The sequence below is a fragment of the Cibotium barometz genome, chromosome 14, assembly GCF_041138505.1.
Source record: "Cibotium barometz isolate CiBa-2024 chromosome 14, ASM4113850v1, whole genome shotgun sequence".
In the NCBI taxonomy this organism is placed as follows: Eukaryota; Viridiplantae; Streptophyta; class Polypodiopsida; order Cyatheales; family Cibotiaceae; genus Cibotium; species Cibotium barometz.
This window is the reverse complement of record NC_141059.1, coordinates 14,862,388-14,934,476: the sequence shown is the minus strand read 5'-3', so window position 1 is coordinate 14,934,476 and position 72,089 is coordinate 14,862,388. Positions and strand designations below refer to the sequence as shown.

Genomic DNA, 72,089 nt, shown 5'->3' with positions numbered 1-72,089 from the left:
ACATCCCATTTGGTGAACCACTTTCTGATGTCTTGAACAAGACTAGAGGAAAGAAATTTACTCTTCCTTGTCTTTTGTGGTGCGCATCCAATTTCCCATGCTATGCGGGGGATTCGAGTAGCGGGCATCATTTTGATTTTCAATATGTATGCATGCATTCTTTTTAAGGTTTTGATCTCTAGAGGCATGTTTCCTGTTTCTAGCAATAGCACCGAGTAAGGTGTGGTTTTCTTAATGCCCAAGTGTCTACATAGGAACTTCTTTTGTATTTTCTCAATCTCGTTCCATGTATGAGCTGAAATGCTTGTGCCCCACACTTCTACTCCATATAGAATGGCCTGCACTACACATGTCTCAAAGATTATGTTCTTTATCTCCCATCTTCTGATGTTTTTTTGCATGCACATGTTCTCAAATTGATAGTACTTAGCGTGGCCGGCATCAATCCTACTTCTTACGCATTGTCCCCAGGCATAATTGGATGGAATATCAATTCCCAAGTACTTGAAGCTGTCCACTTTCTCAATTGGCTGCCCTTGATATGTGAGTGATGGCTGAATTTCTTGTGGATGAGTTCTTATGAGCATAAACTTCGTCTTGTTTACATTGATGGAGAGACCTGTAGTGTCACAAAAGGTGTGTATAGCATTTGTCAATTTCTATAAAGATGCCATGTCATGTGCAAAAAGTACAACATCATCTGCGTAGATTAGCAGCAAGAGGGTGAGCATTCCAATGGCTGGTCCATCTGTTTCTTCCACTAGTGCTTGAGGGATGAAGTCTTCTAGTTGGTCAATGCATAGTCTAAAGAGAATGGGGGATAGGGGGCACCCTTGTTTGACTCCCATATTGCTTGAGAATTCTTTAGATAAGTCGGTCTGTGTCTTTAACTGGCATCTAACTTGTTGATAGAGTTGTGCTACTGCCACTCTAAGATGCATCGGGACCCCTATATATTCCATTCTCTACCATAGCCCACTTCTTGGGATCGTGTCAAATGCTTTTGTAAAATCCACAAAGCAACAATGCAAAGTAGCTGGCTTTCTTCCATGAGAACCCTAAGTGATATGAGATGATCAATGGTACTATGTTTAGGTATAAAACCTGCTTGTCCTTTAGCCTGTTTGCCATTTGCCTCAGCCCATATGCTTATAGCTTGTTCTAGGATGCTCCCTAGAAGCTTAGACATGCAAGATCCCACCATGATGGTTTGGTAATTAGTGGGCTGATTTGCATCCCCCTTCTTGAAAAGTGCTTTGATCCAATTCTTTTGCCAATCAATGGGCAGCCCTTGTGTTATGGATTTATTGAGGAGTCCGTGTATCCATTGCCGTGCAATACTGCCTGACCATTTGAGCATTTTTGAGTTGAACTGAAGCATGTCTGGTGCTTTGCCATTGGCTAGTTTTTTATGCTCTTTGTTACCATCGGAAAGTCAAAACATTCTTCTGATTGTTTTGTCTCTTGCATATTAGGCATCCCTTCTGATTGTTTTGTCTCTTGCATATTAGGCATCCCTTCTGCATCTTTGTGTACATATAACTTTTCTACATATGCATACATATCTTCCGGGCTTATGTCTCCGGTAATGTCTTGTCTTTTGCCTTTCATCCTCATCCATTCCTTTTTGGGGTTTTTCTTGAAGTTTATTAGGGCTTGTGTCTCGGTGTGTAGTTCATGTTCTCTTCTTTTTCTCCTCTTGAGAGTTGTGTATGTTTTTGCCAAAGCTGTCCATTCTATGGCTGTTTTGGGGGTTGACCTCAAATGTCTTTTAGCAATCTTGCATTCTTCATCAAACCATGAGTTGTGTGGCAACCCTTTCACCTTTGTTTCTTGTCTATGCGTTTTCCCCATTGATTCCTCTACTGCTTCACTCATTGCTTGCTTGAATTTGTTCCATGCTTGATCTACATTTATTGGCATGCATTCTCTTGCTAGTTTATCCATCAAGGGAAGCGGCATAGGTTTTCTTTTTTTCAATTTGCATTTTGTATGCCCATGCTCAAATTTGAGCCTGTTTTCCTCTCCTGTGAATGGGTACCCGTAACCATACATGAATGGGTGTATGATCCGAGTTTGGTGATCTATCCCCAATTTCAAAGTTATGCACCATGTGGGATGCCTCATATTGGATCAATACATAATCAATAGCACTCATTCCCTTGTGGTGGTGTAGCATGTGCATTCCCTTGAGTTGGCAAATTTGTTCACTCCATTTAAAGCTATTAATTGCATAGCTGTCATCATGCTTAGTAATGCTGTTCCTTGTGGGTTTGTCACTTGGTCTTTTGAGCATCGCTTCCACATGTGGTCAAGTACATCCATTTTATGCTCTAGACCCGGAGGTGTCATGAGATTTATGACTTGCATTTGCGCATGTGCTATGCGAGCATTCATGTCCCCAGTAAGCATCACTACCCCTTCTTGCGTGTAAGTGTTAATATTTGCATACAAATCTTCAAAGGGGTTGTTCTTCTCTATGTTGAAAGCATTATAGAACGGTGATTCCCTATGGGGAATGTAGCACCCTGCTACATTCTATGAACACTGGTTTACCTCCTATGTCAATCTTTACCCATATATATCGCTTATGAGCATCTTTTTTGCATATTGTAATCACTTTTTGAAGCTCTTCTTTGTACATCACTGCCACCCCTCCTTGTCCTCTCATCTTTGTACTCGGCATCCACAGAGAGTGTGTGACATACCGATCAACATGTGGTATCCTGCATGTATCGTGTTCCCATGTTTCCAATAGGAAAAGTACATCCGCTTGTGGTGAGACTTCTGTGAGCCCCTCCCCTTTGTGCCAGGGGTAGCCGTGGCAATTCCAGCTTATTACATGTAGTTCTGTGGTCCCATGGGCCTCCTCTTGTTATTTTTCCTGTTCTCCCCCTTCCATGGTGGGTGTTTTCTTATTGGTGCGTGCTTCATAGGCTTCCCTTCTTGCCTTCTGTTGGTTCGGCGTTCTATCTTCACTTATGTATAATGGGCTGTCTTTTAGATATATGCGAGCATTTTCAAGGATAATGGCCCTCTTTTGTGCATCTAGGAGTGTGCATACAATTGCCTAGTTGGTTTCAGGCTTCTTCTTCCCTACTCTGTGCTCATCGTATACCACAACATCATGCATACCAAATTTAGTGGAAATGATATCCGTGATGTCCGTGTTCAATGTAAGCACTTGTTCTCTGTGTCCGTTTTTGGAATGCCTCGCACTACTATGTTCATCTTCCTTTTCTCTAGTTTGTTATATTCTTTTTCATCCTCAATGACATACATTTCATCATTTGTGGTAGTGGTGGCCGAGTTTGTGTGCCCATTCTTTACTATGCTTGCCCAAGATCCCACATTTCCTGGTACATTTTGTTGGGTTCTCTCACTGATACGTGTAAGTTTTTCGTTATGTGAGGCCAATGTATCCTGCGTCGTGTTGGTTTGTTTATTGAAGACTTCTTGTAGTTCTTGCAACTTCTTCTCTTGGTTAAGGACCTGCATATCTTGCATTTGTAGCTTATGCTCAAGCTCTTGGTTTTTAAGTGCAAGGTTTTTTATTTCTTCACTTTGGTTCATCATGATAGTTTGCATTGAGGTGATGAACCCCCATATGTCTTGCATGGAGCCCATCACTACATGTCCCTCGGTCGTTTCATCTACATGGCATTCTTGTGCTTTGTTTGCTCCTGTACTTATCCCTGTACCTGTTCCTGTACCTGTACCTGTACCTGTACCTATACATGTACCTCTCCTTTTTTAGGAGGCAAAGAAGTCGCTAGCAGAGAAAGGAAAGAAGGCTAAGATGGCGCAACTCCTTTAGAATAAAAGGGACCCAATTTTTTTTGGGTCGGCTCTCTACCCAGAGAAAAGGGCAGTCCTTCTTGGGGGGGAGGTTGAAGAGCATACCTGCGACGACAGCTCTTCACTCAAGTACAGGAAGTCTTCTGCGTAGCAGCAAGGGGGCCATCTGGGGTAGCAAGGGAACACCTATAGTTCCAGACCAGTTGTCTAGTGTACACACAAGCAGAAGGCAATAATATACAAGAAGAAGGTGACCTAATTGAAGAAGCACAGCCCTTTCAGAAGTACAAGCCTTATGGGCTGAGATGTACACAGCCTTTATGGAGGGTTTAGACCAACACATCGACTAGGACACTAGTCAGAGGAATTGTTAAGTATGTGGACAAGAATCTATCTTGGAGACTCAAGATTCAAGCAGAAGAACAATTCCAGAAACTGAATCTGGCATGGGAGTTCTCTTCGAGCAAGCCTCAGCTGAAAGTATGCTCATGCACACACACACCAACCGCATGAGGGCCTTAGGGCATCCGGCGTCCCCCGCAAGGAGTGAGGGCTTCCCTTATATAGGTTGCTGGCTAGTCCTCAAATTAGTAGACAAGAGGGTTGCAATTTTGGGAAAAGAACAGCTTTCTTGGTCAAAAAGCAGACCCTTCTAGCCAAAATCGAAAAAAGGCAAAGACTAATTAGCTGAAGAGGGTGCGTGGCTGATCTGGGTATAAAAGTGTCACCAACCTATATTAAATCTACTTAATACATATGCTAATAACAATTACCAGAAGCATAAAGGATGGAACCCACAAGCTCCTTAGGAGAGGTAGTCCTGAAGGTACTATAAACTCTGTATGAGTACAAGTGCAGTATGATGGTATGATTAGTAGTAGTCAGCTTAAGCAGGGAAAACACCTGATGAAAGGTTTCTCTCTTGATTGAGATGAGCATGTGAGAGAGGGTATAAAACCCTAATCTGTCAGCTGACTATGCAGGCATGATAAATCAGATGGGCTGGACAAAAAGAAGCTAAGGATGCAGGTTCACACTTAAGTGAACTTTGGCCAAAAAGAGCCAGGCTCTACCAAAAAAAGCACATAATAAAGTACAGCTGACCCTATCGTGGGTGCCATGTTTATGCTAGAAAGAGCTCACTTTTACCAGAAGAGGCAGAAAATTAGCTTTTTCAGATCTGCGATTTCTTTTATCTGCTAAACCCAGACTAGCCATGTTGACTTTATGCTCAGCTAGGCTACGCAAGCTAGAAGAAGAGCTTCACCTTTTTGCCAGTAAAGCTGCGCATACCAAAGAGCTTCTCTCTTTATCCACTAAAGTGCCTTTGTCTAAAGGCGATTCTCAGCACCCCAAAAGCTGAAAACGTCCCCGTCTGCTGGAAGGGCTGCTCCCAACCATCCTCCATAGCGTCTACGATCGTACGTTTGAATGAGAGATGCTTAGGAAATTTGCGGCCATCTCCCTGAGCATACACGCCCACCTGCGATGTGCAGAGATTCTTGGCGGTACTTTAGGAAAGAGATTCGCTTGAGAGTGACATGGCCTCAACAGAAGGTACACAAAGTTAATTCACTCAATGCATATGATAGGTACTTCTCGAATAGCATTAATTATATATTCATATAAAAGCGCATTTAATTTGCAAGAGGCAACACAGACTTGTGTCCAATCAGGGCACACCTCTCGGCTTGGCCAGATGGGCTCTAGTGGAGCACTCTTTGTAAGTGCACAAATTTTTTGTTCGTCTATCTATAACTATTTGTATATATATATATATATATATATATATATATATATATATATATATGTATGTATGTATGTATGTATGTATCCATGTATCTACTATGAGCTCATATGCATTCAATTCACTTCTTACTTATATGTATGTATGTATGTATGTATCCATGTATCTACTATGATCTCATATGCATTCAATTCACTTCTTACTTATATATATGCAATGTTTAAATGACAGAGAAAGGATTATGGTCGAGCACCATCTGTAGACGAGATACGGAGAGCCACAATTTACGGCTACAGTTTACGGCTCTACAGAGTGCTACAGAAGAAGATGCCGACACCTGATGCTTTTGTAAGTAATTCTATCAAATATTATTTTATGCCAATCAAGATCTGCATGTGTTATATGTTATGTGGTTTTTTTTATACTCAAATAGCTAATAGACATTTTTAATTGCAGAAGCAACATGGTGAGAACAACATGGACGAGGTTGCTCTCGACAGGTAGCAGCAGGGTTATCATCGCAACTGCCCAAGAACGTACAAGAGGAGGACTCTTCCTCCGATGACTCCGATTAAAATTGTCATGATAGAGCCATTTAGTGCTAATTTTGTAGACATAATTTTTTGGTACATATAGTCGCTCATTCAGAATGATGGCACTCTTTTATTAACATTTTCTTTATGTATGTGTGTTTTGGCCATGATGCACATGTGTTACATCTATCAAGAGTTTCTTGAAGTGTCTACCTCCCAAATCTACAGATTTAAATGTTAATTGATTACAAAATTTAATTTATACTTACTGTAATCGATGTCGGCCATTGCTTTTTCAAAAGTCGATGTATGTCGATTCTTGGGTCTTTTGTCATACACGAATGCGCGTGTGTATGTGTGTGTGTGTGTGTGTGTGTGTGTGTGTGTGTGTGTGTGTGTGTGTGTGTGAGAGAGAGAGAGAGAGAGAGAGAGAGAGAATGCACATCGGCTAAAAAAAAACGTTCAGAACAAAGGTCTTTTAAGCGACCCCAACAGCTTAAAAAAATCATACAAATTGGGTCGCTTATGCCACCCAAACTTGGGTGTTTATGCCACTCAAATAGGGTCATTTATGCCACAACTTTGTAGCGTCATTTATGCCACCTAAAAATGTGGTTTATACCACCCTCGTGACGTCATTTATGCCACCCTCAAAACGTGGTTTATGCCACCCAAAAAGCATCGTTTATGCATCTCAAAAACGTCGCTATAGAGGTCATTTAAACGATGGTCAAGAGCGACCTTTGGAACGACTTCTGTAGCGACCCCCGTAAGGGTCGCTACTACAGGTTTCTACTCTTGTAGTGATTTCAATTTGTTAAAAGACTTGATCATTTGAAGAGGTAATCGCGGATGCCTAGTTGTTCTCCTCTTTCCCTTGTTAAAAGACTTGATCATTTGAAGAGGTAATCGCAGATGCCTAGTTGTTCTTCTCTTTCCCTTGTTAAAAGACTTGATCATTTGAAGAGGTAATCGCGGATGCCTAGTTGTTCTCCTCTTTCCCTTGCTTGCACTCTCTTAACATGTGACCAAGCTCTCCACATTTTCCACACCGCTTCTTTTGAGGGCCCTTCTTGTAGCATCTTACTTTGGTATGCCCCTTCTTTTTGCAAAAAGAGCATTTGATTACACCTTGCTTACCCACATATAAAGCTTGATTGGTTGTAGATGATGAAGCTCCTCCATTTTCCTTAATCCTTTACTCCTCCTCCCCAATAGTGATGGGATGGTCCCTTCAAAGGATGGATCGAGTAGGTTCTTGAGAGTAGTCATAAGAGAGGCATACTCAGGTGGCATGTCTTTGAGAATAGCCATCGTTGTATTATCATCATCCACTTTGGCTTCAATTGATGCCAATTGAACCATGATACCTTGATACCTTTCATGTTGGAAATGAAGGTGCCAAGGTCCTCTCCTAAAAGAATTTGACCTTGAGACCAATTTTTGAATGCTTACCCTTGGTACCATAGAGCTTTTTGAGCTCATTCCACATGCTTTTTTGTGGTTTTTAATGTGGCCACATGATTAATAAGGCTCTTGTTTAGATGAAGCACGGTGATTGATTGTGAGTGATCATCATCTTCAACCTCCTCTTCATTGCTTTGATCCACTATCTTCTTCCTTGTCACATAAGGCCATAAACCCTTAAGCATCAACATGTATTTGACTTGGACTTTCCAAGTATGGAAACCGTCGTCAACAAATTTATCGATGGAAGTGGACTCTTTAATTTAATTAGAGACATCTCGTCTCGACGATGAGACTAGGGTTGTGGGTTGTTGATATGATTCATAATATAGTTGTGGCTTTCAAGTTTATGATGAAGATAGATAATAGAGGATGGATTTAATACATGAGAACGAAGGCACGGGAATGGGCTTTAGAAGACCATGTGAACCAACTTTAGACAAAGAAAAGATGATAAGGATTTGGGTGATTATTAAGCTTATATTAAGATAAGGTTTTATAAGATGACATGTGGTGGATGACGAAGGAAGAAGCTGGTGTAGGTTTATCGTCACGTTGCAGAGTTTATTGAAATAGCATGGATAAGATTGGCTCATGACATGCTCAAACTCGTCTGGATTGAAATTTGATAATAAGTAGCTTGGAGCCAAGTATCTTGGTAAGGATGGCTATTGCTAAGCACACAAGAGGGGTGCTTGCTTAAGCACACATGGGGTGTGTTTGCTTAGCACACCAAGGCGGAGCCTTCTTCCGTTCACTTCCAAATCAAAGGGCAAGATGATAAGGGGGTTATAAAGGCATTGTCTAACCAATAAAATACCTTCTCCTCCTCCTTGAAATGGCTCAATTTAATGATTTGATGCAAAGCTCTTCTCCTCATTGGCTTGTCCTCTTGTCGGTGTCAGGCGTTTTTCTGAGACGTATTTTGGGCTTGTGTACATACGTATGCATGGTGTGAATGAAGAGCTTTGCTATGAAATGTGTTGCCAGATGTACAGGGTGGACAGTTGGTTTTTGGCTTGTTGTTGCAGGCCTGTCTGGAATGTAATTCGCTGGAGATGGTTTCAGTTGTTCGGCCCCACTGAAATGTGTATGCGTCCCCTTAAGTGGAGTGGGTACTAGAGCAGGTCGTAATTGAAGGTATGGAAGTATTTGGGCATTTAAGACTAAAGGGGCCAAGGTCGCTTGGACATGAGTGTGAAAGCATAAAGGGTGGCCATCCATTAGGTTTTAAACAAATGAAAGAATAAATGATATCAATGTGGCCTTCTGGAAGGTTGGCGTGGAGCTTTGAATGGCTGCCAGTGCACACAGTCTAGAAGCTTGGCGAATGCATGGAGCTAGCGGGAGATGCGCTGCGGAGAGAATAAGCAGTGAGGTCGCCTTGTTTTGTAGGGGGGGTTCTTGGGCGCAACTGCAAGATTGCAGAGAAAGGAGCAGCGGGCAGAATCGCCTGGGCTATGTGTAGAGGCTGGGGGCCGTCCTCCCTAGCGAAAACAGCCGCAAGCAGAGAGGCTGGCCGTGCGGGCAGACAGGTGCTGAAGAGAAGATAGCCGCCTTGTGGAGATAGCATGGAGAGCAGCGAAGAGTTCTGGGCGAGAACACAGGCTCATGTGGGTAGCGTGGTATGGCTACCTAGAGGTTGTGTGGCCTCCCTTTGTGAAGTGCAAAGGAGTGCTGGTTGACAGTGACGAGGCTGCGTTGGGTTTGCAAGGAGGCGTAGCTGGACATAAGAGAAGAGGGACTAGCGAAGGCTGGGGAGTCGCCTAGGAGCTGTTGCGACAATTGGAAGTGCGTAGCGAAGCAAAGGCAAGAGGGCTGGCTACTGTTGGCTGGCAACAGTGTATGAGTGAGAGAAGCCGCCTTGGTCGACTGGGCTTTCGGGTGTGTGCAGCTACGAGCTGGAGCTACAAGGGTTCGAGAGACGGAAGCTGGCGAAGTGTGAAGGCACCAAAGAGATGCTGGCGGCGCAGCTGGTGTTAAAGCGTGGGCTTGTGAAGTGAAGTGCAGTGGCTAGCGTGGAGGACAGCGCAAGGCAAGAAGCAACTGTGTGGAAGCGAGGCTGTGTGAAAGCAGAGAGGCTGGCCGTGTGGGAGCCAGTGGGACGAGCTGATGTGATGTGGCTGCCTAGAGGCTGGGGTTGATGTGAAGACTGAAGGGTGCCGAGTGAGGCAGAGAGAAAGATAGGTGTTGCTGCTTGGTGGTGGGCCGGTAGGCAGGGCAGATAAGCTGCTTGGGTTTGTTGTGAGGCTGACAGAGGATCAGCACAGAGAGAGAGAGAGAGAGAGAGATGTATGGGTAGCTGATGCTGGTGACACATGCAGAACTGATGGGCTGCAGAGAGTTGAAGGTTAGCTGGTGTGGGCGCCTTCTGAATTGAGAGTGGCCGGGTTCATTCTGGTGTGATTGGCACAGCAGGCAGGCAAGAGGTTTGTGGTGATTGGGATGTGATGTATCCTCGACAGTGAGGACAGGCCTGAGTGAGTTTTTTTATGGTTGTGTGAGTAGAGAAGCTTGTATGAAGTGTTGATCTGGGAATATATTGCTGGGTGTTTATCTTTGTCTATGGTGCCCTTGTTTTTTGCTGTCTGTATGGTGTGGGTGGGTGGTGCATGGTGAGAGAGTGTTCTAGCCAGTGGTGGCTAGTGGTGCCCCCGTTGGTGTTAGTGTTTCCAAGTTTGGGAGGTGAAGAGCTATAGAGGCAGGGTTTTCTTTCTTTTTTTCACCTCACATCCTTCTGGTGCCCCCACTGAGGATAGCTCTAGCATTATTCTTTGCCTAGAAGGGCGTGTGTTCCACTGAAGAGAGCTCAAGGATTGTACAGTTTGTCATGATGTGGTCTTATCCGGAGTTTCATGGCAGGAAGGGTGAAGATGGAGTGTGACTTCTTGGAGCAGATGGAGTTGGCATGCATTAGCAATCATGTGATAGAGGAAGAGCAGGTTCTGAAGCTGATAAAGATTTTCTTGAAGGGAGATGCCCGAAGCTGGCTTAAGGATTTTGAAGCACAGGATGCGGCAGGTGAGCTACATGGTGTTTTGACCTTGGACAGGTTGAAAGAAGGCTTTTTGGAGCGTTTTCAACAAGTGGAGGATTCTAGTGTGCTTTGGCAGGAGTTGAGCATCTTGAAGCAGGTACATGGGCAATCACTGGACGATTTTGTGAAGGTATTTACATGTTTGTGGGGTAAGTGGTGTGTGACATTGAAGCAGGAAGTTCCTCCTATGTTTCTGAAGAAGAGTTTGTTTATTGATGGTTTATTACCCCATTTGAAGGTCAGGGTTGAGTTGAAGAGTCCCAAGTCTTTTGATGATGCAGTTAGGGTTGCTAGGGAAAAGGAAGGCAAGATTTTGAAGCAGATGGAGATGGGTATTTATCCGTATGAAGGTGTTGTGTCTACAAGGGATATGCAGGTAAATTTGGTTGAGGTGGATAAGAGTCCTATGCAAAGCTGGATTAGACAAGAGCCTCAAAGGCCGATACAGGTGCAAAGGGGGATGTTTTATGTGCCTTCTGATTTTTTTCAAAGTCTTTGAAGCATGTGCAGGTGGATGAAAAGAAGGTGGATGAGAAGCAGGTGAAGGAGAAAAGTGCAGATGAGGAGTTGCCAGTGGATTTTTCTTTGGATTTGGAGGTTGTAGCTGTACATGACAATGATCTGGATGATATGCATGCACATGGAAACAAAGAGGATGATGCCTTGGGATTGGCTGATGATGAGAAGGAAGAGGAGCTGGATACAGGATGCTTTGAGGATGATTCTTTGCCAGATTCTACAAGGGAGGAGGATGGGGCAGAGACTTGTGATGAAGTGAAGATGGATGCGGATGTGGAGAGCGTGGAGGAAGACTCCATTATTATGGATTTTCTTGCACACCTTGATGGTGATATGGTACCTGCGATGAATGGTATGGATGTTGTTCCATTTGATGTATTATGTGTTGGGGAGTCTTTGGACGATGATACCAGGGGGTTGGCAGCACTCAAGAAGGTATGCATGTAGATTTGGCTGATGAAGAGCGTTGTGATGAGAGTATTGGGCTTGAGGATGATATCTGGGAAGTTGCTAGCCTTGATGAGCAGGAACCAGAGATGGAGATGGATGTAGATATGATTGAGAGTGTAGCTAAGGCTTCTTTGCGGGTTGCTGAGATGCTAAAGGCAAAGTACATGGATGACAAAGATTCTAAACCAGTTGAGCTGTATGGTTGTGAAGAGATGCCTGAAGTGCAGGAACTGGAAGTGCTTGTGGACACTGCTGCTGGAGAGGATGTGGATTTTTGTGTACAGAAAGGTCAAAGATGCTAAAACCTGGCCTTCATAGGTGTTGATGAATGGGATGCTAGATGCTGCAATGCCACAGGTTTCGAAGATGAGGAGGGTTGTTGTGGGTGAAGAGCAAAGGCTTGAGGATGATGCTGTGTGGTCAGAGTCTATGAATGCTGATCAGATGATGGACAGAAAAGATTTTCTGGATGTGGTTGATGTTTGGTATGCGGTGATACAGCCATGGTGTTTTATGGATATTGGGGAATGGGATGGTGAGTTGGAGATGTTTCCTTTTGATCCTGGTGGATAGCTACTGGACTTTGTGTTTTGCTGCTGAGCATGAATGCTCTAGCAGATGGGGGGGTTGGCAAAGTATGTCAGGCGTTTTTCTGAGAGGTATTTTGGGCTTGTGTACATACGTATGCATGGTGTAAATGAAGAGCTTTGACCTATGAAATGTGTTGCCAGATGTACAGGGTGGACAGTTGGTTTTTGGCTTGTTGTAGGCCTGTCCGGAATGTAATTCGCTGGAGATGGTTTCAGTTGTTCGGCCGCTGAAATGTGTATGCGTCCCCTTAAGTGGAGTGGGTACTAGAGCAGGTCGTAATTGAAGGTATGGAAGTATTTGGGCATTTAAGACTAAAGGGGCCAAGGTCGCTTGGACATGAGTGTGAAAGCATAAAGGGTGGCCATCCATTAGGTTTTAAACAAATGAAAGAATAAATGATATCAACGTGGCCTTCTGGAAGGTTGGCGTGGAGCTTTGAATGGCTGCCAGCGCACACAGTCCAGAAGCTTGGCGAATGCATGGAGCTGGCGGGAGATGCGCAGTGGAGAGAATAAGCAGTGAGGTCGCCTTGTTTTGTAGGGGGGGTTCTTGGGCGCAACTGCAGGATTGCAGAGAAAGGAGCAGCGGGCAGAATCGCCTGTGCTATGTGTAGAGGCTAGGGGCCCTCCCTAGCGAAAACAGCCGCAAGCAGAGAGGCTGGCCGTGTGGGCAGACAGGTGCTGAAGAGAAGATAGCCGCCTTGTGGAGATAGCGTGGAGAGCAGCGAAGAGTTCTGGGCGAGTACACAGGCTCACGTGGGTAGCGTGGTATGGCTACCTAGAGGTTGTGGGGCCTCCCTTTGTGAAGTGCAAAGGAGTGCTGGTCGACAGTGACGAGGCTGCGTTGGGTTTGCAAGGAGGCGCAGCTGGACGTAAGAGAAGAGGGACTAGCGAAGGCTGGGGAGTCGCCTAGGAGCTGTTGCGACAATTGGAAGTGCGTAGCGAAGCAAAGGCAAGAGGGCTGGCTACTGTTGGCTGGCGACAGTGTATGAGTGAGAGAAGCCGCCTTGGTCGACTGGGCTTTCGGGTGTGTGCAACTATGAGCTGGAGCTGCAAGGGTTCGAGAGACGGAAGTTGGCAAAGTGTGAAGGCGCCAAAGAGATGCTGGCGTAGCTGGTGTTAAAGCATGGGCTTGTGAAGTGAAGTGCAATGGCTAGCGTGGAGGACAGCGCAAGGCAAGAAGCAACTATGTGGAAGCGAGGCTATGTGAAAGCAGAGAGGCTGGCCGTGTGGGAGCCAGTGGGACGAGCTAATGTGGTGTGGCTGCCTAGAGGCTGGGGGCTTCTCGGTTGGTGTGAAGACTGAAGGGTGCCGAGTGAGGCAGAGAGAAAGATAGGTGTTGCTACTTGGTGGTGGGCCGGTAGCAGGGCAGATAAGCTGCTTGGGTTTTTTGTGAGGCTGACAGAGGATCAGCACAGAGAGAGAGAGAGAGAGAGATATGTATGGGTAGCTGCTGCTGGTGACACATGCAGAAGTGATGGGCTGCAGAGAGTTGAAGGTTAGCTGGTGTGGGCGCCTTCTGAAGTGAGAGTGGCCGGGTTCATTCTGGTGTGATTGGCACAGCAGGCAGGCGAGAGGTTTGTGGTGATTGGGGATGTGATGTATCCTTGACAGTGATGTATCCTTGACAGGCCTGAGTGAGAGTGGCCGGGTTCATTCTGGTGTGATTGGCACAGCAGGCAGGCGAGAGGTTTGTGGTGATTGGGGATGTGATGTATCCTTGACAGGCCTGAGTGAGTTTTTTTATGGTTGTGTGAGTAAGGCTTCTGTGTTGAGAGAAGCTTGTATGAAGTGTTGATTTGGGAATATATTGCTGGGTGTTTATCTTTGTCTATGGTGCCCTTGTTTTTTGCTGTCTGTATGGTGTGGGTGGGTGGTGCATGGTGAGAGAATGTTCTAGCCGGTGGCTGGTGGTGGTGCCCCCGTTGGTGTTAGTGTTTCCAAGTTTGGGAGGTGAAGAGCTATAGAGGCAGGGTTTTCTTTCTTTTTTTCACCTCACATCGGGTTTTGGGCCTCCCTTCTTCAAGCTTGAGAGCTGACCTCCTTCTCCACACCCTTGAGCTTTCTCCACTTCAAGAACACCTCAAACACACCAAATCTTCTCAGGACTTACCATTTTCTGAGCTAAAACCCACGAGCTCCTGAGCTAAGGTATCACAAAAGAGGAGCAGTTACTAACTTTTTGAGAAAAATCATATGATCCCACCAGCATGTTTATCCAAGAAATATGTATATATTATTACATTATGTATTTTTTACATTCCAAGAAAGAAACATTGATATTACATGATGGTTACAAAACAAGCACAACTGAATATTAGGAGTTACATGTAAGGGTGGCATGGAGAGAGACTGGTGGATTTAAGACACGTGAACGTAGCCATATGTAAAGGAGATAATGCCCACATAAGAGACTCCTCTCCATGCACTTAATCAACAATAGTAGGAAGGACAAGGAGTTCATGCGTCTATATAGAGGAGCTCATCCCTAGATACATAGTAGGATAGACTTAAGTAATGTCACTGAAAAAAGCATAAGAAATAGCTTTTAAACTTATCTAATTGTAGATCTAGATCTTTATTTTTTTTAAATTTCATAGTAAATCATATTTTTTGTAAGATTTAACCCATTTAAGGTGCTCAAATGGCATTTTCTCTTTGATTTGATTGGCTGGAAGACTATATTTGGACATTAGATGTGAGAGTTATATACACCCACATCCCTACCAAAATGTGAACCTCTAACAAATGGAGCTACATTGTGTAGAGTGATTGTTTTTTAGGAAGAACCTATAGTTTGAGGTTGATTATACATTAAACTTGAAGTAACTCTTTCATAATTAAACTCAAGTGTAAGCTTATAATTTATTACGCTACTACAATGTACAATGATTTCTTTCATGCATAAATTTAAGTTTGAGGCTCAATGTGAATTAGTCAACTTTTTGTTAGTTAGGATAAGTTAGAAAAAACAATCAAATTCATCGCTTGATTGGACACCGCCATAGCTACTCTAATACCTTTTTTTCAGCCTTCTTACTACAATAGTAACTGTGATCTTCGAGCAATGTAACCACCATTGCTCTAAGCTTGCCAATTTGAAAAGACCGCTACCTTCTTACAGCTTTCCTTCAGCTTCTATGCTTTTGCTTCTTCTCTGTCTGTTCTATCCTCATGATGAACACCATGGCTGGAGCTTCAAGCATCGAATGCTGTTGTTGATATAGCAAACATTTTTTACCATACTTTGCCATGTTGACTATCTCCAGTCCATGCTTGACTAATTCATTTTGCTGGTTCTTCTTTATAGCTCTTTACTGCTTGATAATCCACTTGCTTTGATTGCTGCTCCCACATGAGCTCCAAAATCAGCATGCTTCTCCTTTGCATGCTATCCACCAAGGTTCTTCATTTATGCATCACCCTTGTGTACTCCTTTGTGTTTCCTTCCATAAAGCACTCACCATTTGGTCATGCCTTTGTGTTCATCACAAACGGAAACCAAAAATTTTCATTAACATAGTGCTTCCCATTGAAGCACTCTCCAACTTGCCTCATCTTCATAGCTACTCAATGAGAAAAATCTTCTCCACTTGGGCTCCAACCAGCCCCCACAATTGCTTTCCCCTTACTTGTACAAGCCTTTCACCTCCAGACATGCTCTTTGCCAAAGTGCAAGAGCCATGGGATCCACTCATCCCATCACATAGCAACCCTTATCATTGAGCATTTTTCCATGCTCAAAACCAAAACTTTGAGGCAAAACTTCACAAAACCAACCTTCGTGAGACACCTTTGTCTCCTTGGCAGCTTCCTTGTTGACAAAAGTTGTGATTTTCTATATACATAATTTAAATTTAGGGTTGATTAATTAGAATAGTATTTATTTAAATATTTTAAATCTTCCAATTTGATAATGTCTATAAAATATCTCATCCACACACACAAAACAATGCTTGAAGTCCTTATAATATCACCCAAACAATATATCGTAGAAATATACTAACTTTGTAGGAGAAGCATATCTTAGAGAAAATTAAGCAATACAAGCTGAAGTTACATTACACTACAATATAGAGAATTATAATGCATCTAATCAAACTCATAGTCTGTAAACAATTCATCACATATATAAATCTCTTCTATAGTTTCAATACATATGTGACCATATTCGGCATTATTTACTAAACTCGGGGGGTTCACTATATGTAAACTCTCTATATCATGTGCGTTCAAGGCTTGATTTAAAAACCCCTTATATGTAAAATTTTCATGAATAAAACACACCCTTTTTCTATTCAATCTATAAATGACCTTTTAAATGGTACCCTTCTGCATGTTAAAAATGTATTAAAAAGGAATTTAAAAAACCCCTTCTGTTGAACCCATGAGCTATGCTTACATATTTATGAGTGACCCCCCTGCTCCCCGCGCCCCCCGCCCCGAGATTTTAGATTAAGGAGGTTACTTTGGGGCAAGAGTGTAGCGAACATTTGGTGTTATATCTCTGTTATATCTATATTTCTATAACTACTGATATATCCTACTACATTGCCATCTTGTACTCACCAACAATGTACACCATATCTTCATCCTCTTGAATTGAGTACTTTTTAAGCCATGGAGAAAAACGTCCTGCCACATTGCCATCTTGTACTCACCAATAATGTACACCATATCTTCATTACAAGATACCTTCTGGGTTTTCTTGAATTTAGTACTTTTAAGCCATGGAGAAAAACCTCCTGCCACATTTCCATCTTGTACTCACCAACAATGTACACCATATCTTCATTATAAGAGACCTTTTGGGTCCTCTTGAATTGAGCACTTTTTAAGCCACGGAGAAAACCTCCTGCTACATTGCCATCTTGTACTCACCCAACAATGTACACCATATCTTCATTACAAGAGACCTTTTGGGTCCTCTTGAATTGATTACTTTTTAAGCCATGGAGAAAACCTCCTGCCCTACTACATTGCCATCTTGTACTCACCAACAATGAACATCATATCTTCATTTACAAGAGACCTTTTGGGTCCTCTTGAATTGAGTACTTTTTAAGCTATGGATAAAACCTACATAACTCTTTCCAATGTTTGTGCAAGTACTTGCTACCTCCGTAATGTAGGATTGTAGTAATTCTCTAAGTACGAGCATGCCCAAAAAATCCTATGCTAGCACCAAGAATGATTGGGGTCTTCACTTTGAAAATCACATTTCCAATCTTAAGAAATTTATCAACAAACCACTATTGGCAAGATTGAGCTTGTGGCTATGGAATTGGTGGTTTACTGGGTTTCTTTGCAAGGGTATTCTTTACTTGATTAGGTACTCACACCCCGAGCATAGTCATATCCTTTGGAGAGGTAAGGGTTTGGTATTATTCATGAAGAGGAGTATCTTTTGGAGACGTTCCTGTAATGATGGGGATGTGGAGAGTGGAAGTAAGGACATTATGAGGGTTGCCAATTGAAGTTGGGTATCAACGACACACAAGTACCATTGAATCCAATTTTTTCAGAGCACAATTTCTTCATCTAGGTATCCTGTAGGGCAAAAACAAAAAACTTCCTTCAATGATTCTCAAGGCCTCCCATCACCTTGAAGGGGAGAATGGCGTCACTGCCAGTCATGGATCATCTTTAGTTGTCTCATAAAAGTCCTATCTAAGATCACATCATAAGTGGTTGATTTCTTGAAGTCCATGATTACAAATATGTGATCAAAAGTCAATCCACATGAGGTCAACCTATTCACTCTTACCACTCCCATGGGTAATCTTTAAAGTGGTTTTTGTGAGTGCACGTGATCCCCATTTTTCATGAACACTAGTTTTTGGTATCGATAGTCACTCCAACCTCGCCATCTTGGCTGTGGATGTTTTAGTTTATGGTCTCAAGGGCAAGGTGGCATTAATTCACCTTCAAAGTACTTGACAAGCTCAGGCACATCCTTGTACAACTCCCTAGGATTGTCATCACTCTCGTTGTCTTTAGTCTCTAAGTGGGTATCTTCATTAGGTTTGAGTCCCAAGCATACGTTCCATCCATTCCTTTACATCCTACCAAAGACCAAGGTCTCTTGATAGGAACTCACCCAATGTGACTATGATTAGGGCGAACACAACTATAGACATCCCTAATGTGTCCTTTTCTTTCTTGGTTTTGTCAAAAATAGGTGCTCTCATCGAGGTAACTGCACCTTGGATCCAAGGTACGATGGAAGAGTCTTTAAAGAGTTAGGTTTAGACTCACCTAGCTCTGATGGAAACTAAGAGGTCTAGGTTCTGGCATGGTTGGTCAAGTGATCATGCAAAAGATGATCTTTTAGAGGTTCAGGATTACCTCTGTCTTTTGGTTGAACCAAACTTGTAACTAGATTTGGTTAGGGCTTTTGGAAAACTCAGAATGCCCTTCTTCATAACTTTTTGCTATCAAAACTAAGGCTGATTAGGGTACAAATTTGTATGTATCTGATTGTACTAGTCCTAGAGGTCCCTCTAGTTGGAATTGAGTTTGTTTAACAAGTTCCTGGGCCATCTTGAATCTCACTATTCCTTCTTAAGTATTTGGATATTTGGTTAATTTGTCCGGAAGCACTGAAGATTGCTTCCAATCGGGTCTTCTAGCCACAGCTTTTTGGGCCATTTCTAGATGTTCATCTCTATGTGCATCTTCTGAGGAGGAAGAATTCTTTGTATCTTCAATTGTTGCAATTTTGAGGCAAAAGGGTTAATTATAATAACACACAGTATGTTTCATGGACATCACTTTAGAAATACAAATCATAAGCAAGCAAGGAGAAATAAAAAAAGGTTGTGATTCAGCATAAGTTTATCAAGCATAACAAACAACACAATCTATGCTTAACAGAAATAAAATATACCAGCTTCTTCTTCTTTAAATGAATCTCATTACATGCTATTAAACTACATGTAAGATAAACATGAGACTCTGATAGCAGCACAGACCCTGCGTAAGAACCCATAACACGAGAGGTTCACAAAGACACTTCAAATTATAAGTTCTGTCTTGATACAACTTCACACACAATGTGCTTCCCTGAAAACTACCACAAGAAGGCGGTGTTGCATGGGCAACCACCACTTCACCCATGATTATAGGTAATTACACATAACTAGCATAGTTATTTTTACTAAGAGGCTTACTCACAATCACTAAGGTATAGGAGCACAAAGATGTAAGATTTCTAAAAACTTCATTTTTTTTTACTAAGAGGCTTACTCACAATCACTAAGGTATAGAAGCACAAAGATGTAAGATTTCTAAAAACTTCATTGTTACTCTCAATTATCATACTACCCTCTTTCTTAGCTCTAGAAATGCATTCTACCGAGGGTCTAGACTTTGTATGTTGTTTCCTTTATTGTTTCTACCAAGGATCTATACTTTGTACGTTTTTTTCTTTCTCATTTCTTTTGTCCTTTTGGGCATGCAAGATTCTTTCTCTCCTTGTCTTCTAAGCTATGAAGAGATGTGGCCTTTTCCTGGGCTCGTGTGAGGACCATTGCATCCGTGATCGCCAAAGAATTGTTTGCTCTTAGAGTACTTAGCATGTTCAATTGAGTTGTGGTCCCTTGATCACTTCATAGGGGAGGTTTGTTGAGGCAATCTTGTATGATGTGAGTTATGCCACAACTTAGACACCATCATGACAGCACTGAGATGCTTTTGGCAACTTGAGCTGAGACTCGATAAGGGCATTGCCTTTTGACACGTGCACCCCCACAAGTATAGCAAGATAAAGGTTGGCTCGAGGTCGTAGAACTCAGCTCTCATTCCTTATAGCCCATTGGTTGCTCATAGCCATAAGTGCCAAAGGTTGGCATCCTATAAATGGGAGCCAAGGTATTGTCAGCATCCTTACAAATGAAAAGATGCAGGGGGAAAGAGAGCTTGAGCTCTTGCAAGCACACACACACACTCACAAAACCCTAATAGAGAACACACATTGTGAGAGGCTGAAAATCTTCTTCTTCTTCACACAACACTCAACACACCATATACAAGATAAGAGTACACACAATATGAAAGGTACTCAACCAAATACATACAAGGGTTCTCTATAGTGTGAACCCAACTAAAATGAGCTGGCGCTATAACTATGCTAGTCTCTAGAATGGCTGTCACACAGCCTGTCATCCCACTGGCCGCATATCACCCAAGATCTCACCAACCATGCCAGTGGTGTAAGTGTGGGGCCTATCCCCTAGGCGGGTCATCAGTGTCCACCGCCTCACTAGACGAGCTCGATATCTCAACACTCCCCCTCGAGCTTAACTCCATCTCATGTACACCAAGTGAAGCTTTGAATCTGCGGAGCTTTTCTGTACCCAATGCTTTGGTGAAGATGTCAGCTACCTGATCCTCTGTGCTGACATAAACAAGGTCAAGATCTCCTGCCAAGACCTTCTCTCTGACGAAATGGTAGTGGACCTCTATATGCTTCCTGGCCAACTGTATACTGCTAATGTTGTCACAGAAAATGACAACTTGTCTATCCACTGATAGACCCAAATCTGCAAGTAGCTTCCTCAACCAAGCTACCTCATATGCTGCCATAGTAGTTCCTCTGTACTCGATAGAGCAACCGTAGGCTACTTCTTGCTGCTCCAAGTCACAGCAGCACTCCCCAAAGAAAACATGAATCCACTGGTAGATCTTCTATCTGAGATACTGCCAGCCCAATCAGCATCTGTGTACCCATGTACACATATCTCTGTCCCAATCTCATAGAATAGTCCACAATGCAAAGTAGACCTCACATACCTCAATATGCGTCTCAATGCATCCAAATGCGGTTTCCGTGGAACCTACATAAACTGACTCACCAACCCAACAGCATAGCTCAAATCTGGTCTGGTAATCGTCATATAGATCAAACTTCCTACTATGTGTCTATACATAGTAGGATCCTCCGAGATCTCTCCTGAATCTGCACTCAACTTGCCATTCTGATCTAATGGCATGGAAATAGGCTTACAGCCTGTCATACCATACTTGGACAACATGTCCAAGCCATATTGTCTCTGCAGTAATCCAATACCATGTGGTGACCTAATCACCTCAATGCCCAAGAAATATCTGAGCTCCCTCAGATCCTTCATCTCGAACTTCTGTCTAAGCAAGATCTTTACATCAAAGATCTTTGCATTATGGTCTCCCGTAATGATCAAGTCATCTACATAGATGACAACAAGCACAACCCCTCTATCACCATGTCTCACATACAACGAGAAATCTGCATTGGCTACATGAAAGCCAATAGTGACAAGATATTCATAAATCTTGTTAGACCATGCTCTTGGTGCTTGTTTTAAGCCATACAAGGCTTTCTTCAACCTGCAAACATGCTCGGGGTGACTCACATCCTCATAACCAGGTGGCTGCAACATACACACCTCTTCTTGCAAATCCCCATGCAAGAATGCATTCTTTACATCCATCTGATGTAAAGACCATTGCTTTGATGCAGCCACTGCTATCACAACCCTCACTGTTGCCATAATCAATACCATATGTCTGCGCATATCCTTTGGCTACCAACCTAGCCTTATACCTGTTTATGCTTCCATCACTGTTATGTTTTACTTTGTACACCCACTTGCATCCAATGGCTTTCTTGCCTTCAGGCAATTGCACTAAATCCCAAGTCTCATTTCCATATAGTGCATTCATCTCCTCATCCATAGCTTTCTCCCAACACACATTTCCAACAGCCTCATCAATGCATGTGGGCTCTATAACCTGCACAACCTTTGCCATATATGCATAGTGATGTGCCACATAACCATCATAGGTAAACCTCTGCACAGGGTTTTTCACTCTCTCAGATCTTCACACCTTTTCATTCATGGCTTCCATAGCCTTCTTTACACCAGGTGTTCTCATAGCTGGGATCCCAAGCTCCTCATCAAGCCTCATATCTGAGCCACTAGATTCTCCGTCAACATGAGAATGCCCTGCAGAAATGTTAGGCATACCAAGGGGCTCAACCACTTTCTCTTTTCCTTTACGTGATGTACTAATCACATTTGCAGGACTGGTATTATGACGCAGCCTACCACTCCATGGTCTATCAACAGACCCACTAGATGAGGACTCTCCTGGTCCACTCAAAGACTGTGATTGCTGACGTGCATTCTGTGCAACCACACTTCCACTCACGTCAGTCCCAATAACTTCTTTTTCAGCAGCATACCAGCTGCTCATCTCATCAAAGACAACATCCCTACTTACCCTCAACTCACGTGTAGCAGGGTTATAACACTTGTATCCCTTTTGCTCAAGGGAATATCCAATAAACACACATTTTTCAGCTTTTAGATCCAGCTTATTTCTCAGCTCATCTGGCACATGCACATATGCAATGCATCCAAAGACTTTTAGATGAGAAATCAGGTTTTCTGCCAATAAACCTCTCCTCTGGAGTTACATCATGTATGGCTGCAGTTGGAGTCCTGTTCATGATGTATACTACTGTAGAAACAGCCTCAGTCCAATAGCTATGCGGCATATTCTTCTCTTCCATCAATGCTCGTGCAATCTCAGCAATGTGCCTGTTTTTTCGCTCAGCAACTCCATTTTGCTGCGGAGTGTATCTGCATGTAAACTATCTCTGAATACCATTCTTCTTCAAAAATTCAGAGAACTCATTGGAGAAGTACTCTCCCCCTCCATCTGACCTTAGGCACTTTACATATTTCCCTGTTTGCTTTTCAACCAAAACTCTGAAATTCTGAAAGTGAGTGAACACCTCACTCTTCTCCTTCATAAAATATACCCACACTTTCCTTGTGTGGTCATTAATGAATGTCACATAATATCTGCAGCCTCCCATAGACATGGTCTTCGTAGGACCCCATACATCTGAATGCACAACATCTAGTGCATTTTTGCTCACACTTTCCTTGTGTGGTCATTAATGAATGTCACATAATACCTGCAGCCTCCCATAGACATGGTCTTCGTAGGACCCCATACATCTGAATGCACAACATCTAGTGCATTTTTGCTCACATTTCTGTCACGTGGAAATATATGCTTTGTTTGCTTTCCAAATTGGCATGCTTCACATATTTTCTGTATACCTTCAACTTTAAATTTTGGTAGCCCTGTCACAATTCCTTTAGTCTGCATAGACTTCATTCTCTGCACATTCACATGTCCAATTCTTTTATGCCAAATGTCTGTGTCTGCAACAATTTCTGAACCATTTGCAAACATCGCAGCACTCATTTCAAGCATGTCTACATTCAACGTAAACATTCTGCCCACTCTGTTGCCTTTTGCAACCAACCTGCACTTGTCTTTAAAGTCTTCAACATAACAACCATCAGGGTTAAACCGAACCAGCAAACCCTGCTCAATCATCTGGCCAACTGAAACCAGAGTCTTTGTTATGTTCAGAACGTGAAGTACATCTGCAAGGTACTTCACTTTGCCATCCTGCATAGACAATGGCACATCTCCAACATGGGCAATTGGATGAGCAGTGTCATCCCCTGTTTCCACAAAACCTGGTCTTTCAAGGTTTTTCATCTCCTTGAACCACTCCCCATGACTTGTCATGTGGTTCGAAGCACTTGAATCCACATACCATACATCATCTTTTTGTGCTACTTCAACATTTTCAGACATGGCATTCACGACATGCTGCATAACAAACAACCTTTCATTATCCTCATTGTTTCTGCTTGAGGATGCATAGTTGTTCTGCTGCACTTTCCCATTTTGCATGTCAGCTTGCTTCTTATAACATTCTGCATGTACATGTCCAGGCTTACCACAATAAAAGCATTCACATGCATCATTATATTGCCTTTGTCAATTTCCATGTCCTCTTTGACTCCCCTTGCCTCTGAATTTGCCTCTTCCACCTGTGTGTTGTTGATGTTGTTGTTGTGTATTTTAGGAATATTGTTGCTGCTGCTGTTGGCCATAATTCTGATTACCTGTTCGGCCACCTCCTTGACCGCGTCCCACGGCCTCCTCTACCTCGTCCTCTTCCTAAACTTGTGTAGAAGGCCTGTTGCTCTGAACTGTTTTTGTTTTGTGAAGACTGTTGGTCTTCACCCAAGCTCTTCTCTTCTATAATCAGCATAGACACCAAATCTGTAAAGTTGGGAATGTTTTTCCGAGTCTGAATAGACGTCTTAAACACCTTGTATTGTGGCCCGAGACCACGTAGATAGACTTCCACCTTATCATCATCATCTACTGACACACCAATAGATGCAAGGGATTCCACAATACCCTTTATCTTCAATGCATAGTCATTCACAGACATGCTCTTTTTCTCCACAGTATGAAGTTCATTCTTCAACTGTATCTTACGTGCCTTGGTATTTGTTTCATAGAGTTTTACCAAGGTGTCCCACGCCTCCTTGGGGGACTTGGCATCCTGAATGTGCCTAATCATGGTGTCTTGTATACTAATGGAGAGCTAATACATAACTTTCCTGGCTCCTTGGTTTGAGTCTTTAAACTCTTTCATATCTGCACAGCAGTCGGATTTATGTCCGCCGGTATCTCCGGTGCCTCTTCATGCTCACCTTCTATGTAGTCCTAATAGCCCTTTCCCATCAGGAAATTCGTCAACCTGAACCTCCAAGCATGGAAGTTGTTCTTATTAAGCTTCTCAGCCACAATCTGGGTTATGCCATCATTTGACATCTTGCCAGACACACAATTATACCAAAAACATCACTCTGGTTTGACCTGCACAAACTGCTATATTTTTTGCAGAGCGGTACTGTAGTACTCTCAAATGTCACAACTAGTGACTTCAATATGCATACATACACCCAATGGCAACTGTTGACCTCTTTGCAGCACCCACAGTGTCTTCACAACCAATCTGTCTTCCTGCAATTCTTAAAACAGAGTTCTGCAGAGAATCGATGACTTACCCGCAGTGCTCGAAATCGCCTGCTTTTTGAAAAACGGAGGTCCAGACGTGCCCGAAACGCATTTTCGGCCTAGAAAATATAGTTCGATAGGACAGTATAGTTGCCCTATAGCTTTACTCCCGCGAGGAAAGCTCCTCAATCAGAGATCGTTTGTCGGTGCCTCCCGTAGAGCTCCCGACAAGGGTGTAGTCACCAACACAAATAGAGAAGAGTAGTTGAAGCTCTTACCCTTGTACCGCTTCCTGTGGTTCTCTTGCTGTTGCAGCTGAGCCCCGAACCAGGCTCTGATACCATGAAAAGATGCAGGGGGGAAGAGAGCTTGAGCTCTTGCAAGCACGCACACACTCACAAAACCCTAATAGAGAACACACAAGGTGAGAGGCTGAAAATCTTCTTCTTCTTCACACAACACTCACAAAACCCTAATAGAGAACACACAAGGTGAGAGGCTGAAAATCTTCTTCTTCTTCACACAACACTCAACACACCATATACAAGATAAGAGTACACACAATATGAAAGGTACTCAACCAAATACATACAAGGGTTCTCTATAGTGTGAACCCAACTAAAATGAGCCGGCGCTATAACTATGCCAGTCTCTAGAATGGCTGTCACACAGCCTGTCATCCCACTGGCCGCATATCACCCAAGATCTCACCAACCATGCCAGTGGTGTAAGTGTGGGGCCTATCCCCTAGGCGGGTCATCAGTGTCCACCGCCTCACTAGACGAGCTCGATATCTCAACAACAAACTCTACATCTGAGTCCATACTCAACATTGAGTAGGATTTGTATCCAGGAGGTCCCTCTACAGGATCTGGTTTAGGCATATAAGTATTGGGTGACATCCTCAATGTGTAGTCATGCCTCCATGTGTCTCACGAGTGTCACGCTAAGAGCTATAGGTTGAGGTCCTAAGGTGTTTCATGCAACTTAACAATTCCTCTAAGCAAGGAGCTAGTCCCAGTAGGGGGCATATGATCTCTGCTACTCACGCTGTGTGGCATAGGGAGTGCTAAAGGTTGGGTGGTGGCAAGAAGAGTTGGAACAGCCATACCGTGATTTACTGGATTATACCTGCAATTACAAGTATCGTGATTAGTGTATCTCCTACAATAACCACACCATGAACCTGTCCGTCCCCTATTAAATGGACACTCACTACCAATGTGATTGCCTTGACAATAAGGACACCATGTTCCCTGTGTCCTTAGGCATGCTCTGGAATCTAGGGAGTACTTTCCAATTCTCCTCCATTTTCTTTAGCACAACAATAGCCATGCCCTCGACACTCATTTTATCTAACTTTTTGCTACTAGAGGTTATGCTATGGGGAGCTTCGGATGTTGTACTAGATTTTTCATACCCTTTTGTGTGCCGCCAAATATGTTATCATCAAAGTCAAGAGCATTGATGCAACACTCATTAAAGTTTATCCACCTTTGCAGCAAGTTTTGATCTTTCAAGCCTTCTAGAAACAACGAAATCAATCTCGACTGACTCAATTTCTCATCAACGGGAATGATAATATCTAATGCATCGAATGTATTCCCGTATTGACTCATTCTCTTGTTTCTTGACATTGTTCAGCTAGTGTAGATGACTCCATTTGGGTCTAGTCTTTGAGAAATATACCCTAAAAACATTCTTCAATGTAATTGGCCTTATAGTAGGGAGGTTCTAGGGTTCAGGACCATCGTCCAGATGCTCCATCTAGAATTAGTCCAAAAACTAAGGTCTGAGTAGGCTCATCACTGACCCCTACTCCTCACACATTTGTTTAAAGACCTCTAAATGATCCAGAACATCATGTGTACCATCGTACTTGCCAATGTACTTGTTCATGAGTCTCTGACTTGTTGGGCCTTAGATTGAAATTGTTTGTCAGATTCTCTAGGAACAACAAGTGTCATTCCTTGACCCTCTTCCCATAGCTTCAGCAAAGGCCAGCATCTCCAGAGGTATCCCCATTGACCAAAGCGGAGCCATTAATTGTCCTTGTGGAGCTAAAGGTGTCGATACTACTAAAGGTATGAATGGCATACCAAGTGGTGGTCTTGATTAAGGCATGACAACCGTCCTTGGGAAAGGGACATCCATGCTACTTCTTGGCATAAATGGCAGTATTGTAGGTCTCTCTTGAGTCCATCTTGAGGATGAGTGCCCAACAATACTCTCAAAATTTTGGTCCTTACGAACAAGAGCGTGATGTGATTAGGCCTTATCAAGGTTTCTCAAGAAGTCCAAAGGTTCATTATTCACTTGAGACATTTGAGGCATTCCCATACTAGAGGCAATGATCGTATGGTGTGGTAGTGTGGTGTGAATAGTTGGAGCTTCCACCGCGAGTAATCTTTGGCCAAGGGTGGATAGATTGAAGTAATGGGATCAAGATTTTCTAATAAAGTTATCTCAAAAGGATCTATGGTTGGAAACCTGCCTGTCGCGACATTGAAGGGGACCCTTTTTCTAAGTGAGTGTTTGTGTTGTCAAAAGGGGTTTCTCGTGTGAGAATATTAGGATAGTAGATGTTCCCAAAGGTGTATGTATACACTCTATACCCTTCCTTGTTTGTGAACCTCCGAACCTTAGGGTTCAAAGGTTCAACTACATTTTCTTGGTTTACTCTTTGGGTTGTGCAATCTCATGGATCTGATGGTGATTGAATTGATCATCTATTTAAGGATGCCAATACACCACCTATCAATGGGGACATTGAGGTTTCGTGAGATTCTTCTAATCCAATATGAGGGAGGATATCTGCATTAAAGGTCATCGTTTTGGCGCTCGAGAGTGGGTTTGTTCTTCTAAATGTAGGGGATAAATCTAGACCACTGTTGGCGAAGTAGAAATTATCGATAGACTAGTTCGTAGCCATTGGAGGTTCTGTGAAATCCTTACTTGTCGATGATAAACGATCAAGGTCAAGGTAAGGGTTTCTCAAAAGATGTGGGATTAGGAATCAAGAGAGTTTTCTTAGCTCCATCTTGGATTTTTACGAAGAAGATTTGAGGGGATGGTGTAGCTTCACATCCCACTTCAAAGATTCCTTATATAATGTTGAAGGTTTCTTGCCCGTGTTCCCTTCTGTAATGTCTCTTTGTGTGTCACTTTTTGTATTTCTTTAAATGTTTTTTTGATTTTTTGGTATTTTTATGTGAATACTTGCATGAAGTGCAACTAATTTAAATTCTTGTGTAAGTGTGTTTCTTTGGGGTATTTTTTGTACTATTCAACTTATTTACGTTCACAACACAAAGTGAAAACTTGAGAACATCACAAAGTGGAAACTTGATAATGATTTTGAAGATGAATAAATTATAACCAACGTAGCATGCACTCCGCTCCTCCAAGGAACCACTCTTCCAAGAAAATGTGATTGTGTAAGAAGGTAAGTGTGCGTGAATGCATATAGATGCAACTAAATGCGTGTAGATGTAAGAAAGGACAAAACAAGTATGTATACAAGGGTGGAGTGGCCCAATTCGGGTTCTCAAAAACTTGAGTGGACTCAAACCAATTACAGTCTAGATTCTTGTGGTTAGATCAAGGTGTTAATGGATTTAATTATGGATGTGTGAAGCTCAAGTGATTGCTATAAAGGTGAGTGTAATTGTGAAGCTCCTCTAAATATACACTTGAAAAACTCCATGAAGCTTCACGCCCGCCGTGAGGCTCATGCTTGTGAAGGTTCACGCCCGTGAGGTTCACACCCATGAGGCTCACATTCGTGAGGTTGACACCCATGAGGCTCACATTCATGAGGTTCACACCTGTGAGGTTTATGCCATGAGGCTTACGCTTGTGAGTCTCACACCCCAGGAGCCACACTAAGGACACTGAGAGGTGAAGGCACAACCCTACTTATTAACACCTGGCATGTAGAAATATGAGGGGATCAACCCAATGATTCACTGTGGATCTGGAAGCATGAGGAACACACCTTGGGGGCAACACTTAGGAGGCCAGGAGATATGAAGCTCACACAAAACCGAAAGTCAAAGGATAGAGAACTCACACCTCGAAGGCAGCACAAAGGAGGCCGAGAGGCGTGAGGCTCATGGCCGTGAAGAGACCCGTGTGAAGCCTAACAGTTCTACTGTCAGATGCTAGTGCGAAGTAAATGAGGACACTAAATGCACAAATATGATACCACATAAGATTCCTTCACTTGAATGCAATAAGACAAAGTGTCAACCACAAGAAACTAATGCATATGTGCAGCGTGAGGCTCATGGCCGTGAAGAGACCCGCATGTGAAGCCTAACAGTTCCACTGTCAGATGCTAGTGTGAAGTAAATAAGAATGCACAAATATGATACTGCATAAGATTCCTTCACTTGAATGCAATAAGACAAAGTGCCAACCACAAGAAACTAATGCATATGAGCAGCAATAACTTGCCAACTTGTCACTCTAATCACTTAAAACTCCCTGCCAGTGGGTGAGTGAGTCTCATCTACTAGTGGGTGAGTGAGTCTCATCTACTGCCATCCCTAATTCTGGTAGGATTAATAAGTGATTCCTTACCAACTCTCGAGACTCAGCGTTTTCAATTTCAGTCCAAATTTGAATGTGAAAAAGGGGGAAAATCAAATTCCAGCATTGACCCCCACATGCCCAAGTGGCCACACAATGCTGCTCTCGAGAGATCAATCTAGCTAGTAACTCAATTTCCACGTAGTTATTTTCTAGATTCACATGCCGTGGTGATTAGCAAATCACTTGAGAGAGGGATTAAGAGATAATTAAAGATAGAATTAGTCCTGATTGGATTTTAGAAGAACCAACTCTAATCACTTGTGTACTCCACCTAATCAAGGATTAGCAAGGATTAAACTTTGCAGCACCGATCACACAACCCTTTAGGCCTTGTGTGGCCCTTCTTTATGCTTTACAGCCTCAGCAATGTTGCTTCCAATTTTACATGTAATTTACATCCTTGTCCGTCTGTGTGTATGTAGAAACCCTAGCTTGCACAGAAAAAAATGTAGACTGCAACCGAGAAAAACCCTACCAGCTGAGGAGTCTCCACAAATTTTACCCTGCGACAGTAGCCAACGTCCATGGACAGAATGTTGCCTTTGAGTTCTTCTTGATGAAGGGAAAGCTCAGCAGAGAGCTCGTCCCTGAAAGTAAGGATTACTGTAGCGGTGGATGTCAATTTATACTATCTTAATAATAGCTTAGATCCTAATTAATTATTACTTATCTAACACTAGTTAATTACTAACTAGATCTAGGTTAATACTTCTAAGTACTAATTTAATCCTCTTAGATGCTAGTTTAACTAACTAGTGCCTCACACTAACACTGTCTAGAATGCTAACCTAGCTAAACTACTTAACTAATCAATAATATTAACAACTAACCCTAACTACTAGCAAAAAGAAAATTAATCCTAACTCCTAACACTAATCACTAACAGTAAGATTAGTGTTAATTTTTAATTCTACCTACTACTAAATACTAATCATTAGCATTAACACTGACTACAAAACACTAATTATTGATCAAAGAGAAAAAACCCTTTAACAAAAACGATCACAACCACAAAACTCACACAACTTTATCCTAGGCTACTAAACAAACAAAAATCCACTCAAATCCGACAGAACACCCTTAAAACACCACCAATGGCCCAATCTATCTAAATCAATCCCCACACACGGGTCCTTCACCATGTGGCCAAGGAAAACAAGCCCTACACATGAGCCAAAACAAGTCCTAAGGCAAACAACTAGGCTCCCTGACAGCGGTGCCAATGGAAAGTCCAAATACACCGCACTCACTAGCACAAAGCTAACCCAATGAGGAATACTCACCTTTCACGTGTCGTTGGGAACTTGGTAGCTTACTCACCATCTCATGGAAGAGGCAACCTCACGAATGCAAGCTAGCACTTGAGAAGACCCACCTCTCACTGTCACCACCACAAAAGTTGTCTATATAGAGCTTGGCACTCCCCATTGTTGCATGACCGTGCTCCACCACGTAAGACAATAGTTCACTCTCTCACTAGCAAGACATGGCAAGACTCTCTCACCAAGGGGGTAAGAGAGAAAGAATCTCACACACACTCACTCACACAGAAGCACTACCAAGAGGGCAAGAGGATAGGGTAGAGTGCTAGAGCACAAGGAGCAACAACACACTCTCAATCAAGGAATGTCCCTTTCTCATTAGTTAAAGTCACTTATATACATGCCACTTGTTGGCCATGGGCATTCACACTCATTGAAGTTGGGTGCCCAACACTTAAAAAGTGAACTAATGAGAAGTAACTAGAGATCTCTCATGAAGTGCATAGGATGATGGCCATTATACAAGCCATGCCATCCCCATTGAGTACAACATGAAGTGCAAATGCAAGATTAGGACGTGTTACACACATCTAAAGTCCCGCTTTGGGCGGACATTGCATGGTTTGGGAAACCAATTGATAATTCTTGATGTTTGTGTGGCCACCCCTTTTTTATTGCAAATGTCCAAGCCCTTTTCTTAGCTCTTGCGGATGTGTCTTCTTAGCTCATTGTTGATGATGACTTCTTCATTATCCGTTGTGTACAAGGCCTTGACAAGATGTTTTTGGTGGTGCCCGTTAACCTTGGGTTAACAATGTGTGTGTGAGCACACACACATAGTTATTTAAGCACACATGCATGTATGAGCTCAACTATGTGTGTGTGTGAGCACATGTGTGTATGTGGTTCACGGTTGGGATCACTGTGCAAAAACCCTATGCATTATGCATGCCAAAGGGTACTTTAAAACCAATACATTTGTGAAGTTTAACATATAATATGACTTTTTTGAAAATTTGGAGATACTTGAATTACCCCTTTGGACCAAACTTACAAGATTCTTCACAATTTCATTTAAAAAATGCTTTGTATATGTATATTTTTGGTGAGTCCATGAAAACAAACACCCCCTTCTATTGAAGTCATGTGATATCTTACATACTCCATGAAAACAGACACCCCCTTCTATTGAAATCATGTGATATCTTACATACTCCAAACTCTCTCTCTCTCTCTCTCTCTCTCTCTCTCTCTCTCTCACACACACACACACACACACACACACACACACTCACTTACTCACTCACTCCACTCACACCCCCCCAAATCGCCACCCCTAGGGATGGTCAATTCCTAGCCTCATCATGTGGGCGAGGGAATGTTGTGTGTAACTAGCCTAAGGATGGCATCACAATTTTATTCAAGTTATCTTTAACAAAAATGTTGTGTGTAACTAGCCTAAGAATGTTGTGTGTAACTAGCCTAAGGATGGCATCACAATTTTATTCAAGTTATCTTTAACAAAAATATAGTTCATCATGCTTTGTTGAATATGAGTCAAGGACATTGGGTCGCTTAGACATCAAGCTGATGAGACTAGACTCTATTGAGGGCCCTACCCATGGCCCTTCAAATAGCTCATCATGCTTTGTTGAATATAGTTCATTATGCTTTGTTGAATATGAGTCAAGCAAGGACATTGGGTAGCTTAGACACCAAGCTGATGACTAGAAGATTTTTAATTAAAAAAGTGGAAATTTTCATACATGGAAGGTAATTATGTTAGCCTCACATCTATTAAAAAAAGTGTCTCTCAAAATCCATAAAAAAGGGCTTCATTGCAACACTCCTTTCATACGCATCTATATGGGTTTCTATAAAGTGACCACATGCCACCTTCATTGGCGATATTTGAAGAGGGTGGTAAGGATTATGGCGAGCTCCACTTTGTGAGTGTGAATATCCTATAAAAACAAAATGAAATTAAAAAACAATCATTTAAATTTATCATATGATGCCCCAAAAAAGTATGAGTGAAACAATATATGAATATCATAAAAAACAAATTACATGAAAAATGTTTGCATTTAAACTAATCATCATATCATCATGCTTCATTGAAGAGGGTGGTAAGGCATGTGGTGACAAAAAGTACACGTGAAACAATATATGAATAACTTAAAAAAGAAATACACTAGAAATGTTTTCAATTGTATTCATCAGATCATCCTCCTAAAAATATGTGCAAATAGGAATGAACCTTAGACCCTTAAGCTCTATTGTGGCTTCATTCGAATGCCACTTCCTAGAGGCATACAAAACTTGTTCTAGATTTTTATGCGAGTTGAGGTGATTTTATTCAGTTAAATTTCTCATTAAGTTAAAAAACGAAACCTTATAGACTTTCTTTCTTTCTTTCTTTCTTTCTTTCTTTTTTGGGGGGGGGGGGAAATACATGGATTGGATTGACGTAAGGTTCTCTTCCCACACCAGAGTTAAGGTGGTAGAAAAAGCGACGTTCCTCCTTAAATTGGCAAATGAAAATGTAATTGTGCCAAAAAAACAACACATTTTACTTGGTTGTTTGATCATGCCTAGGATGTCCATATTCAAACTAGGGGATCCAAGAGGATTCTTTGCGACAACTTGACTCAGGGTATGCCCTCCAATCCTTAAACGTCCAAAGAGCAAAGCAAAGAATCTTCGTGGCCGGCCTAGTGGGGACACAAGGGTGTGTATTCACATTGTTGATGTTGCTTTGGCAGCATCGCCTTAAAATTTTGGTTAGTCGTTTAAATACAAAACTCTTCCTCTAAAGCTCATTTTCTTCCAAGCTCACCTGGTTTCTGGGCTATGGCGCAACCTCATCAATTACTATAGGTTTGAATCAGCAATGTCATGGTAATCTATCGGTTTGAATCGGCAATGTCATTTATTGTACCTTCTCGAGCTTGGGGTTGTGTTAAGGTAAGCCCTAATTATTAATACGGAATTTATAAGCATAGTATAACAGGCTATAAGGCTCCAGATCTTGAGTTGTATTCTAGATTTTATCTTAACTTCTGTACGATATGATCCTAAGTGAAGGCCGCATAGGAATCAAATTTTATCGAAGTATTCAAGAAGGTATTGATTTTGACTGCAATCAAGAAGCTGAGGTGTGTGACAGTAAAAGAGCGAGTTTGATGGGGCTGTTAGTTACCAGTGAAATGACAAGCAAGCTGAATTGGAAAGTGAAGAATGGGTGACATGGGTGTGTGTGTGTGTGTGTGGATTGATTGTTAGAAATTGGTGACATGGATGGGTGTGTGTGTGTGTTTGGGTGGATTGATTGTTAGAAATTGGTGACATGGGTGGGTGTGTATGTGTGGATTGATTGTTAGAAATTGGTGACATGTGTGTGTGTGTTTTGGGGGGGGGGGGGGGGGGGGGGGGGATTGATTGCTCTTATTTTGTAGCCTTCCACATTGACGTAGACAATTCTGTAACCTCCTCCTTTCTCAATTCTATAAAGATTTCCAGTCCGTGTCAATAGCCTTGTGCGAATTGAACACGGGTCCCCTTTTTGACTCCACAAAGTAAGAAAAAGCAAACAAACAATTTTGGCAGCCTGTCCAGTGTCCGGTCCCAACCGTCCCTTGCTTTTTCAACGCATTTTTTACTGATCTTTTTTTTCCCCTTTTCGCACAAAAGGCCCCACTGGACAAGCCCATTTCCAAATTCCCACCCTGTTTGTCAATTATGGTTGGCAAAGTGGGTGGTAAGGGATATATATATATCTATGTATGTATGTATGTATGTATTTATTTATTTTCGAGAGGTGGGTACAGAAATTAAACGGCTTTTTGGGCCCGGGTTCAAAATCGGTCATGAGCTACACCAACTCAGCCCAACACACTCAAGAATGGTGATTCTTCCTGTAGTGATAATTGGCTCCCCTAAAATGTTTATCTAGGACACAAGAAGAGACAAAATTCTTCTTGTGGTGATTGTTGGCTCCCCTAGGACCTGAATTGTTTATTCAGGAAACAAGAAGAGACAAAATCATGTAGCTTTTTGTTGATAATGGGTGCATGCCATAGCTTTCTGGTTGAGAAAATATGGCCACATCTATCATTGTAGTCAAGTTGATAACAGTGAAGTTGTAAGTGCACACATTTTTTTTAAAATTTGTGCGCGTGCACGCGCGCGTGTGTGTACACACGCACACGCATATATGTGCACACATTTGCCTGCCCTGGTGCACGCACACACATGTATGTGCACATTTTTTTAAAGATTTGTGTGTGTGTGTGTGTACACGTACACATGTACGTGCCCACATTTGTCTGCCCCATACGGGTCCATGTGCGCACATGTGTGCCTGTGTGTAATGGATTTAGAAGGCTTACTTGGCATCCTAGTCTGCCATACAGTTCAGTAGTAACAATGGCCAACCGATGGACATTTTCCATGAGTAACTTTGGGCAGGTGGGCTCATCTAAAATCCCTCTTTGGATGGCTTTTGCAGCTTTGGGATTGTATAAATAACAAGTATATAATGTGTATCATCATTCATAGGTGTAATGTTGGTATTGTAATTGTATACCTCTACTAGCATGTGCTCGCACCTCTTTTTGCTTTTATTGCTTGTATAAATTTTGCCATGTTACCATGATGTTGGCTTGCTCATACTACCTATAATGACAGGAATCAGTATTGTTCCTTACCTTCTCAAAAGTCATTGCAGGTACCATGACTAGCTTGCCTACTTTGCTTGTTTGTATGCATTGCTCGGATTGCTCTACAAAATGTCTTTGCAAGTAATAGCATTGCCTGTTGTCTTGCTTGTTGCAGAAGTGAGTGCAAGTAATAGCATTGCCTGTTGTCTTGCTTGTTGCAGAAGTGAGTGCTAGTGTCATCAAGTCAATCATTCTAAACCCATCCCTTGTGATATTTTTTTGTGTTGCAGTGGGCTTTCTAGCAAAGGACTTGCTAATCAAAGCAAGCTCTGGCAATGAGCGTGCAACGAACCTCAGCTCTCCCACCAAACAAGATACTAGATGAGCGCGAAAAGGGCGACAACACCATCTCCCAAAAGTGGCTGCAGCAGCTGACAGAAACTGCCGTGGAGAATGCTTTCAAGCTGCAAGCAGAATCTGGACGGTTGGTAGACATTGTTGATACACAGAGCTGTGGGGAGCCAGGAGGACTTGGGTGCTCAAACCCATTCTCCCCTTTATCTTCTAAGCTGTTGAAAAACTTATCATCATTAACAGCATTGTCCTCTAGAAATTGGGCTCTTCCTAAGGATTCGGAAGATCGCCGCTGTGTAGCCGCCAAGATTTATGAACTTCTAGTCCAATGGAGGTCAGATCCTTGCTTTGAATGGAGGGCAAGGGTTGCCTCTGCAGTGCCTGTTTTGGAAGAAGCTTTGTATCAAGCAGCCAAGAGTAAAGAGGATTACACAAACCAGCTACTTCTAGACTCTCAGCTCAAGCATGTTCTCTGCCACTTTGAAGCTGGCAATGGGCTCTTCCTGCTGCAAGGTACCAGCCCTCTTCACCCTTTGAGAGCTTGTCAGTTCCCTGGTAATGGTGGTTCAATCTTGAATGAAACCACTTCAATAGGTCAAAATGCATTTGATCAAGCTGGGTCAGTAGCTGCAGAATTACATGAAATCACTCCTCATGCAGCATTGGATTGGGGAAGGGCTAATCTGCCGTGTACAGATGCCTCAGGTTCGGGCTTGCATTCAGGTTCTTGTCACAAGACGGAAGCCAACTGTGCTCTATTGGATGCTGTTGTTTCGGGCCAAACCATTTCAATGGAGGCGGGCATGCACAAGCATGGAGGCTATGCCAGCAAGAAGATTGTTAAGACAGTTATCAACATGCTCTCTAAAAAGAGAAGGGAGGACAACAAGCGGTTGAAACATGAGCTCAGTAGGGCTGATCGTGGTGCAGAGAACATTGCAAGGTTGTTTGCAAAGGCAGAGATGAAAATTGCCGGCAGGAGTGATGTGAAAGATGATGGTGAGTCATGTGAACCGTTGCAAACAAAGAAGGAGAGTTCATGCAATGGAGATCTAAGGACTAGGAAAAGGTCAGGGAAGACATTGGGTGATATGTTGAGGTTGAACTTGGTTAATGGGTCAGCTATTGGGGGCTCCCTTGTGATTAATGTAGAAGAGGGCCCTCCTATATTACCCACGAATGAGGAGTGCCTGAGCACTGCAGTTTGCTGCTTAAAATCAGACCATATGGGTCCTTGCTGCATTTTCAATTCTGCATCTATGGAAGCAGAGACGCAGTCCCCTTTGTCGTCTTTGTCTTCAGGATCAGAGGTGGCTCATAATGAAGATAGCATAGAGGGACGGCCACCAAACATTGTTGAAGCCAAGCTACCCACAGTTCAAGGACTGAGTGAGATAGTAGTATGCAGCTCATTTCCCTCCTCATCCTCATCATCCTCATCCACATCACCATCGGCATTATTGCTGCTGCAACAACTACCATTGCTATCATCAGCATCACCAGCAGCACCACTGCAACAACTACCATTGCTATCATTATCACCATCACCATCACCATCGGCATTATTGCCGCTGCAACAACTACCATTGCTATCATCAGCATCAGTATCAGCATCAGCATCAGCATCAGCATCAGCATCACCATCACCATCACCATCACCAGCAGCACCACTGCAACAACTAGCACCACCAAGATCATTCACATCACCTTCACCATCACCATCACCACCACCACCACCGCAACATCCATTACCCCTACCACCATCATCATCTTCCACGCTGCTTCATCATCTGCCGCCGCTGTCATCATCATTGCCTGAACAAGAACAAGAACAAGCTCCAGCTAGTTCATACATGATGCAATCACAAAGCCCAGTCAGCTGCCAAAGTGCAGAAGCTGGAGTACAAGCACCCACGACAGCAACTGGATCTCAACAAACAGAGGCATCATTAGCATCGTCACCATCAGCAAATGATGATTCCTCATCACAGCCAACAGAGAGAGGGGTAAGAGTGCCTCTTAGCAGCTATTTAGCACAGAGAGATGACTACAATCTCAATCTCAAGACAATTGTGCCCATATCCTGTTATGAGCCAGGTCCATGGGACACGTGGGAGGAGCCCACAGAGCAGTTGGATCCACTGTGCTGTGTGTGCATGGTGGGGCTGAAGGGAGCTGCCTTCATACCTTGTGGGCACACCTTCTGCCGTAAGTGCAGTAGAGAGCTATGGAGAGGAAGGGGGACTTGCCCTCTCTGCAACAGGTACATCAGAGAGATCCTTGACATTTATTAAGCACATTGAGAGAGAGAGAGAGCTGTTGCACCACATGTAATTTGTGAAGTTTCTAGGATTCGAACCCAAGCACTATTGTTGTCTTTTTTTATGTTGTAAGGCAAGACATTCTGTGGAGTGGAATTTGGGGAAAATGGAATTTTTTCAGTGACCCAAGATTGGGTGTTTTTTTTGTTTTTGAAAATCCTTAAATTTGGTTTAGCTGTATTTTGGTCAGCATTTATTATTTGTGTAAGTATAGTTATTGTTTATAATAAAAAGTCACTCATGAAGCGATCAAAAGGTGGAGTTTTGTTTTCAACTTTGGTATATATATGGTTTGATAACATTTATTATTTGTATAAGAGTGGTTATTGTTCATGATAAAAACACAAGACAATGGCACATTGGCCCCTTTTTGCAAAGGGGTGTTTGCAACTTGTAATACATTGTTGCTTTTCCAACGCATTTGATTGTTAAGATTGGGTTCACATAGCCCTACTTGCAATGGTGGGCATGCTACATATATGTGACACATTCGAAGGTGGACATATTGCAGCACACATGAACTCACGTCCCTTGTACCTCAAGACTGTGCTTGATAGCAACCCTCTTGGTTGTTAATACTAGTATTAATTTCAACATCATCTTTATATTAAGTTTTGTTTCATTGTTGAGCCTTGTTTAGTATTAATCAACATTGACAACATATATTTATTTGCTTTGCTCTTGCACCTAACCCATCCAAACACACGTACATGTGTGCATATAGACATTGTATGCCTATGTGCACACGTGTATATGTATACCCATATGAGCACATATATACAATGGGTATATGCACACCTATATGAGCATACATACAATATGTACATGTGCATGAACACATTGCATGCCTATCTATGCACATATGTATATGTATGCCCATATGTGCACATACATACATGCACACGTGTGCGTAGCATGCATGTACATTCACACGCCATAGTGCCTTGAAGCACATGACATGATTGTGACCATGTGAACATGGGATTTCCTTGCGAGTACTATTGCCCTCAATTTACATGCATTTAATGCCTTGCATTTAGCATGACAAAAAAATTTGAGATGTGGGAAGAACTCTCAAAGCCCTTACCTTGAAATAGGCCTTATTAAAGACCTTAATATAGGCCTCACATAAGGCCTAAGGCAAAGCCTCACTTAGGGCCTGGGACCTAAGGCCTACATAAGCCTCCTCGGCTCCCACCCCTATTGAAAATTTTCAACCTTTAGAGTCTTTCCTTACCCTTTTTTTTCCATTTACTTGGATTCTTCTTTCCCCAAGCCTACATATAGGCCTTTACTTGGATTCTTCTTCCCCCAAGCCTACATATAGATCTAGGTCTATCTAGCCTAGGCAACCCCCCTTCTCCTTTTGCAAAAAAATCAAATTCTCTTTCTTTTTTAGATCCTTCAACCAATGAAACCTTCTCTCTAAGTTTCAAAGCTTCCTTTAACCAATGAAACCTTCTCCTTAAGTTTCAAAGCTTCCTTCTACCTCATAAAAATATAACCTTTCTCATTAAAATATTACATTTATCCTTTTACCTTCTAAAAATATAACTTCTCACTTAATATATATATGCTTGCTAATAAGGGATAGTAAAAGCATATCTACAACAAATCTAAAAATTCTTGAAAACAAAATTACAAAAAATACGCAAGATTTTGTTCGTCGTCGTTACATCTCATAGTGATTGACCAAAAAAGCTTTGACACTTCGTCCATCATTAGATCTCATAAAGTGATTGACCAAATAAGCTTTGACTCGACACAAAACCCACTCTTCACTATGTTTGTGGGTGGTAAAGCAAGATAACAAAAAAGAGAGAGATATAACTACCTTCTAAGAATATAACGTTTCTCACTTAAAAATATAACCTTTCTCCTTTTACTCTAAAATTACAACTTTTCTCACTTAAAAAATTAACTATACTTACACAAGAAATATTTACATGCTAAATAACTATAATAAATCTAAAAATTTTCAAAGGAAAAAAAGCATAAGATTTCATCCCAGTCATTGAATCTCATGGTGATTGACCAAAGAAACTTTGATTGAAACAAAAACCCACTCCTCCCTACGATATACAAGATTAAAAAAAGAAAGATTAAATACCAAGAGAGTGATATAAACTACACATGTAGTATCAAAAAACTTAAGATACCATAATTGATTAAACTATACATAAATAAAACTACATTTGATTAGGAATAATAACCAAATTCTAAGAGCGTAACAGGCTTTAGCATTAGTAGGATTGATTGAAAATCATAAGATTTAAGAAACATGGAATTTCTAATTGATTTTTTTGGAAAAAGAGGGAGAAGAGGAATAGAGGGAGAAGTTGTTTGGTACCATGATCAAGATTTGCCAGGCTATAGGATGAGATTTGTGTAGGTAGGTTTCATAACCATGGAAGGGGGGGCCGCGGGGGGGTGGGGGGTGCTTTAGAGGTGTTTCATGTTGGGGATGCATACAAGAGCCATTGGGATAACATTATCGATCAAGAAGGGGAAAAACTATGTATCATTTTGTGCACCAAGCTTCTATTTTGTTAGAAGTTTTTCCATTTCTAAATGTTCCATGTGAGAACTCGGGAGTTTAATGTGAGGAATGTTTCAAGGTTTACCTTTTTTTTTGTATAAAATAGGCTCACACTGTCTAGTGAGCGAGACACATCACACCTGGTGGACAAATATTTCATGTGACCATGTTACTAAACTAATTTTGCTTTGTTGTGAGATTAAGAGAGTGTCATTTTTTTGTCACATTCCTTAGTCATTTTACCAAATCCCTATAAGTTTTTTTGAAGGGAATTTGAAGCGCAAGTGTACATCAAAACATGCCCACATCCACCATATACTATGATAATCATGATAATCGATGCAAGTTTTGTATTGATAGCACCATATTTAGAAATTTTATATGAAGCTCCTCCATTTATGTACATTTATAAATCTTAGAGTCATGTTTTGGTAATGGTGTGTTGATTGTGTAACTGACACCATTTGACTTGAATAAGAGTTCTAAGTTATTGTAGGCAAATTGTTTCCATATGGTTATAAGGGAAGATGTAGACAATGATGCTTTGTTACATAATCATTGTAGTAAACTAATCCTAAAACTTCAATTTAAGACACATCAAGATGAATTGAGACAAGTCAAACAATCAACTGTAGAGGCTTTAAAATCCATGCCACAAAAGTCTAAGATGCCACAACCATCTGGTTGTGTGGATCGGTCCATCCTAACCAAGGCAATGCCTTGACTATTATTGCACAGGGTTTGTGAAAAACAACAAATGGGGAGGGGAAGAAGGATCTCAATAGTACAATGGTCAACGCACTGTTTGGATTGAGGTGGTATTTGATGGGAGTTAATGTAAGCCATCATGTGGGTTTTGATTGAGTGGATTTAGAGGTATGCTAACCACTTTGTAGGTCAACATGGTTGCACCCTCCCAACCTACTATAAGGCACTTTGCCATTGTTTCCATATTTTGTAAGACGATGTAGTGGCCTTACCTTGAGCTTAATGTTAAATTGGAAAAGTTTAAGGACTTTGTGTACATACTTGCTTAAGACTAGTAATAATAGTAACCAATAACATTGTTTAGTTTGGCTAGCTTAATATGAGAACTATCACTTGTATATAAGTTAATTTAGATACACTAAGCAATAGGCATTCATTCCCTTAAACTTCTTCTCTATATCTTGGTTTGCATGTATGCTATTGGATTCTTGCATGCTAATGGTTTCTTGCTTGAAGGTTGCTCCCTCTCATTTCTTCCCTTGCCTTTTGTGAGAGAGAACCACCGCTCTCTTTTTTCCTCCACCTAAGGTATAGAGAGCTCTGCCTTCACCCCCTTAGCAAAGGAGAAGGAGCATTCCTTACATTCTGGTGCAATAGAATGAGGATGCGACGATGATCTAGCACACCCATATGCGTTGCATTGTGGCTCTTGAAAGAAAGACCCAACGACACATGATTCAGCAAGACTAAGTTAATCTCTTGACGAGTATATTTTCCCACCGATGGAAACTATCCTAGGGCTTACCTCATCCATTCCAAGATATTGGAATCGTCATCCATATTGATTAGGTCACACTCCAAGATTTGAATGTGATTAATTTGTTATTTCTTATTTTGTTTTGAAACTTAGTTATATTAGGGCATTTAATTTTCATATCTTGGAGGGGAAAGCCCTAGCTTCTTGGTGATTTGCATGAGCTTGGAGCCTACACAAGGCTTAGATTTCATTGCATTGAATCAAGAAATAGCTTAGCCATAGTGATTAGGAGGGAACCCACTCCAAAAACATAAGCATTGAGCTTCATTTGTTATGGATTAGAGTGAGACAGCTAGTTTTTGTTCATGCATTGTTGGAAATTATTTCATCCCAAGATGGACTTTCCCATGCATATTCATGCTTGTATTTGGCTCCATATGAAGCCTTGCATTGGCATATCTTAGTAGAGATTTTTGAACATTTTTTCTACTATTTTTTGGGTATTTGTTAGGCATTTTATAGCATTTTTTGCTACAGCCTTGTTGTCGGCTTGCTACAACTCGCCGACCAGCATACTGAGGTACTATAAAAGGGCTAGCTACCTTTTCCCTCATATCATCTCATTTTTTAGCTTCTGTAGTGATAGGCAGCATATACGGGACCTCCCTCATGCTGCTCCACATGATGTACTTTATTTTCTGGTGATATTCAGCAGTGCTCTTATTTTCTCCTTTATGCTTGCTGTCCATATACAATGTTGTACAGTTCTTGCAGCATTTCTGAGTGGGTATCTCAGCATAGTACCCATTATTTCATGGTATTAGAGCAGGAAACATCTACAAGACCTACATTTTCTTTTCCCATGTTGCTGTTGAATGATTATAGTATATAGGAGCTATTTATATACTGTTGCGTTTTCTTGTGGAGCTGCGTTTTCACTCGGGACTACCTCAAGTGCTGCAATTTCTTTCTACAGAGCTACATTACAACCTTTACCAAACTGGAGTGTCATTCTATTCTCTTCTCTTTCTGGTTCCCTCTTGTGAGATCCCTGCCCCCTCCGGGGCTCCTGTTGGCAGCGGAAGAAGCATCGGCCTCCCGTGTTGAAATATACAAGTGAATAGGGTGTGTGCGGGAACAAGCCCTTGGCAAGAGGCTGTAAAAGAGAATCTGTAAATATGAGAGAACCTGTGAAAAGGTGAGAAGAATCTACTAGGAGAGAATAAAGGGTAGCATGAGAAGATTTAGGAAGTGTAGAGATATTCTGGGAGAGGTGGAGAGAATCAAGCAAAAGAGGTGGAGTGAATCAAGGAGAAATCAGTTGGATTAGATGCTTGGATGTAAACTCTATAAATTGAGGCATTGGCCTAATGAGAATTTGCTGGTTTTTTATTATCCATGCCTACATTAAGCTATTAGTTAATTACTTACTAATCACATCTTAATTATCATCTAATCACTTTGTTAATGATATTGATTCTAGCATTTGATCCACCATAGCTCATCACATTACTATAATTTTAACATGGTATCAGAGCCAAGCCTAGAATCCATCAATTTAGGAGCCTAATATCTTGCTAATCACTTTACTAATTAGAATTAGTAGCTAATTAATAATTTTCCCTCTTTTTCAACTAACCTCTGCACCCCCAGATACTGGTGGAGGAGCTCTATCTCCTTACATACATCAAATTAGCCCAAACCCTTCTAGCCCAACATAGCTAACTCAGTGATGCTTCAGCCCATCAAGACAGACCTGCAAACCGCCAACGCAAAGTGCAGAAAATTGTTAATTAGGAGGCGTCGTTTTTCTGAGGTGAATTTGATATCTCTGCTACTCCAGATCAAATGGGTCTAATTCCTCTTAGCCCCGAGGGTTTTCAAGCATGCTCTACAAGCTGGTGAAGTCAGCATTTGATTTGATTAAGTCTACAGTGAGATCCAATCTTTTTATCAAATCTGCAGGTGACTTTGGTAAAACAGAGATTAAGCATTCAATGTTTGGTCAAATCTTGTGTTTCTCGGCTTAATCCTCTACTAGACGAATTGCTATTGATGGCCTTGAAAGGATTTGAGCTCATTTGAACTCTAAGGCCTCAGATCCGGGCTACCCGCATACTCTATTTTTTGCACACAAAACAGAGGATTAATTTGCTAATCAGTGCTAATCACGGTATTTTGGTGCAATTGAGGGTTCAAATTAACCATTAGGTATCTGATACAGATTCCTATAACTTCAGATTACAAATCGGAGATGGTTTGATACTCCAACCATTCCGTACAAATTGGTTACCCTTGATTTAATGTAATTTCTGGTGGTAAAATTATGCTGATAAATTTGTGGTAATCATCATTTTGCATTTAACCCTTGGTTAATGCCTACAAACCACACTCAAATTCAAGATTATTCACAGAGCCAGAGTTGCATTTGGGAATGTGCATAAGAATGAATGCTATATGCATTATGTATTGGGCACATTACATCAGTGTAAAAATGGGATCGGACACTGCCCTTGTCCAGAATAAGGCAAGAGGTAAGACCTCCCACATAGATTTGGGTTTGCATTGCATAATGACACAAGATATACATCAAAATCCCAAAAGAACTATCAACAAAATGTTTAAACATGTTGCTCACATAGAGCAAGAACTGACGGACAAGCTCTCATGGCCCTAGCCATGAGAGAAGAAGAAGATCTCTTTCCAAGAGGAAGATCCACACCAAGAAGAAAATACATTCCCAACTTGTGTCCCATTCATTGATGCATGTTCTGGCACCTCCGGCACCTGTTGGACTGTCAAAAACTATTGGACTGTCAAAACTGCTCCAATCAGTTCTCATTCACACTTGGATCTTGCTTAAAAAGGCAGCTGCAGTAGAGACCCATGTAGAAGCTGCCACAAGAAGACTGAAAGAAGAGGAAGACATGGACGCATGAAGAGAAGCTGCCATGACAAGAAGACTGAAGATAAGAGAAGATGTGAGGCTCCAAAGAGTGAGGAGCCATGTGAAAATCTCTGTGAGAGAGAGAGAGAGAGAGAGAGAGAGAGAGAGAGAGAGAGAGAGAGAGACCCCACAACCCAATGTAACCTGCCCCAACAAAGTAAAACCACCTCTGAGCCACCGATGATGTAGGCCACGTGGTAGATGTATGTGTGAGCACTTTAGTCAAGGTCGCGGGCACTTGTAGTAGCCTTGGACACATAGAGAGAGAGAGAGTGTCAAGGACTATGAGTTTAGGGACTTGAGGCACTGGTCGCGGACTATCAAGTAAGAGGGAAACTTGGTATAGGGTCCAGGTGTGCTAAGATTGTTCACTTGAGGGGAGGTGTGCTAGGCACTGGTCGCGGACTATCAAGTAAGAGGGAAACTTGGTATAGGGTCCAGGTGTGCTTGGAGTATTCACTTGAGGGGTGTTGAAATATACAAGTGAATAGGGTGTGTGCGGGAACAAGCCCTTGGCAAGAGGCTGTAAAAGAGAATCTGTAAATGTGAGAGAACCTGTGAAAAGGTGAGAAGAATCTACTAGGAGAGAATAAAGGGTAGCATGAGAAGATTTAGGAAGTGTGGAGATATTCTGGGAGAGGTGGAGAGAATCAAGCAAAAGAGGTGGAGTGAATCAAGGAGAAATCAGTGGGATTAGATGCTTGGATATAAACTCTATAAATTGAGGCATTGGCCTAATGAGAATTTGCTAGTTTTTAATTATCCATGCCTACATTAAGCTATTAGTTAATTACTCACTAATCATGTCTTAATTATCATCTAATCACTTTATTAATGATGTTGCTTCTAGCATTTGATCCACCATAGCTCATCACATTGCTGTAATTTTAACATCCCGCGTGGGGGCGGGGATCCACACTCGGGGCCTCGCCTGTTGGCGGATGTCCGGACGAGAGACTAGCCCAGGCGATTCCTCCAAAGCCAGGTCCGGAAAGACTCCCCTCGCGCGAAAGCCAGGTCCGGAAAGACTCCCCTCGCCCGAAAGGAATGGGCGATTCCACCGTGGAAAAATCTTCTAACGAGGGAATTACTCTAACGAGTCAAAGTCTTAACTAGTTAAACTGATCTGACCGAACCTAAAGTCACATGGTCAAATCAAGAAGAGACTTGCACTGGTCCATGGAATCACCACTTTTTTCTTCATTTACGAGGCACAGCTGCTGATCCCCTCCCACAGAACAAGGTCTTCTCAGGATTTAATTTAATTAACGTAACTAATCATATCTAGTTGTTTCACGGGAATCCTCCGATCCAGCCTCATCCAGCCCATGGGTTAGCCAACCACCTGACCATTGTATTGGTGGGATTCCTTTATAAAGATTTGATTGTGTTTTTGCCCGGGTACCGAGGAAAAGATTTCCCAGGCCCCCTAGCCGGCGATTCATGCAAAAATTAAGGTAGGCATACCACGTACACACCCAATATGAAATTGCCATTTATAATAGATTCGACTGGTTTTAAACAATCCTTTAATAGAAATCATAATATTTCTGATCATCATTTATAATAGATTCGACTGGATTTAAACAATTCTTTAATAGAAATCATAATATTTCTGATCATCATTTTTTAAAATTTCGAGTCCATTGTATTACAAAATGTGTCCTCTGGACTCTTCGTTGAAGACCAGCTGGCCAACCAACGAGATCCAGTATCAAAATTTGGTTCCCAAAAATCTTTCCTTTTAGTCCATCCGAAATCTTCCTTGACGTATGCATGGGTGTCCTAGCAACCCGCGAGCACGTGCATCGCCGCCTAGTCAGAACCCTCAGGTGTCCTAGCACTTCACTCACAGGGACCGCTTCGTCGGTCCTCGCCCATTGTACCAGAAGCACACCATTTTAACCGTACCGAGGCTGGTCAAGGCCTCGACAGGCTTTGTCGCGAGCGATGTCCCTTGACGACTCCCCGCTCCAGCTGTTCCAACGAACCTCCTCTTAGTAAAGCACATGCCAAATGCTTTCTCCGGCATTCTGGCATAAAACAGTCCTTTAAATAAAAAACAGAGGTTCCAATGCAATTAAAATTCCTAGTTTGAGATTGATGCACAAAACCCTTTTTTCTATAATTCTCGGTTTCAAAATGAGGATCCTCGATCTCTCATGAGGGTAATCTACCCATCCTTTTGTCTGTCTGTCCAGCTAGATTCTTGGTGAGTTCGGTCAAAGAAAAAACTAGTTTAGTTCCGGTAGTCTCTTCTTTGTATTTAGGAACTACAATTGGTCATCACGAAGTTTTTTGCTTGAGATCGAGAGATGGACAAGTAGGTTTACTGTCCATCCCTCTCGCAGTCTAACCAAATTCATTTGGTTTTATTCTAACAAGGATCCCCTCAGATAAACATCTAGTTTTGGGTAAATATCAATTTAGTGATTTTACCAATTAAAATATCCAAGATATTCTTTTTGCCACATAATTTCTCGACCTTAATTCATTAGGTAGAATTATGGTGGAAATTCAACCTTTTGACCCTAAAAATTAATTCAAATCCATTTTTTCTTAAATATCATAAAAATTCTTCTTTTAACTAAATACCAATTACCTATTCTTTTGAATAAACTTAAAATCCCTCTTTTTCTCATTTAACGAGTGCAATCCAATTATCATGGGAACTCCTCTTTTACCATAAATTAAATCTATCTAAAATTCTCTTAAAAATTACATAAAATATCCATTAATTCCATTAAACTAGAAATTCCACTTTTCTCATTTAAATGGTTGAATTCCAATTATGGTGGGAATTTCTCTTTCATCATTTAAATTTATCTATGGAAAAAGATAAATTTAACTAAATTTTCTCTTAAAAATTAAATAAAATTCTCCATTAATTCCTTTACACTAGAAATTCTACTTTTCTCATTTAAATGGTTGAATTCCAATTATGGCGGGAAGTCCTCTTGCATCATTTAAACTTATCTATGCAAAAAGATAAATTTAACTAAAATCTTTCTTTAATTTTTAAATAAAATATACATTATTTTAGTATTCCAATTTTTCTTTTACTTCATTGGAATACATGGATTTCCATTGTCATGGGAATTTCTCTTTTATCATAAAAATAAATTACTAGAAATTTCTCTTTTTTCTAATTAACTATTTATGCATAAATATAAAAATCAAAATTTCCATGGTTATAATGAGAATTATTCAATTAATCTAGGATGATTAATCCTAGAATATGGTAGAAAGCCCTCTTTTCATATTATGTACAAAAATGATTTATGTGTTAATTTTTCAAAAATATTGCCATAGCTCCGCTACTATTACTCATAATTTTCAATAATTTTGAAAGCATAAAGTTTAGTAATATCACATGATAGAATAACTATCATTAGGATAAAATTCCAATTATGGACTTGATTCCTAAGTTTTTCATAAATTAAGTAGCATAAAAGCATTAAAAAGCCACTTCTTTGGCCTCTAATTTGACAAACATAGAAATTACTTTTAGATTTGAGAATTGCTTCATGAGAAGCATCATTTGAATATAGAATAGGTCATAGGAATGACCATTCTTTGGGGGAGAGAGAGATATGCTTAAAAAACATTTTAATTTAAGCATAAATGTAATATTTGTAAGATTTATCACTAAAATTCATTAGAGAGTTCTAATTGCATTAAAGAGCCATTCAATTGAATGCTTCTCAAGCTTCAGAGGGGTTGAGAAGTGAGAAACATTTTGAGATTTAAGAAAAAAGACCATAAACCACACTTTACCTCTTAGTTTGCTTAATTCTTTAGTCAATGGAGAGGCCCCCAACCAATCAATTGGTTTGGTATGTTGATGAAGACTCCAAGGAAGGTTGAAGAGAGAGAGAAGCTCCAATCTCTTCAATTTATAGAGGATTTTTAGAGGATAATAGAAAATAAGCTTATCTTATAGTAATACCGACATAGTTTAGTTCACGGATGAGAATACAAAAGAATGAGGGTCTATTTATAGGAGAGGAAGGCCATTAACTAAGTCCAACTAAGTTCTAGAATTTTCTAGCTTCAGTTTGGCTGAATTGGACAAGATTTGGACTAGTTTGGCTCCCTTTTTGATTTGGTTTGATCTAGGAGAGAGGAGAGATAAAAATATCCTATTATTTTTTAGTTTAAAACTCCTCCACACATGTGAAATAGGTGCCTCCTTGAAGGCCCCCCTTTTCCTTACCAAGGTGTCAAAAATGAATGATCACTCCAAAATATCTCATTTTTTAGTAATATTTTATAAATTTTAACTAATAAATCTTGTACTCAGTCAACTCTTCATCTTATGTGGGAATTTACTCATTTTTGGGTATTTTCTTTTATTCATTGGATTTATCTCATCCCAACACTTGGATTAATCTTATTGGTCGATAGGAATCTTAATTGGACCATAATCCAAAATTTTTAAAAAATCTTGACCCTTCGGCTAAGGTCTTCTAAATCATTTTTAATTAATTCAAATTGCACCTTGGAGAATTGATTTTGATTTCTATTTCAGGGAAACATATTTTTGATATTTGTAGAATTTATATATCTAAAAATATCTCAATATTGATTTACCACTCTCTAGAAATTTTTATCTCACTAGGCAAAACAAGGAAAAATAATATTTTCTTGTATTCAAAAACATGGAATGATTACAGGGTAAAGAAGTAAAGGCTTAATCATTATTCACGCTGAGGAGGAATCTTACATCCTCTCCCACTTGAAAAACATGATATGTCCTCATCTCGCAAAGTGGGAGTAATCTTTCGCCAACTCTTCTTCTTTCTCCCAGGTGGCGTCTTCTAGAGGGAAGAACTTCTACTTTACTAAGAATTCTCTAAGGACTCTGCTCCTGAGAATCTTCTCCCGAACGTCAAGGATTTTCTCAGGTTGGAGTACCATCTGGCCTTGATTCGGAGAGATTTATTGTTCATCTCATCAAGCATGTGACTCGGGCTGGGTACATATTTCTTGAGACGGGGAGGCAGAAGAAGTTTGTAGGCTAGATCGCCCACTTTCTTTATAACACCATATGGCCCACAATATCTAGGAGAGATCTTCTTGTACTTCCCTAAGGATAAGGAACTTCTTTTTGGTCATACTCGAATGAAGATCATATCTGATTCTTCAAACTCTCTCCCTGACCTCTTTTTATTTGTATACTGCTTTGTCTTAACGTTCCATATTTCTTCTTTTGAAAGAGAATGGGCGCACCCCAAGGTGAGACACTGGGTCTGACGAATCCCTGCTCTAACAGTTGTCGTTCTCTAACTGCTCCTTAAGTTCTATGGCTTTAGGGACTGACATTTTGTATGCATGCTGGGCAACTGGCTTTAGGGACTGACATTTTGTATGCATGCTAGGCAACTGGCTGAGCTCCGGGGTTAATTCGATCTCATGATCTACTTCACGAGAGGGAGGCATCTCAGTCAGCTCTTTAGGCACATCTACATACTCACTTAACCACTCTAGTTCTTTAGCCTTGCATTTTATGTCTACTGGATTCATTTTAATGACATACATAGCTTGTCGCTTTCTGAGTCCTTTTAATAATTTGGAAGCCTTGACTAATTGTAGCACTGGGGATCCGAAAATTCCAATTCCTTGAACTTTATTCCCGTGAAGGTCTAGGAAAGAGATGGTTCACTAGGGATCTGGAATTCCAATTCCTTGAACTTTATTCCCGTGAGTGAAGGTCTAGGGAAGAGATGGTTCCTTTGTGACAACAATGAATGTCAGCCTGATTCTTTTGGAGCCAATTCATTCCAAGGATTCCATCATAGATTCCCAAGGGTAGGACTTTGAACTGGCACTCTGTTATGTTCCCATCTAGGCTAAACTGAATAAGGTCAGTCTCAAGGTGTGTGAAAAGAATCTTTCCACTAGCCAATTCCACTTGGATAGGTTTCCCTGTTTTTTGATTTGGGACTAATTTATGCAAACATCCTGGGGAAATAAAAGAATGAGTGCTTCTTGAATCAGTCAAAAGCTTGAATTACTTACCCTGGTACTCTGTTGGAGTCTGGAGGACTGAGAATTGACGGTTATTCCCCTGATGCTCTATTGCTGCATAGATTTTTCCCTTCTCTTCCTCCACTTCTTTAGCAATAGTGACAACTCTGGCTGCTGGCAGTCTGAGGCATAACTCTCTCTCTTTGATTGTTCTAATTCTAGGAGGGAGTTCAGAGACTGCTTTGGTGGATGGAGGCTGGATGGAGGCTGTAGGAGCCTGAGTTAGCACTCTTCTGGGGTTACCTTGATTCTCGCGTGGGGGACCCTGATTCTACCGTGGGGGACCCTGATTGGACTGATATGAAGGAGTCTTTGTCTTTGAATTCTGGGTCACTAGCTTCCTTGTCCCACAGAAGGAGATGGGAAATCCTTGAGCTGGTGCCCAAATCCCTAACATCGGAAGCATTTGTTCTCGCTTCGAAGCTCTTCCCTTTGCATTTTGGAGAGAGTCGGAGTTCCTGAGAATGTACTTCGAGGGAAAGGTCTTCCTTCATTCTTGAAGCCTCCCGTCTCCAGATTCTGGTTGGGACCTTGGTGTCTCTTTGGAGGTGGAAGGTTGGAAGAAATCCCCGATGTCTGAAATCTTTTGAAGGATGAGAGAGCTGGCTTTGGCGGAACTTTCACGATGAAGGCTTTGGCAAAGTCCTTTGCCATTCTGACAGCTTCAGCCATGGACACTGGCTTGGCATTCTTGACCAGTGTGTCTAAGGGTTCGTTCATTCCCCGAATGAACCTGGCCATGAGTTGCTCTTCATCTAGAGGTGGTGAATACTTGAGTAGAAGAGCGAATGCCTGGTGATATTCTTCGATGGATTTGCTCCCCTGTTTTAGCTCTAAGAATTCATTCATTTTGGTTTCTAAAAACCCGAGGGGATAAAATCTCTTCCTCAAATAGGTTTTACGGTCATTCCAAGAAGACTGAGTATTTCTGTCTAGATGGTTGGTGTCACAATGGTTCCTCCATGCCACCATGGCTGTTTCCATGATTTTCAGCCAGGCAAGAGCCATTTTGCTTTGCTCATTGTAGCATGTGACGTCAAAATATTCTTCCATAGCTTCCACCCATTTCTCCACAGCCTCGCCCAGGTTCTCCCCTTCTCCTTTGAAGGGTCCTAGTAGCTGAGTTCTGTGAAGAGCCTTATGGACGTCGGGGTCAAGCTCTTCATCTTCAGAGAGAGGGTGTGGCTGATGGCCACAATTTCCTAGTCTCATGATTCTACCAAAAATGATATATTATTAAAATTTTATTTTGATATCGTATACGAGATCCTAAGACTTAAGAGGTTCGGAAAACATTTTCTTAAACAAGATAAATGATCTAATTGGAGATCTATGACATCTGTCCGCCGATAAACAATCACTTACACAACAGGAAATTTTTCTCTAGAAAACATTTCTTTATTTATATAAAAGTTACAATATGTACATAGAGCAGCTCGGGTCCAGAAATCAAAATCTCCTTGGGAGACGCATAAGACGGCGGTACTGGGCCATAGCCATGCCCTGATACAAATGTTTCCTTACTACCAAGGGAGCTACTATCTTCTCCTTAGGAATAAAGTGACTAAGAAGTCTGTAGATTTAGCAGGAAAGTCTGAAATTTCGAGGCCTGGAGTGATATAAAATGTCACCATGTATCACTTTCAGCTTCATCAAAATCATGGCCAATGAGAGATTCTGTCTCAGCATTGCACGCTGGTCACATGAGGCATGGACATATTGCCCTACTGCAAACCACTTGTGTTGCCGTCTCTTCGTTGGGTCAGGAAAATATAGATCCTCGAAATGGCATGCGAGTCTTGCTTGGCTCTTCGAGTTGTTGTAGCGAAAGAGATGAGATGCTCGAAGGCGAACACAGTAATGTCTTGTGACTGGGGGAGGTCAGGAACACCAGATAAGTATGGAACTTCCATCTATAAAAACAATTTCCTTGATTGAAATTTCTTCAGTAAATATGAAGCTTACGGAATGAAAATATAATATAAAAATGTTTTTTTTAAAGTTTTTAATTATCAATTTCTGATAAGAATTCACTTATCCTTATTATCTTTTAACAAAGCTCTGATACCAGCTGTGAGATCCCTGTCCCCTCTCCGAGGCTCCTGCCGGGCGGCGGAAGCGGCGTCGGCCTCCCGCGCGGGGCAGGGATCCACACTCGGGGTCTCGCCCATCGATAACCGGATGAGAGGCTAGCCCGAGCGGTTCCTCCGAAGCCGGGTCTGGAAAGACTCCCCTCGCCCGGAAGGCACGGGCGATTCCACCATGGGAAAATCTTCCAACGAGGGAATTACTCTAATGAGTCAAAGTCTTAACTAGTTAAACTGATCTGACTGAACCTGAAGTCACACGGTCAAATCAAGAAGAGACTTGCACTTGGTCCATGGAATCATCGCTTTTTTCCTCATTTACGAGGCACAGTCCCGCTGATCCCCTCCCACAAAACAAGGTCTTCTCAGGATTTAATTTAATTAATGTAACTAATCGTATCTAGTTGTTTCACAGGAATCCTCCAATCCAGCTTGACCCCATTTGGCCCATGGGTTAGCCAACCACCTGACCACTATATCGGTGGGATTCCTTTATAAAGATTTGATTGTGTTTTTGCCCGGGTACCGAGGAAAAGAGTTCCCAGGCCCCCTAGCTGGCTATTCATGCAAAAATTAAGGTAGGCATACCACGTATACACCCAATATGAAATTGCCATTTATAACAAATTCGACTGGCTTTAAACAATCCGTCAATAGAAATCATAAATCATCATTTTCCAAAATTCTGAGTCCATTGTATTTCCTCTGGACTCTCCGCTGAAGACCAGCTGGCCAACCAACGAGATCCAGTATCAAAAATTGGTTCCCAAAAAACTTTCCTTTTAGTTTATTCGAAATCTTCCTCGACATACGCATGGGTGTCCTAGCAACCGCGAGCCCATACATCACCTGGTCAGAACCCTCTAGGATCCTCCTTAGGTGTCCTAGCACTGCACTCAGGGACCGCTTCGTCAGTCCTCACCCATCGTACCGGAAGCGCACCATTTTAGCTGTACCGAGGCTGGTCAAGACCTCGATAGGATTTGCCGCAAGCGATGTCCCTTGACAACTCCCCGCCAGCTGTTCCAACGAACCTCCTCTTAGTAAAACACATGCCAAATGCTTCCTCCAGCATTCTGGCATAAAACAGTCCTTTAAATGAAAAATAGAGGTTCCAATGCAAGTAAAATTCCCAGTTTGAGATTGGTTCACAAAACCCTTTTCTCCATAATTCTCGGTTTCATAAAAATGAGGATCCTCAATCTCTCATGAGGGTAGTCTACCCATCATTTTGTCTGTCTGTCCAACTAGATTCTTGTTTAGTTCGGTCAAAAGAAAAACTAGTTTAGTTTTGGTAGTCTATTCTTTGTATTTAGGAACTAGAATTGGCCACAAAGTTTTTGCTTGATTCAGATCGAGAGATGGACAAGTAGGTTTACTGTCCGTCCCTCTCGTAGTCTAACCAAATTCATTTGGTTTAGTTCTAACGAGGATTCCCTTTAGATAAACATCTAGTTTTGGGTAAATATCAATTTAGTGATTTTACCAATTAAAATATCCAAGATATTCTTTTTGCCACATAATTTATCGACCTTAATTCATTAGGTAGAATTATGGTAGGACACCTAAGGAGGATACCATAAAAATTAATTCAAATCCATTTTTTCTTAAATATCATAAAAATTCTTCTTTTAACTAAATACCAATTACCTATTTTTTTGAATAAACTTAAAATCCCTCTTTTTCTCATTTAATGAGTGCTCATCCCAACACTTGGATTAATCTTATTGGTCCATAGGAACCTTAATTAGACCATAATCCAAGATTTTTTAAAAATCTTGACCCTTAAGCTAAGGTCTTCTAAATAATTTTTAATTAATTCCAATTGCACCCTGGAAAATTTATTTTGATTTTCTATTTCAGGTAAACATATTTTTGATATTTGTAGAATTTATATTTCTAAATATATCTCAATATTGATTTACCACTCTCTAGAAATTTTTATCTCACTAGGCAAAACAAGGAAAAATAATATTTTCTTGTATTGAGAAACATGGAATGACTACAGGGTAAAGAAGTAAAAGGCTTAATCATTATTCAGGCTGAGGAGGAATCTTACACCTCTCACCCACCCTCTCTTCTAGTCTTTCTAAAGGAGGCTTGAGCTCTTGGAGGTGATGGTTTGTGGAGATCACCACTCCCCTCTTGGGGATTCTCTTCTCTTCCCCTCTCATCCCCTTGGATGAGTATCTTCCTTCCCTTGTGCTGTTTCATATGCTGATGCTATTATTACAGATTTTCTCTCCTCTCTTTTAGAGGAGGATAGCGGTTCTTCCACAGAGAAGGTGGATGATTTTGTTGAGATATCCTCACATATTTTGGACCTTCCTACTTTGGCAGTTTCTCTCCTGGCAGTTGCTTCTCCTTCTTATGTTTCAGAGGAGGCATCTTCCACTATCTTGGAGCTTGTTTCCTACTTTGAACCTGGTAGATTCAGCTATCACTGATGATTAGTTTGTTCCTATGTGGTTGTTTCAATTTCTTCTTCAGAGGAGGAGGATTCTACTTCGGTCCCCATACTTGTTTGCAGATGCACAGGAGGTACCACATTTTTCGGAGCCATCTATGGTTCCTTCTCTTGAGAGCATCTCTCTCTTGATTGATCTTGGTGTTTTGTTTTTGATATCTTCTCGATCTTCTCGTGGCTTCTTTCGGAGACATTCTCGGTATTCAGATGTGCCATATCTTCGCAAGTTGTGGGCCTTTTATGAGGAGGTTGTTCCTTCAAACACTTTGGAGGATTTTTTATAGCGTACTGGACTTGGTCCACCCATCTGGTGCACTGAAGAGGAGGTGTTAGAAACTATTTCATCCCCAGATGGACTTTCCCATGCATATTCATGCTTGTATCTTGCTCCATATGAAGCCCTGCATTGGCATATCTTAGTAGATAATTTTCAACATTTTTTTACCATTTTTGGGTATTTTTAAGGCATTTTATAGCATTTTTTGCTACAACCTTGTTGTCGGCCCGCTATACAGCTGGCTAACTAGCATACTGAGGTACTATAAAAGGGCTAGCTCCCTTTTCCCTCATATCATCTCATTTTTCAGCTTCTGCAGTGATAGGCAACATATACGGGACCTCCTTCACATGATGTACTACCTTTTCTAGTGATATTCAGTAGTGCTCTTCTTTTCTCCTTTATGCTTGCTGTCCATATACAGTGTTGTACAGTTCTTGCAGCATTTCTGAGTGGGTCTCTCAGCATAGTACCCATTCTTTCATGCATTTCATATTTTTTCATGCATTGATGGAATTGGCATCTTAGAAGCATGCAAACTCAACCAAAAAATCTTAATCATTTGCATAACCACCATTAATTAAGATTAGAAACCTTAATCACCTCCCATAAAAAATGAAAAAAACTTGAAAAACTAGAATAAGCTAGCTCTTGGGTTGGGAGATGTGAGCCAATAGTCTGACGTGAATCAAAGATGTGAGTCAACACGTGAGGCTAGAGGACATGAGCCGTGAGCCTAGACATGTAAGTCATGAGTTTGGAGGGCGTGAGTCAATAGACATCCCCAAACTTGATTTTAGAGATAAGTATAGAATATTACACTAATATTATTACCTTGAAGACTTAATAGGAACTACACATGTCCTTTTAGGGACTTTTCTATTATACAAATTGTACCACCAACAAAGTCCAATGAATTTCTTATTCTTTGTAATTATTATGATATTAAAGTAGAATTATTTCCAATTAATTACGATATTAAAGTATAATTATTTCCCAATAATGACACATTAACCTTGCCATCGAAACCCTCTCTCATAGGTCTATTTCATAAAATTCCATGCCTAGATAGGGCTTTATAAAAATAAAATATGTGAGCCTAGTTCATTAAAAAAAGACATGGGCCTACATACGTGAGTTTATAGGCATGAGCCTACATCCATGAGCCTACATCCATGAGCCTACAGACATGAGGCTACAGGTATGAGCCCATCAGGTCCAACTCACTAGACCTACATGAGCCAAGCCTATTTCAAATAAAAAAGATGTGAGCCTATAGATGTGAGTGTAGAGTCATGATTCTGTACTAACTCACACCAAGCAAGACATGAGTCCAAGATGTGAGTTTAGCTCACTAGACCTGCTTGAGCCTATTTCATACAAAAAGGCGTGAGGCTACACACGAGGCGTGATCTAGAGGTATGAGCATACATACATGAGTCTACACATATGGGCCTGCATGCATAAGCCTACGGATATGAACACCATATTATTGAATTTGGGAATTTCCCAATTCCCACTTTTGAATACTTAAAAAAGGGGACATGGATAACATGTTTGTAAGTTTCTCAAAACCCTATCATATGACCTATCATTGGAAAGCGCTTGAAAAAAGGAATCTAAAGAGCTATAAAGCGCTCATTTTGGATTAGTGGTGTTCAAGTTATGGTTTATCCAAACTTTTGACCACGTGTCCCAAACTTGTGGAAAATTCCCATATTCCCCAATATGGTGTTTATGAGTCTACATGTGTGAATCTAGATATGTGAGCCTAGAGATGTGAGTCTCTATAAGCGTGAACCTAGAGACATGAGCCTAGTTTAAAAAAGGTTCAAACAACCAAAAAACCAAAAAGTGTGAACCTAGAGACGTGAGCCTAGATTAAAAAAAGGTTCAAATAACCAAAAAACTCAAACTTAAAGTAAAATTAAAAACTTAATTTTTCTATAGATTGAGTAGAACAAATGTCTTTAAAAAAAATCAGTTTTCGATTACGTGCTTCAAGAAGCACTAGAAACCATTTCACCAAGCATTCGCAAGTTCGCGCTGACGAAGACAAGGTCATTGGCACGCTCTACTTTGAGTCGGTTCCTCTTCCTAGAGGCAATGTTGTCATCCCAATTCACTTGCACTAGCAAACTACACAAATAGTATATGTTACATGCTGCTTTATGACACTTCCTCAAACCCGCCTAGCCCTTGTACCTAGCAAATGACCAACACCCAAGAAGTAAAAACTCCTTCGAACCCACCTCAAAGCGAGGAGAATTGAGATGAGATGAGCCAACTAAATGTAGACAAGAGTGGGTTTAAAGGAAGAACTCCTTCAAACCCACCTTAAAGCAAGGAGCATTGAGATGAGATGAGCCAACTAAATGTAGTCATGAGTAAGGAACAATGGAACCTCTAGAAACAAGAGCCGATATGGTCCTCTGAGTCCCATATTTACCCCATGACTCTGTAAACAACACCATAAACTTTGTGAAGAGGGCATTAAACCACTCTATTTTTAGGCGGGGTGTACAAGGAGGACTTATTCATACAATCCATGTTAATGCTAGCATAAGGCTCTAAGCCAAGATAAGGGAAATAATCAAGGGAACATCTACCCATAAACTAAAACTCAAACTTCAACTTCAAAGTAAAGGTGCAAGTCCCAAAGGTTGTAGTAGCCCCTAAAAAGGCTAATGAACCATAACTAGAGGTCCAAAAGGTTGTAGTAGCCCCTAAGAAGGCTAATGAACCATAACTAGAGGTCCAAAAGAATAATTTCTTTGAGGTGATTAGGGATGAATTCATTTCATCCCCTTCAAAGGCACCAACTCCCCTTCATTTCTTCCCCTTCAAAGGTGTCGGATCCTAGGTAATGATCAATGCACATCCCTGTGCGCTTTTGCCGTACAGGTCGTAGCTGGGGACTTGCCGGACACCGTATGCGAGCCACGAATGGCTGCAAGCATACAACCAGGAAGGCAAGCTCAAAACAGAATGCAAAAGGTGTGTCACTCACTGCTCAACCGCCGCCTTGAAGGATTCCCGCGTCGCAGCCGTGAAGAAGGAGCCGCCGTCGCCGCTCTACCGCCTCGTCGCCGTCGCCGTGCCGCTACACAGTGCGCTCGATCGCTCTCTCACTCACTCTCTCTCTCTCTCTCACACACACGCAGGAAAATGAAACCAAGGAGATAAGGCAAGAGCACTCTTGTATTCACAACACATGAGAATAAGGATTTTAGGGTTACATTTGACTCTTATAGGTGACTTGGCCGTTCACACTTAGGCGCCCATACATGGCCGGCCGACCCTAACCCTTATCCTACTGATATCCAAGGTGCGCCTCTCATCGGCGATTGAAAAGATGCAGGGGGGAAGAGAGCTTGAGCTCTTGCAAGCACACACACACACTCACAAAACCCTAATAGAGAACACACAAGGTGAGAGGCTGAAAATCTTCTTCTTCTCTACTCAACACTCAACACACCATATACAAGAATAAGAGTACACAATAATATGAAAGGTACTCAACCAATACATACACGGGTTCTCTATAGTGTGAACCCGACTAAATGAGCTGGCGCTATAACTATGCCAGTCTCTAGAGTGGCTGTCACACAGCCTGTCATCCCACTGGCCGCATATCACCCAAGATCTCACCAACCATGCCAGTGGTGTAAGTGCGGGGCCTATCCCCCAGGCGGGTCATCAGTGTCCACCGCCTCACTAGAGCTCGATATCTCAACACTCCCCCTCGAGCTCAACTCCATCTCATGTACACCAAGCGAAGCCCTCAATCTGCGGAGCTTCTCGAATCTCTGTACCCAATGCTTTGGTGAAAATGTCAGCTACCTGATCCTCTGTGCTGACATAAACAAGGTCAAGGTCTCCTGCCAAGACCTTCTCTCTGACGAAGTGGTAGTGGACCTCTATGTGCTTCGTACGAGCATGAAAGACTGGGTTCCTGGCCAACTGTATACTACTAATGTTGTCACAGAAAATGACAACTTGTCTATCCACTGATAGACCCAAATCTGCAAGTAGCTTTCTCAACCAAGCTACCTCACATGCTGCCATAGTAGCTCCTCTGTACTCGGCCTCTGTACTCGATAGAGCAACCGTAGGTTGCTTCTTGCTGCTCCAAGTCACAGCAGCACTCCCCAAAGAAAACATGAATCCACTGGTAGATCTTCTATCTGAGATACTACCAGCCCAATCAGCATCTGTGTACCCATGTACACATATCTCTTTCCCAGTCTCATAGAATAGTCCACAATGCAAAGTAGACCTCACATACCTCAGTATGCGTCTCACAGCATCCAAATGCGGTTTTCGTGGAACCTGCATAAATTGACTCACCAACCCAACAGCATAGCTCAAATCTGGTCTGGTGATCGTCATGTAGATCAAACTTCCTACTATGCTCCTGTACATAGTAGGATCCTCCAAGATCTCTTCTGAGTCTGCACTCAACTTGCCATTCTGATCCAATGGCACAGAAATAGGCTTACAGCCTATCATACCATACTTGGACAACATGTCCAAGCCATACTGTCTCTGCAGTAATCCAATACCATGTGGTGACCTAATCACCTCAATGCCCAAGAAATATCTGAGCTCCCCCAGATCCTTCATCTCGAACTTCTGTCTAAGCAAGATCTTTACATCGAAGATCTCTGCATCATGGTCCCCCGTAATGATCAAGTCATCTACATAGATGACGACAAGCACAACTCCTCTATCACCATGTCTCACATACAGCGAGAAATCTGCATTGGCTACATGAAAGCCAATAGTGACAAGATATTCAGAAATCTTGTCGGACCATGCTCTTGGTGCTTGCTTTAAGCCATACAAGGCTTTCTTCAACCTGCAAACATGCTCGGGGTGACCCACATCCTCATATCCAGGTGGCTGCAACATATACACCTCTTCTTGCAAATCCCCATGCAAGAATGCATTCTTTACATCCATCTGATGTAAAGACCATTGCTTTGACGCAGCCACTGCTATCACAACTCTCACCGTTGCCATCTTGGCAACTGGGCTGAAAGTTTCCTCATAATCAATCCCATATGTCTGCGCATATCCTTTGGCTACCAATCTAGCCTTGTACCTGTTTATGCTTCCATCACTGTTATGTTTAACTTTGTACACCCACTTGCAGCCAATGGCTTTCTTGCCTTCAGGCAATTGCACTAAATTCCAAGTTTCATTTCCATATAGTGCATCCATCTCCTCATCCATAGCTTTTTCCCAATTCACATTTCCAACAGCCTCATCAATGCATGTGGGCTCAACAACCTGCACAACCTTTGCCATATATGCATAGTGATGTGCCACATAACCATCATATGTAAATCTCTGCACAGGATTTTTCACTCTCCCAGATCTTCGCAGCTTTTCATTCATGGCTTCCATAGCCTTCTTTACACCAGGTGTTCTCATAGCTGGGATCCCAAGCTCCTCATCAAGGCTCATATCTGAGCCACTAGACTCTCCATCAACATGAGAATGCCCTGCAGAAATGTCAGGCATACCAAGGGGCTCAACCACTTTCTCCTTTCCTTTACGTGATGTACTAACCACATTTGCAGGGCTGGTATTATGACGCAGCCTGCCACTCCATGGTCTATCAGTAGACCCACTAGATGAGGACTCTCCTGGTCCACTCAAAGACTGTGATTGCTGACCTGCATTCTGTGCAACCACACTTCCACTCACATCAGCCCCAACAGCTTCTTTTTCAGCAGCATACCAACTGCTCATCTCATCATAGACAACATCCCTGCTTACCCTCAACTCACGTGTAGCAGGGTTATAACACCTGTATCCCTTTTGCTCAAGGGAATATCCAATAAACACACATTTTTCAGCTTTCGGATCCAGCTTAGTTCTCAGCTCATCTGGCACATGCACATATGCAATGCATCCAAAGACTTTCAGATGAGACAAATCTGGTTTTCTGCCAGTAAACCTCTCCTCTGGAGTTACATCATGTATGGCTGCAGTTGGAGTCCTGTTCATGATGTATACTGCTGTAGAAACAGCCTCAGCCCAATAGCAATGCGGCATATTTTTCTCTTCCATCAATGCCCGCGCAATCTCAGCAATGTGCCTGTTTTTCCGCTCAGCAACTCCATTTTGGTGCGGAGTGTATCTGCATGTATACTGTCTCCGAATACCATTCTTCTTCAAGAATTCAAAGAACTCATTGGAGAAGTATTCTCCCCCTCCATCTGACCTTAGGCACTTGACATATTTTCCTGTTTGCTTTTCAACCAAAACTCTGAAATTCTGAAAGTGAGTGAACACCTCACTCTTCTCCTTCATGAAATATACCCACACTTTTCTTGTGTGGTCATGAATGAAAGTGACATAGTACCTGCAGCCTCCCATAGACACGATCTTCGTAGGACCCCATACATCTGAATGCACAACATCTAGTGCATTTCTGCTCACATATCTGTTACGTGGAAACACATGCTTTGTTTGCTTCCCAAATTGGCATGCTTCACAGATTTTCTGCATACCTTCCACTTTAAATTTTGGCAGCCCTGTCACAATTCCTTTTGTCTGCATAGACTTCAATCTCTGTACATTTACATGTCCAATTCTTTTATGCCATATGTCTGTGTCTGCAACAACTCCTGAACCATTTGCAAACATCGCAGCACTCATTTCAGGCATGTCTACATCCAACGTAAACATTCTGCCCACTCTGTTGCCTTTTGCAACCAACCTGCACTTGTCTTTGAAATCTTCAACATAACACCCATCAGGGTTAAACCGAACCTGCAACCCCTGCTCAATCATCTGGCCAACTGAAACCAGATTCTTTGTTATGTTCGGTACATGAAGTACATCTGCAAGGTACTTCACTTTGCCATCCTGCATAGATAATGGCACATCTCCAACGTGGGCAATTGGATGAGCAGTGTCATCCCCTGTTTCCACAAAACCTGGTCTTTCCGGGTTCTTCATCTCCTTGAACCACTCCCCATGACTCGTCATGTGGTTCGAAGCGCCTGAATCTACATACCATACATTATCCTTTTGTGCTGCATCAACATTTTCAGACATGGCATTTACAACATGCTGCATAACAAACAACCTTTCATTGTCCTCATTATTTCTGCTTGAGGATGCATAGTTGTTTTGCTGTACTTTCCCATTTTGCATGTCAGCCTGCTTCTTATAACATTCTGACTGCACATGTCCTGGCTTACCACAATAGTAGCATTCACGTGCATCATTATATTGCCTTTGCCAATTTCCACGGCCTCTTTGACTCCCCCTGCCTCTGAATTTGCCTCTTCCACCTGCGTGTTGTTGTTGTTGTTGTTGATTCTGGGACTGTTGTTGCTGCTGCTGCTGCTGACCATAATTCTGATTACCTGTTCGGCCACCTCCTTGACCGCGTCCACTGCCTCCTCTACCTCGTCCTCTTCCTGAACTCGTGTAGAAGGCCTGTTGCTCTGAACTGTTCTTGCTTTGTGAAGACTGTTGGTCTTCACCCAAGCTCTTCTCTTCGATAATCAGCATAGACACCAAATCTGTAAAGTTGGGAATGTTTTCCCGAGTCTGAATAGACGTCTTAAACGCCTTGTATTGTGGCCCGAGACCACGTAAACAGACTTCCACCTTGTCATCATCATCTACTGACACACCAATAGATGCAAGGGATTCTACAATGCCCTTTATCTTCAACGCATAGTCATTCACAGACATGCTCTTTTTCTCCACAGTATGAAGTTCATTCTTCAACTGTATCTTACGTGCCTTGGTATTTGTTTCATAAAGCTTTACCAAGGTGTCCCACGCCTCCTTGGGGGACTTGGCATCCTGAATGTGCCCAATCATGGTGTCCTGTATACTAATGGAAAGCCAATACATTACTTTCCTGGCTCCTTGGTTCCAATCTTTAAACTCTTTCACATCTGCAGCAGTCGGATTTATATCCGGTATCTCCGGTGCCTCTTCATGCTCACCTTCTATGTAGTCCCAATAACCTTTTCCCATCAGGAAATTCGTTAACCTGAACCTCCAAGCATGGAAGTTATTCTTGTCCAGCTTCTCAGTCACAATCTGTGTTATGCCATCATTAGACATCTTGCCAAACACACAATTTTACCAGAAACTGCACTCTGGTTTTTCTGCACAACCTGCAGTATTTTCTGCACAGCGGTACTGGAGTACTCAAATGTCACAATCAGTGACTTCAATGTGCATACATACACCCAATGGCAACTGTAGACCTCTTTGCAGCACCCACAGTGTCTGCACAGTCAATCTGTCTTCCTGCAGTTCGTAAAACAGAGTTCTGCAGAGAATCGATGACTTACCCGCAATGCTCGAAATCGCCTTCTTTCTGAAAAACGGAGGTCCAGACGCGCTCGAAACGCGTTTTCGGCCCGAAAATGTAGTCCAAAGGACTGTATAGTTGCCCTGTAGCTTCACTCCCGCGAAGAAAGCTCCTCAATCGGAGATCGTTTGCCGGTGCCTCCCGTAGAGCTCCCGACAAGGGTGTAGTCACCAACACAATAGGGAAGAGTAGTTGCAGCTCTTACCCTCGCACCGCTTCCTGTGGTTCTCTTGCTTGCAGCTCAGCCCTTAGCACGAACCAGGCTCTGATACCATGAAAAGATGCAGGGGGGAAGAGAGCTTGAGCTCTTGCAAGCACACACACACACTCACAAAACCCTAATAGAGAACACACAAGGTGAGAGGCTGAAAATCTTCTTCTTCTCTACTCAACACTCAACACACCATATACAAGAATAAGAGTACACAATAATATGAAAGGTACTCAACCAATACATACACGGGTTCTCTATAGTGTGAACCCGACTAAATGAGCTGGCGCTATAACTATGCCAGTCTCTAGAGTGGCTGTCACACAGCCTGTCATCCCACTGGCCGCATATCACCCAAGATCTCACCAACCATGCCAGTGGTGTAAGTGCGGGGCCTATCCCCCAGGCGGGTCATCAGTGTCCACCGCCTCACTAGAGCTCGATATCTCAACAGCGATCACCCAATCCCTTCATCCTTAATTAACATATGGTGCCGACAAGCCCAGCCCATGGCTCAGAATATTTAAATTAATGACGTAAAATATAGTACGTCGCAATGTCCGCCATGGGTTAACATGCCCCCCTTCCTGATGTAGATTCCGTCCTCGGAAGCTATGGTATGGTAAGCTCGAGAGGGTTGTTGTGGTAGACCGTCTGCAAAACAGGGAAGTAGAGTGAAGGTATGCTGGAATTCAAAAGATATAAAGTGTATAAATTCAAGCATGTGAGACCACAATGGATGTTGCTATGAGAACTTAGTTTAAGGGTCACATGAGTGAGCTAGTGTAGTAAATTAACAGGAGTTTAAAAGTATTGAAAGTAAATCAAGAGTAAGCAAGGTGTCAAAGGTTAATCAAGGTTTATAACTGGCCTAAGTCAAGGAAAATAACCAAGCTTAATTAATAAACACATGACCACACTGTGTCTACTCTAAGAACAAGTTAATACCACAAGCCTAGGGAAACAAGAAACATCAGAGTTATAAGAGCTTTTTGCCTCTTTTTTTTTTCTCTTTTTTTTTTTGCACGTGACAATTTTTACACACAATGGCGACCTTCCTAAGGCAAAACTAACATCGATCCTGGTACCATGTTTAACACAAGGCATTATCCAGGAATCTATTAGCTCACTTTAGGCAAGGCTACCCCCTATCAACCAAGGCATCGGTCTAGAGTAGAATACTCCTCGCCTACCAAGTATCAATAAGGCGATAGGCCAACATTAAAGCACATCATAGACTTGTATTGCCATTTATTGTAGGCTTTTTTTTAAAAAATAATCTATTTCTTTTGATCTTCGCTCCTGAACTATAATTTGTTTTGCATCCTTTCGACAAAGGGGTAATAGCTATGTCCTAGAGGTCAACACACACATGGCCAGGTGTCAAACATTAAGATGGTTTGACCCTAGACCTAAGATAATCGTATTCCAAGGTTAACTAAAGACGTCATGCTGCCTAGGAATATTTCCAATAAAGTTAAGCTCATTAATGATTTACACTAGCATGCAAGCAACTTCAAAAACTAAGTAGTACATTGACAATTTCCATGTGGTCATGCATTATAGTTTATGCAATTGATTGAACAGTAAAAACGAAAGAGAGTGGGTATGGAAGAATTACACCTATAATTGGAGATCTCCTTGATTTGATGAGACAGCTTACAATTTGATGTAGATATATTTTGATGAACGTTGCGGCAGTCTCAGGACTTGAAAGCGAACCCACCTCAAACTTTTCAACCTGTACAATCAACTAACAAGCACTATACCTCGAGAGGCACATCAGTGTGAAAATTTCAAGACTTGTTTAAGGAATCTAAACTAGAAAAAACTTGGAAACGCTAACCTACCTACCAGTCACCACACTACTACTAAGGATACGGTAAGAGGATGTTGTAGAGTCCTGGCTCTAGCCCTAAGGCTAAGCCTCTATCCGCATCATCCAAACAAATAAAGTCAACCTCAGTAGTGCCATGAGTTTCATCCGTCCATTCATCATTGTCAGATATTTCATTTTCATTTTCCCATCCACATAAACTCATAAAAAATGTAACCATGTGAGGATAGTCATCTTGTGGAAAAGGAAAGCATTGGGCTATCGGGGATATGTCCTCTACGGTGTAGGGGTCAGTCATGGTCAATAGGCAAATTAGCCATTCTAATTCTTCAACATTTTCTTCTCTGGCTAGTACATCTATATGATCCCATTCAGTTTCAATAACAGGATAGCAGATGTGAAATATCTGAGAAAGGTATAGATGATACCTCTCACCAAAGGTAGGAGTGGATGAAGTGTATGATGATCGGGCATTTGCCATATCTGCAAACACAGATATAGCATCAGTAGGTTTATGACAGGTCAATCTAGTTCTTGATTGTATACGGATATTTCTCTTGTTTTTGTGCTCTTGCTCTTTTTACTATTTTTTGTTTTTCTTTTCTTTGTTTTTTTTTAAAAAAAATGTATGAAGCTATATATATACATCCCCTTGAATTTGGCAATTACATGGTCAGGGGAGAAGGTTATAAGGAGGAAGCATTAGAATGTCGAGCGTGAGTACATGTTCCCCCTTTCCTTGGGTAGATCATATTATTTGCAATGATGTTGCAGCCTCTTGGAACCAATTTGTCCAGCGGGTCATAGGTTGTGATGTGGGCAGATAGCTTTTTATGACCCTTGTGGCTACATCCAATTGCAGAGATGGTAGTGTACGCTCCCATTGACGAATGGAGGAAATGGTTTCCGACGATACTATTACAAGGGGAGACGTAGACTCATCGGTTTTTTGTTGGGTGTTGGCAAGAGTAGGTGTAGAGCATGTAGAAACTTCTATATCAGCGTGTGCCTGGCATGAGGAGCTAGAAGCTTCATGTGGCTCCCCCCTTCCTGAGCTAGGTGGTAATGATCGATATCGTTTGGGAATCCAAACTAACTCTGGAAGAAGTGGTGTGGAGCACTCTGTTACCTTTCCCTTACCAAGAAGTGGTGTGGAGCACTCTGTTACCTTTCCCTTACCACGATCTTGAATTATCGTTGGGGTGACAACAATTGGTTTGCAAGGTTTTACAGGTGATGTAGAGGGATTCAGCTTATGTTTAGGGACCCAAATTTGGTCATTTCCCTCGTAGTACCCTTGGGCTACTAATAATTTTTTAGGGATCCATCGCGATGTTACATTGCCCTTTCTCAGGTGGGTAGCTGCTTTCCTTTTACGAGGCTTCTTGGTGGCTGAACGAGATTGAGCAGGGGAAGTAGCTATTAACGAAGCTTTAGGGACCCATTTGTATGTACTCTTTGGCATAGTAAGCGAAGCTTTAGGGACCACCTTGCCTGTTTCCACTCTTGGCGTTGAATCGTTAGAGGGGTGGCCAACAATCGAAGATGGTTTTGCCACTGGACTTTGTGATTTTTCATTATCTAATATTTGAGTGGATGACTTAGGTGCGGGATTTTGAGCGGTCAGACCTAGTGTTAGTTCTTGCATTGTGACTTGTCTGGTTGCCCAATTGATATTGCACTTGGTGGCCATCATCCATTTGCGCCCTAAGATTACAGTCCCTTCCATGGTACCAGCAGGCATAACCAAAAAGCTTTGAATTATGGTTCCCTTGTCATAAGCAACCGGAGTGTGCAGAATTCCTGAGACAGGGGTTTTCTTCTTGTTGATTCCTTGAACTTGGATAGAACTCTTGGATAGAGGTGGTTTTCCTAGTTGACACCACACGCCATATGATAGCAAATTGTGTTGAGCTCCTGTATCCAATAATGCATTATACAGCACCTCCCCGTAAGGACTCTGTAACTCAATCGGGTATCTTAGAGGTGGGTCAGATTCCAGTGCATCCTCTTCTGCTTCCTCGAAAAATACTTGCGTAATTCCCAAGTTGGCTTCTCATTGTCTCCTAGCACGCTGTTGACGTTCTTTTGCTTCGACTCTTGCTTGTACCTTTTTAAGCTCAGCTTGTTCTTTGGCTGCCTTCTTTTGATGGATTGCATGTAACTCCTCTTGGCTCAGGGGGTCATAGTACCTTTTGAATTTGCTCCCATTAAGGAATCCAATGGTTTCAACTCCGTCGAGAGTCTCCACTCTGATGGTACCTTGCGGGGTAATTTCACATACTCTATATGGTCCCTTACCAGCATATTTGAGCTTCTTCTTTTCATTTCGCACTCCATACATCAGGACTTTATCCCCAACCTTGATGTCCTTGTCCTTTAGATGGCGATCAGACCATTTTTTCCTTCTATCCTTCTCCACAAGGGCATTGTATACAGCCAATTGTCTTTCTTCGTTTAGCCTCTCAAGGATATATAGACGCTCTACTAAGGGATTACCATCCCAACCCTCTTGAGTAGCAACACGAAGACTAGGAATGACAAATTCCCACGGCATGACTGCTTCTTGGCCATATACCATTTTGAATGGTGTGCAATTAATAGCCACTTTGTATGCAGTACGATAGGCCCATAAAGCTGTTGTAAGCTTTAGATCCCAATCCGTGCGATGAGCTTCAACTGTCTTTGTCAAAATAGAGATTAAAGTCTTGTTGGTACTCTCGGCTTGGCCATTCGCTTGCGGATAGTAAGGAGTAGATTTATGATGGGATATCATGAAATTTGTTGTGAGCTCCTTAATCACTTTATTTATAAAATGCGTACCATTATCGCTCACAAGTTCAAAAGGACAACCGAATCGTGTGATTATATTTTCAAAGAGGAACTTGGCTGTTGTCCTCGCATCTGCCTTACGTGTCGCTTTCGCTTCAGCCCATTTGGTCATATAGTCAGTGGCCACAATAATATAGCGAGATTGTGTGTTTCGGGCCGCTGGACTAATTGGACCTACAAAGTCTAAACCCCACTTTTCAAATGGTTGGTTTACTTTGATCGGATGTAGGGGCATCTGATCTTTCCTCTGGGGTTTCTTATATCGTTGGCATTCATCGCAACCCTTCACAAAGAGTGATGCGTCTTGGAACATAGTGGGCCACCAAATACCCTGATTGTAAGATCTTTCGCGCAGTTAAGTCTCCTGAGAAGTGACCACCGGCTACGCCCATATGTGCCTCTTGTAAAATGTATAGATACTCATCCTCTCGGGCACAAAGCCTAAGAACGTTATCCTTTCCTCTTTTATAAAGAGTCCCGGCTATCAGGCAATAGGGTTCGCATTCTTTGATTAGCTTTCGAGCTAGATCTTTACGAAGCTCCTTGGGTGGAAAGCCATTAACCAAAAAGTTAACAATCTTCTCACTCCATTCAGGCATTGTCTCCACCATGAACAGGGAAGTGTCAGGTAAGTCATCATCAACCCCTGTAGGAGCCTCACCATTGGGTATGCGAGACAAATGATCAGCCATAACATGTTTCTTGCCAGGTCTCACAACAACCGTGAAATCAAACTCAAGAAGAATCAATAGCCATCGTGTGATTCTTCCTGTGGAGCATGGTTTGTTTACCAGATACAACAATGCTTGATGATCCACATAGAAAACAAACTTGGTGGCAAGGAGGTAATAACGAAATTTCCTTACTGCATATATCATTGCCAACCCTTCTCGCTATGTAGTGGTGTAGTTCATCTCAGCATCATTCAACTGGCGACTGGCAAAGCTAATGGGGTAGTCTAGTTTGTGTTCTCCAGGTTGAGTTAACACACACCCAATAGCAAAGTTTGATGCATCAATATGCACATGGAAGAGTAAATCCCAGTTAGGCATTCTAAAGATTGGAGCACTCGCCAAGGCCTTCTTTAATAGCTCATAGGCACGGTCACATTCTTCGGTCCAAATAAACTCGATGAGAAGCTTATACAATGGTCGAGCTGTCTCGGCGAAGAAGAGAATAAACCTTCGATAATAACCAACGTGGCCCATAAAGCGTTGGACTCCCTTGTAGTTGGTGGGTGGGGGTAATTCCAGAATGACCTTGATTTTACTCTCGTCAGTGGAAATCCCATTTTTGGACACTATATGTCCTAAGATAACTTCGTGTTTAACCCAAAATTGGCATTTGAAAGGATTCAAGGAGATGCGATATAATCTACACCTTTCAAATATTTTTCGTAAACACATCAAGTGCTCATCCCAAGAGGAATGAACACAAAGATCGTCTAAGAAAGCTTCACAGAAGTCCCTTAGATATTCCTTAAAGGCCGTGTTTATCAATCGTTGGAATGTTGCAGGTGCATTGGTCAAGCCAAAGGCCATGACGTGAAAGGCAAACACTCCAAACTCCGTGATAAATGCTGTTTTAGCTTGGTCCTCGACTGCAATTGTGATCTGATTGTAACCCGAGTACCCATCTAAAAAGCTATATGCCTCCTTGCCTGCCACTCTTTCAAGCACATGTTCAGAATATGGCAAGGGGTAATGATCCCTTCTGGTGGCTGCATTAACCTTTTTGAGATCAACGCACACTCTGAGTTTCCCATTCTTCTTTGGCACGATGACTATCGGAGAAACCCATTCTGAGTGCTCAATAGGATATATGAATCCACATTTTACCAGCTTTTCAATTTTCTCTTGTACAATCTTTGCGTACTTAGGATTCATTGGGTAGGGACGTTGCTGGACTGGTTTAGCAGTGCTAATCATTGGAATCGTGTGTTGCACCACCGAGGGTGGAACACCCTTCATATCATGATATGTCCAAGCAAATATGTCCTTGAATTCTTTAAGAAGCTTCGTAAGTGTAGCTTCTTCCGCCTTGGTGAGGTCTTGAGCAATAAAAACTGGTTTAGACTCCTCACCCGGATCTGCTAAGTCTATCTCCTTAACTACCGCAGGGCCATCGTAGACACCGCTACTCCCATTGGTAGGCGTTCGTTGGGCTTTTGTGTAGACTACTTTACGTTCCCCTGTGGTGAATGATCTGAAATGCTCGGGTGCGGGGTGTAAGTCTACTGGTTCTTGTTGTGCCAGGCTTTTTTCTTTCAATTCTGCTTCCTTTTGTTGTTGAGCCAACTCTTGGTTTTGCCGCCTTCTTGCAGTACGACTTAGTTTCGGCTTCTCTTCGATTTCTAATTGGGCGACGTCATGAGGTTGCGGAATACACCACATGACACTTTGGAGGTATTGTCCCCAATTATCCGCTATCTTCGATGAGCATCGATGAGCATCAATGGCTCCTACATAACTAAGCCATTCTGTAGTGGATCTCTCTTTGTTTATTGCAGTGCATACATTAGCTCGATAGCGTTGGCGCTTGTGTTTCGTTTTCTTCTTACCAAGTTTTTGATTTTTGTTTCTATCAGATTCGGACTCACTTGGTCGATCTTCACTTTCGGATGAACTGCAGGAGGTCACTGTCCTAGGCCTTGAGCACCTTGCTTCCACCTTTGGGTGATTCATTTTCCCCATCAGGCTCAGGGTCAGTTTCTTCTTGAGATTCATACTCAGAGTTGCATTGGTCAGAGTCTTCGCTACTTTCAGTGTCGGTGGAGTTTGCCACGTTCTCGCCATCAGGAGTCAAGTGCATAACACCTATC

The 72,089-nt window shown here is 41.9% G+C and overlaps 1 protein-coding gene and 2 pseudogenes across 5 annotated transcripts; 1 reads left to right on the top strand and 2 right to left on the bottom strand.

Moving 5' to 3' along the window:
• Window positions 1-949: 949 nt before the first annotated feature.
• On the bottom strand, window positions 950-2,397 carry LOC147631692 (uncharacterized; annotated as a pseudogene).
• Window positions 2,398-2,875: 478 nt separating this feature from the next.
• On the bottom strand, window positions 2,876-3,618 carry LOC147631691 (uncharacterized; annotated as a pseudogene).
• Window positions 3,619-33,697: 30,079 nt separating this feature from the next.
• LOC147631690 (uncharacterized) lies at window positions 33,698-38,366 on the top strand. Of its 5 annotated transcripts, none has more exons than XM_086808204.1 (3): window positions 33,698-33,851; window positions 35,574-35,613; window positions 35,836-38,366. In XM_086808204.1, exon 3 carries the CDS (start codon window positions 35,881-35,883, stop codon window positions 38,191-38,193), a length of 2,313 nt encoding a protein of 770 aa, XP_086664330.1. In that variant the 5' UTR covers window positions 33,698-33,851; window positions 35,574-35,613; window positions 35,836-35,880; the 3' UTR covers window positions 38,194-38,366. The 5 variants fall into 5 exon arrangements, with proteins under 5 accessions (XP_086664330.1, XP_086664329.1, XP_086664331.1 ...); XM_086808205.1 differs by lacking the exon at window positions 33,698-33,851 and adding an exon at window positions 35,122-35,354; XM_086808203.1 differs by lacking the exon at window positions 35,574-35,613.
• Window positions 38,367-72,089: the final 33,723 nt, after the last annotated feature.

What these genes read in the sequence shown, in the direction of transcription:
- LOC147631690 (XM_086808203.1), top strand. Translation starts at nt 35,881, where the DNA reads ATGAGCGTGCAACGAACCTCAGCTCTCCCACCAAACAAGATACTAGAT.